The sequence below is a fragment of the Lipophrys pholis genome, assembly GCF_963383615.2.
Source record: "Lipophrys pholis genome assembly, chromosome: 16".
In the NCBI taxonomy this organism is placed as follows: Eukaryota; Metazoa; Chordata; class Actinopteri; order Blenniiformes; family Blenniidae; genus Lipophrys; species Lipophrys pholis.
In genome coordinates this window covers 26730745-26801350 of record NC_137634.1, presented here as the reverse complement: position 1 = coordinate 26801350, position 70606 = coordinate 26730745, and the positions used below count along the sequence as shown (strand labels likewise).

The following is a 70606-nucleotide window of genomic DNA, read 5'->3' as shown; positions in this document are numbered from 1 at the left end:
AGACCCTGCAAACATCTTTACGGCCTGCTGCGACCGGCTCGCACGCTTTCCGCTCCAGCTGAAGGGGATTCAGTACACATCTGCACGGATCTGCAAAGAACAACAAATGGAACGTTTATCCAAGAAAAACTTACATAGAACATTTTTCCAAATGATTTTTGTTGTTTATGCTTGAGACATTCTCAGACTCCTGCTCAACGACCAGATAAAACCACAGAGAATCTTTTCAGACCAGCAGAAACTTTTCAGCTCAGGAAATAAACAAATCTTAATTTGAGCCAAAGAGAAGAAACGTGAAGGGTCTGGACGTTTTTAATGTTTTACAGTTATCATACTTTTACTTTTTTGTATCTAATAGTCCGAGGGGTGTGTCTTCCACTATGTTGAAACAGCGGAAATACAACTTCTCTGAAGCGCTGCTCCAGGTCCAGGTCCAGGTCCAGGTCCAGGTCCAGGTCCAGGTCCAGGTCCAGGTCCAGGTCCAGGTCCAGGTCCAGGTCCAGGTCCAGGTCCAATAGGGAGCAGTGGGGCGGTGCCTGGGGTGGGGGGTCCAGGCTACTTAATGTCTGGACCCTCCCCCGACTTTGCACCACCCACAATTTTTTTTTTATTGGGTTTCCAGCATTTTAAACATTCTCCTCAAGGTACATCAAACCCGGGTTTCTTTTGCTTAACACAACAACATATAACCCCCCCCCCCCCCCCCCCCCCCACACACACACACACACACACACACACACACACACACACTCACCAACACACACACACAAACACACACACACACACACACACACACACACACACACACACACACACACACACACACACACACACACACACTCACCAACACACACACACTCACCAACACACACACACACACACACAAATAAAGAAATCCATGAAAGCAACAAAAATTTTAAAACTGAAAATAGAAAGAAACTGAAACTAAACTATATCAGACAAATCAGTAAACTAAATGATGTGAAAAATAATGGAAATGAAAATACATAAATTATCTTAATAATATGTAAAAATAAGTATAAAAAAATACTACAGTGTTATTTTATACATGATGGTCTATATGATGATTCTGTTTCATTTTGTTGTCGGGGTTTTTCTTTTGCTGTTCTTCCTTTTTTCTCCTCCCCTCTCTGCTCCCCTCTCTGCTCTCCTCTCTGCTCTCCTCTCTGCTCTCCTCTCTGCTCTCCTCTCTGCTCTCCTCTCTGCTCTCTTCTCTGCTCTCCTCTCTGCTCCCCTCTCTGCTCTCCTCTCTGCTCCTCTCTCTGCTCCCCTCTCTGCTCTCTCTCTGCTCCCCTCTCTGCTCTCCTCTCTGCTCCTCTCTCTGCTCCCCTCTCTGCTCCTCTCTCTGCTCCCCTCTCTGCTCTCTCTCTGCTCCCCTCTCTGCTCTCCTCTCTCCTGTCCTCTCTGCTCTCCTCTCCTCTGCTCTCTCTCTGCTCTCCTCTCTGCTCCTCTCTCTGCTCCCCTCTCTGCTCTCTCTCTGCTCCCCTCTCTGCTCTCCTCTCTCCTGTCCTCTCTGCTCTCCTCTCCTCTGCTCTCTCTCTGCTCTCCTCTCTGCTCCTCTCTCTGCTCCCCTCTCTGCTCTCTCTCTGCTCCCCTCTCTGCTCTCCTCTCTGCTCTCCTCTCTGCTCTCTTCTCTGCTCTCCTCTCTGCTCTCTCTCTGCTCTCCTCTCCAGCAGGGAGGTGTGGTTGGGGGTGTGGTTGGTTTCTCCAGCAGCAGACGAGGCACTCCTGCCTCCACCCAGCTCATCTTCCTCTCTATAAAGGTCTTCACTCCACTGCTCTGCCAGATAATCCCACTGTGCCGTGGTCGTTGGGATTCCTCGCTGCCTCGCTGAGTTAATCTTGTGGATTCCTGTTTTTGGCCGACCTGCTCCCTGTTTACCTTTTTGTGGGAACATTAAACTCTCATTTTTGCATTTTAATTTGCTTCAGTCTCTGATTTGGTGTCTCCTTGAACAAACTCCTAACATAACCTAGTAACATCCTGCTCTATCAACCTGCCAACTATAGAATCACTCTTCCTCAGATGGCCGAGCATTGACTCAGGACAGAAATTAAAATTGTCGAGACAACCTCTCATACTGAACTTAATTTCTTCTAAGTAAATGAAGGACGTCAGGTCTTTCAACCAAGAAATGGAAGCTGGAGGTTTCTGATCTTCCAGGTCAGGAGGATCCGTCTGGAGCCACAAGCGAGGAACAAGTAATCACATTTCTCTCCCTTACAGAGAAACAGGTCAAGTTTACAGCTCCACCAAAAACAGAGATTACAGGGTGGGGAACCACGGACAGACCGAGGGCTCTGGATGATGGGTCATAGAACCAGGCCCGGAATGGGCCCGGCTCTGGACCGGAGAACGTGTGAGCGAGAGCACCTGTCCCACGAACCACTGCTGTAAAATACTTTATTTAGTCTAATGTCAGTAAAGTGTGTCCTGTGTAGAACTTTAAACTGTATTAGTGTCAGACTAGAGCAGGAGAGGTTGTGTGGACTCTCTCCAGGTCCTCCTGCCACCAGTCGGCTGACAAAGGAACGCTGAGTTCTGATTCACAAGTATTTCTAACTGCTAGAGGAGATGGTGGTTCGGTCCTCCAGACCCCTGCTGAGAGGATCCTGCAGGGTGAGAGAGGATCGTATCTGGGAGGGAGTCTGGTGGTTCGTGGGGAAAGTGGGGAAAATTATGGTGAGCAGAACTGGGAACCTGAAAATATCTAAATCAGTGAGATTGTGGAAGATCAAATTTGGCTTTAAGAAATAAATGTGATCAAGAAAGAGTTTAAAATCAACCAAGCCTTTATCCCTCCACTAAGAGAAAACTGAGTCAAGAGTTGACGGCGGAAATAAATGGTTCTCACAGATTAGTAGGGAAGCAGAAACAATATTAAAATGGTGTCTGAACATCTCCAGATCTTTACTGTGGACATTACAGTGGGATTGGAGGTGGAGTTGGTAGGATGTGAGTTTAAAGGATCCTAGTTGTTAGAGAAACAGCCTCATGAACGAGCCTCCATCTGACACCCGTCTATTTTAGGGGAGTTATACCACATGTGGACTTTTTAGATATTAGCTGTCCAATAATATAGCGACAACTTTGGTAGTGCAAGGCCTCCATCTTTTTTAGCTCTGTGGAGGACAGAGTACTTTGCCCGTGGAGTCTTACCTGAACAAATAAAGGCTGAAATGTTCCGATCAAGTTTTTTGAAAAATGATTTCGGGAGAAATATCAGCAAACATTGAAAAAGGAATAGAATTCTGGGAACAACATTCATTTTAACTGAGTTGGTTCTTCCCAAGAGGGACAGGGGGGACAGGACAGTCCCGGTTGGGAGCGTAGACTGAGGTCAGAATGGCTGGAGTCTGGAGCAGCTTGCCTACCACAATAATATAACGTCCATTTGGGCCAGATCAAATTTGTTCAGGTGAGAACTGGAGTCTTATGTATTAAAATTGCTGTGCCTCTTGAGCGACTGTTAAAGCTTGAATGAAACTCCTGTCCAACCCAAGGCTTCTGCAGCCTGCTGGGGTCACATACACACATGTGGGTTTCCTGAAGGAACGCTAGTTCTGATTTTTGGTGTTTAAGGTGTGAAAAAACTCTTGCTCTTTTAATAGATCCGCCAAGTCCTCTCACATTCCAGTTTGTAAACCTAATGGAACCCAGCCCTTCCATCTGATTACAATCTCTCATTTCTCTTATGATTGTTTGTCTTTGACAGGATGAAGTAAAGCATCATCCCAATGAAATGTGCAATATAGAGCAAGGATAGAATACCATCAACACTGTGATAGAGTAGATAGGTTGTTACATCATAGAAAAAAACAGAAACAACAAAAAGTAAACAAAAAAAAGACAAGAAAAACAAATCCCCACATATATGAACTAGAACTGATGTCCGAACTTCACATCAGAGAAACATGAACTTACACACTTGTCCTGAACTCATCTAAAAAGAGAGAATGAGAGAGAGAGAGAGAGAGAGAGAGAGAGAGAGAGAGAGAGAGAGAGAGGGAGAAAAAAAAAGATGAGCTGGCAGGACAAAATACCAAGCTGGAGCTTCCCTGAAATAATTAACAGTTCTTACACACCAAGAAACAAAATCGGCCGTGCGCCTTGTAAAAGACAAAGAAAGAGCAACTGAATGCTCCGCAGAGCGACCAGAACGATGTATAGTGTCCATTCAGTTATCGCAGAGAAAGACATCTGAAGAAGAGAAAACAGAAAACCACACACACACTGGTCTGAGGAGGACTTGAACCTGAATCCACATTGTTCACTGATGGCTGTGGTCCCGATTGACCTGCTCTGCCTCTTCAGCAGAGTCCAATCTGTGTGTCTGTCCATCCATGGTGACCCGCAAGCAGGCCGGATAAATCACAACGAAGCGTACTCCATCCTTAAACAGCAAGGAGTTCACCTTGTTGAAGCTTCTTTGCAATTGCGTGGCTGAAATCCTCAAAGATTCTGATGGTATGGTCCTGGTACGAGACGTCTCCATTCAACACCCGCTCCTCGTGGATGTACTTGTGAAAACGGACGATGAAGGGTCGGGATGCTTGGGGCGGCTTTGGGGCCAGACTGCGGTGTGCGGGTTCCAGCTCCAGGTCCAAGTCCTGCAGAGCCTCCCCGGCCACTTGTTTAAACATGGTGGCCATGAAGAGCCGGGCGTCGCTCCCCTCCGCTCCCTCCAGGACACCGATCACCCGGAGGTTCTTTCTTTGGAGCGTGAGCTCAGGTCCTCCACAGCCAGCTGAAGTTTCTCCTTCACCTGGGTGGCGGTCTCCAGCTGCGACTTCAGCGCGGCTACGTCCTTCTCCAAAGTGGTGATTCCCTCCGAGTGAGTAGCGAGAGCCGTCTCCAGGGTGGAGGTGGGGACAGTGGGTGGAGTTACTGTCTCGGTAATCGTTTGGAGTGAGGCTTGGATTGGAGCCAGGGCGTGTTCAGGGAAGCGGTGAGCTCACTTGTTACGTCTTTGCACAGTTTCTCCAGCTCGATGAGCATATCCAGTGTTAGCGGCTCCGCGCTAGCTGCAGCCGCAGCGGCACATGGAGTAGCCTTCTTGCTAGCGTCCGTCTCTTGAGGGCTAAAGTGCTGCGTTAGCTGAAGCTGACTTTTTCTACGACTGCTGGGAGACTTATTCATTCTGGTGCTCGTTGAGGTGCTGTAGAGCTTCTTGTGGCCTAAAAAGTCAAAGTTGGAACAGAACTCGGTATGTAATTGACAAAAAAAGGCTCGGCCCGGCCCGGCCCGGCCCGGCCCTGCTCCGGCCAGTCTCTGCTTGGCGGCTTGGGTCGGGGCCTGGGGCTGCCGGCCGCCGGGGTACGGTGTCGCTACATAAAAGTGTTTGTACTGAATTCAAAATGACCATTTTCTGCCTAAAACCTGTAAATGTGGATTAGAGCAAACGGATTAACGGCTCCATCTGCTGCACAACTCCTATAAAACACCCACAAATCAGTGTGATCGTACAAAGAGCAGATTGTTTCTGATTCTTCAAACAATTCAATGAACCTCCCGACACATTAATGCTCAGGTGCTCCTCAGCATTATTGATATTAGTTTATGACGATGATTCTTTTAATCATGGGAAAAGAAAAAAAAGTAACCAAACTGCAGTTTTGCACATCAAATTGTATGAATTCATGTTTTACATCATGTGAGCCAGAAGAGGTGCAGGCTGGAAGGGACCTCGGTTTGAGTCCCCGGCTTTAGGAAGTGGTTCCGTCACACTTTGGTTCAGTGGATCAGGTCGGTCGGTTCGTTCCTCATTTGATCCTTCAGTAGCAGTTTGTTAAAACGTGTGAACAAAAACCATAAAAAACGAGAGTCGAGTCAAAGTTGTGGTTTATTTTGACGTGTTTCCTCTTTTCACAGTATTTTGTGACGTGACTGAAATAATCCCTGAGGTTTAAGTTGCTTTGGCTCGGCGGTTGGAGCGGCTCGTCTTTTACAACACTGAACTTCCTCCTAACGGACGTAGAGCGCCTTCAGTTCCACAAAACATGACAAAACGTAACTCAAGTATTTTCTACAGTTTTACTCCCTCGATTGAACCTTGAAGTGATTCTGAATTCCACTAATCTGTTAAAAAAAATGCTAAAACATTTTTTTCTTCACCACTTTGATTTGAACCATTTCTTCTTTTCAAGGGAGGAAAGCGACTCGGTCCCTTCCTGCTGATTTGGTCGCTTTGCTCCATTTCCTCGTAGTGATGACGAACATTTCCACCGCCGCCGCCAGTGTCACTGAGAACGATCATGATGACGATTCCAAACTATCCTGTGTTGTGACGAGTTTGACCCCCGGTGGGTGACACGACTGCTGCGGACCTGCTCCGGTCTGTCTGAGAGTCTAGAACCTGCTTCTCCTCACGCGGTCACCGTCCAGACCGGACCGCCACGCCGACCCTGTGGCGGCGTCCAGACGCTCTACACGATGTTCTTCTCTATCATGGGCTTCTGCTGCTCGATGCGTTTGAAGCCGAACCCGTTCAGGTTGAGCGTCTGGAAGCCGCCGTCCAAGATGAGCTCGGCCACGCCGCGGCCCACCGCCGGCGAGTGCTGCAGCCCGTGGCCGCTGAAGCCGGTGGCGAAGTACATGTTGGCGATCAGCGGGTGCAGACCCACGATGCCATTCTGGTCGAAGGTGTTGTAGTCGTAGAAACCGGCCCAGGCGCTGGTCACCTGAACACGACAAGGAGAACATGTAAGAACCGGAGATCTTTAATGGAGGACCGTTACAGGAAGATTTCTGTAATGCCGTTTATGCCCAGTGGGAGGCAGCACTGAGTAACCAAAGCACCCCATCTGTGTTCAATCCAGAACTTCGTTTGATTTGGTCTGAGGCTGAAATGTAAAAGGTTCCCAAAGAAGTAGATGTGATGAAGAACAGGCTCACTGAACCCGGGGATCCTTTTTAATTCCCTAAAATGTTTCTCTGGTTTCTTTTAACTGACATCATGACTGCTTTTTCTTCACACTGTGACTATTATTTTAAACCCTTTAAATAAAAAAACATAAACAACAAACAACAACATTCAGAATGTGTTTCGATCCTAAACGTGTCCATTCATTTTTGGAAACGTTTGAAGTCTTTTTTTCCCTTTAGGTGCTTTAATCTTAGTCACAAATATTTAGATTTTCATTGAAAAAAATACTCCAGCAGGCACTTTTGCAGAATAATTCTCAATCAAAAATGAAATGACGTAGTGACTCTCTTGAGAAATGATCACGATGCTACACTCAGTTTTAAAATATCACAACGTCACACACTTCTGCCTCCTCACCTACAATGTTTTCATGGCCACACACGCCTTTACCTGTAGGAACTACTGACTCCTCCCACTACAACTCGCTCCCTCCTCACACGGCTCCGCTGCCCCCGCCGGGGGGGGGGGGGGGGGGGGGGGGGGGGGGGGGGGTTTCACCTGTTTTGCAGCTCACTGATTTTCATGGCTGTTCTTTAAGTGTTCTTATTGATTTTACTGCTGTTTTCTGAAATGTTTTAAATGGCTGCTTTTAGCCTTTATTATTGTTTTTAGCACTTTGAGATTCACAAATGTCAAGTGCAATACCAATAAAATGCATTATTACCATTATTATTATCATTATTGTCCAGTGCAGGTTGCAGTATACAAACGTTCATTCACGCTTTCAATTTATTTAATAACTGGGTTTTGGCTTGCTTGTTGTAAACAGCTCATTACTTCTTTAAAAAGTAACACTCAGTTATGTGGAGACAATCTTTTATATCAGGCCAGTCAGTGACCCGCCCATTTAAAAGCTATAATTCAGTCCCGTTTACACAAGAATGTTTCAAGTAAAAATGCTTCGTATTTACATTTTTGTTTGGCTCTTATCTGGAGACTGACTCCGAGTATCTCAACGTTACCTTCAGTTTCTCGAAGGCCGGAACTCGAGCAGCTAAGCTGGGCCAGATCTTGTCCTCAAAGAACTGGTGATCCACCTCCAGGTTACTGACGTCTGGCTCCCCCGCCTGAGGACCAAGAAGAAGAAGGTTCAGCGCGGGCTCGGTTTGGGAAACGAATCGAGACGCAGTCGGAAACCTCGTCAGGCGAAGCTCCTGCGATGTAGTTTCCTCCCAATCCTTCTCTCCGGAAGTAAACTCCCGAGTAATCGATCACGAACGGCGTGTCGAGACCCGGACCGTCGGGACAGCGGACCACATACACAAACCTGGAAAACAGTTTAAAAACAAGCTGACAAACCAAAGCAAAGCAAACCTGTGTTGTCCTGGAGGACGTCATGTCCATGAGATGACGCAACTCTTCCACTGACGGCTGTTTTAATGAGCGAACTGGGACTTCATGGCCTGAATGAAACTCAGGATCCAGAATGAGGCTGCAGGAGGCCCGGCGCCCCACCTTGTGGGGAGTCTCACCTTTTCCGAGGCTCCACCGGGAGGGGAACTCCCTCCATGCCGAAGCCAACACCCAGCATCTCTGGGAGCTTAGCAGAAAAGGCTCCGGCTGCATTGACCACCAGGGTGCATTCCACGGGCTGGTACTCCAGGCTGCTCGGCATCTGGACCTGCACAAATCAGAAAACCACTGCTGCTGTCAGCAGCTAAAGCACAGTGCTGCTGCTGCTTCATGTTGCTGCTGCTGCATGTTGCTGCTGCTGCTGCTGCATGTTGCTGCTGCTGCATGTTGCTGCTGCTGCTGCTGCATGTTGCTGCTGCTGCATGTTGCTGAATGCTGCTGCTGCATGCTGCAGCTGCATGTTGCTGCTGCATGTTGCTGCTGCTGCATGTTGCTGAATGCTGCTGCTGCATGCTGCAGCTGCATGTTGCTGCTGCTGCATGTTGTTGAATGCTGCTGCTGCTGCATGTTGCTGCTGCTGCTTCATGTTGCTGCACGCTGCTGCTGCTGCATGTTGCTGAATGCTGCTTCATGTTGCTGCTGCTGCTTTATGTTGCTGCTGCATGTTGCTGAATGCTGCTGCATGTTCTTATTCGTCAACACGTCAACAAGAAATGGTTTCCAGAAATGACTCCAGTCAGCCTCCACCTGCAACACGTTCACTTTTAACGCTTTCTGGATTTTCATCCAAAACTTTTTAAATGCAGATTAGATGTTCTTCTTCTGCAAAAATGTTCAGAATGTGAAGAAATATTCAGTTTTATTAGACTGAATCAGACTTTAAAAACCCAAAACTCATCAGTTTGATAAATCCTGAATTGTTAAGCGACATTTTCTTGGTTCTATGATTTTAAATATTAATTATATTTGCACATTTGATCCAACACAAACATTGACAATACAAAGACATCATATTACATCCTGTGTGATCAATAAGGTTTTGTCTCTATGTTCGGGATTATTATAAGACACATAATCCACAAATTAACATAGAAAGGAAATATGAACTTGTTAGTAAATTATAGGGCTGAACGGTTTTGGAAAATAATCTAATTGCGATTTTTCCCCTCAATTTTGTGATTTAATATGCGATTATTTTTTCAAGCTTCTCTTCTCATGTATTTTTCAACAAACAAGCAATAAATCAATGTATATTATAATAAACAGTATCTTCAACAGATTTATTATACATAGATTGTTCTTTCTTATAGGCGAGGCTTATGTTAAGATAAAGTCAAATGAAGCATGTATTAATATGAAAGACAGTTTATTTATCTTCTACTTCAATTACAGTAGTAAACTTACTAAGTACTGTGACTTGCAGTATTGTAAGCGTTCACCACAACAAGCCAGCCGCTGGTCCATTGTGCTGATCAAAGCCCTAAACCAGGCTGGGTCACTATACTAATGCTGCGCTGGACATGAAGGATTTAGAGCAGTTTGCTCATCTGCACTGCAGTAGGGAAGCACCGATACACGTTTTTTCACTTCCCATCTGATCCCGATACTTAAATTTGTATATCTGCCGATACTATTCTGATAGCAGAGCTGTTTGCTTTAATATTATTATTATTATCATGATGACTTTATATGAGGCTGTAATAAACTCCTCTCTACAGTAAAGTATGAAATGTACTAATGTATACATGTATTCTCTCTAAAGACAACTTGAGGTTAGTATCAGGTCAGAAAAGGAAGCAGTACAAAGTATTTTAGTTCCATGTGGACAATGTGGGGGTCTGCGTGACGTCATCATCTCATAATAAACTAGTTCTATCTTTAGAACCTCAGAATGACTTTATTAATCCCTGGAGAAACTCTTGAGCAAGGCAGCAGCAACACATTGTTTCCAGCTCTAACGCAGCTCCAACCATTGAGACTATTTTCAGAGAGTTTAGCGTGGAGGAGGACGCAGCTTCACGGAGGTGTGAATCGCCTGCTGACAGCCTGGAGGAGCTGCTGCTCATTGTTCTGATGCCGCGGTCAGTGCTGTTCTCCTCTGAGAGCTGGAGTTTGAAAACGCTGACGTCTGTTGACAAAGCGACCGCCTCGCTGTACAACTGCTTTGCTACTATCCACGTTGCTGCGTTGCTTTGCTAACACCCACGTTGCTGCGTTGCTTTGCTAACATCCACGTTGCTGCGTTGCTTTGCTAACATCTACGTTGCTGCGTTGCTTTGCTAACACCCACGTTGCTGTGTTGCTTTGAGTGTAAAATCCCTCCAAACAGCAACATGTTGCCATGAAAAGTTGGATAGCACAGTGCTACTTCCCTAGCCTGCTCGCTGGCTGCAAACTGTGGACTGGATTTCCTGCCTCATTCCTCCTGGTCTCATTGAGACCCGCCTCCCTTCAGGAAATCCAGTCCACAGTTTGCAGCCAGCGAGCAGAGCAGCAGCAGGGAAACACTGGGGATCATTTCAGCACCATGAAGCAGACCAGGATCATGGATCAGACCAGGATCATGGATCAGGAACCTCTGCAGGTTGGATCAGAAATTTCCGATCCGTGAATTACGTTGATATCAGAACCCGATCCCGGCCAAGGTGGGCAGATGACACACGCTGTACGTGCAAGTCGTCGTGTGACCAGATCACGTGAGACGTCAAATCGCAGCCCTTGCGATTAGAAAATCTTGTTTTATCATATCGCGATATTATCACAAATGCAATTAATCGTTCAGTCTTAGTAAATTAGATGTAATTAAATTTAATTTGTCCACCTTTTCTACAAATCTTATAATACATCTACAATCTCAGCTTTTTCTAACAAGACTTCCATGGAGGTCATTTCTTTTAGAAGCTGGCTGTTGATTATCGTCACGCCGGTTCGTCTTTGTGAACTTGGTTGATGATTATGTGATTTCTTGTGTTCTGACTCTCCGTCCACTTTAAACTGGAGGAATAGTCTTTTGTCGGGTTTCGTTGCCTCCTGATTCCAAGATGTGCAGAAAAAAATATCTAAGATGAAAAGTTGTATTTAGAATCTGTAAACAATCGGTTGTTGTATTTCAGTCTGAGGAAACCTGCAGTGTTTCACCTCTGAGCTCCTCTGGGAGCGAGATGTTTACCTGGTGACGCTACAAACCGACCACGTTGTCTCTCAGAAGAGGTCAAAGGTCAAGGAAAACTGGAGTCAGCGGCTCCGACCACTGCTGACGTGTAAATGGACACAGGAAACAGGACAGGCAGCGGGGAAGTGGACCTCGCTGACCCGGGTTGACTCACCTTAACGGACCTGATCCTCCTCACACTGTGCTGCTCTCCCAGGTCAGTCATAAACACGTTGGTGGAATAATTAAAGTCTGTTGAAGAGAATCACATTTTTATCTAATGTCATGTTTTAGGGACAATTTAAAGACTTGAGAATTTTAAAAATAACCCAGGACTGATAGAAAATACACATTTTAAATTATGAGTTCAGGAATTTATCAAAGATTAGTCGATAAGAAAATTTTCCTCAAAAAACAGCAGGAAAAGAAAAATATTTTCTTTCCTGGTTTAGATTGAATGTTGTCTCCAGATCTGTCTCTTCATGAAATCTCTCTGTCTTCACGATGAAGATGTGTTAGATTGGCTGAACTTGTCACATTCGGAGCTTCCAGGAAGGATTCAGCACTCAGAAACTTAAATGTGAAGTGTATGTGAGGACCTGTGTGAAGCCAACCTGTGACTTCGCCGAAGCACTGCACCACCCCCATGGAGAGCGCCTTCCTCCTGAAGGCGTTGAGCAGCGTCCAGGGGTCGAACCAGCCCTCGTTCTCCAGGCCTGCACACACAGGGCATTTAACCTGACACACACTGACCTCCAGTGGTCACACTCTGTTACTGCGGGAATATTCCTCTACTTAGATCAATGGACTGATGGATGAGCGGTTGTTCTCACCATACGACGCCAGAGCTACGCCGTCGGTGTTGATCCAGGGGAATCGCTCCTTCAGCCGCGTCACAGAAAGAAGAGAAACTTTGGCTCCAGCTTCTCTGAATCACAAGAAACACAAACAGATGGAGACGGTGAGGTTTCCTTCAAGCTTCTGCCTCTGAATGATGGAGGGATGATCTCGGAGTGATGGAGGGATGATGGAGGAGGGATGATCTAGGAGGGATGATGGAGGGATGATCTAGGATGGATGATGCAGGAGTGATGGAGGGATGATCTAGGGGGGATGGAAGAGTGATGGAGGTATGATCTAGGAGGGGTGATGGAGGGATGATTTAGGAGGGATGATCTAGGGGGGATGGAAGAGTGATGGAGGGATGATCTAGGAGGGGTGATGGAGGAGTGATGATGCAGGAGTGATGGAGGGATGATTTAGGGGGGATGATGGAGGGATGATCTAGGAGGGATGATCTAGGAGGGATGATCTAGGAGGGATGATCTAGGAGTGATGATGGAGGAGTGATGGAGGGATGATTTAGGAGGGATGATGGAGGGATGATTTAGGAGGGATGGAAGAGTGATGAAGGGATGATCTAGGTTGGATGATGGAGGAGTGAAGGAGGGATGATCTAGGAGTGATGGAGGGATGAAACCAGACCTCTGGGTCCTGTAGTTCTCCTCCATGATGTGAGCCACCGCCTCGCTGGCCAGGAACAGATACCCGGCCTGGTTGAACTGCAGATCCACCGGGTCCTGGTCCAGCACTCCCAGGTGGTCCTGAAGGGGGACAGACCAGATCCAGATACTGATGATTTAAAGTTCTGCTGTGCAGACGGAGGAGAAGAACTCAGGTGGAGAAACGAGAACCGTCACCTACATTAATGTTCCTCATGAAGTCTGCAGAGGCCAGAGAGAGGTGGATGTTCTCAGGGAGGGAGAACTGCTGGCGGATGCCCCCTGCTGAGAGCACGGTGGAGGCCTGGGAGTACTGGGGGGGGACAGACACACTGGGGGTAAACAGTACAGGACTACAAGTCCTAATTCCTGTCAAACTGAGGCCCCGTTTCCATGGCAACGATTTCTACAACGGAGCTCCAAGTCCCTGAAAAAGTTCTTTTCGAAAACGCTCCAACTCTGGCGCCATGTGGAGGCAGAGTCTCTGCTCCTGGTTCCACCTTAGCAGTTCTTATTTTATTCATTTAGCCAGGAGAACCACATTGAGATCAATAATCTCTTTTTCAAGTCTGTCCTGGAGAGCTGGGGGGGGGGGGCTGAGGGTCTTGCTAGGGGAAACCAGAGCCCCCAGAGGAAAACCACACACCTGGGGAGAACGTGCAAACTCCACACAGAAAGGCCCTGTGTTTGAACCCACAACCTTCTGGCTGTGAGGCGAGTGTGCTAATCACTGTGCATGTTCTGCACATGCTCAGTAGAGACCATCAGAACAGTTTCCTCTATGGTGTCATGAGTCTCAGTCCATTTTCTACTGGACAGTTTTATTTTGACAGTCACCGCAATAACGATCCGACTTGGTGGTTTTATTTTGACAGTCACCGCAATAACGATCCGACTTGGTGGTTTTATTTTGACAGTCACCGTAATAACAACCCACCTTGGTGTTCTGTCCACTAGAATGTCCACGTTCTCCCAGTGTTCATGTTTAGAGCTGATTGTTCTCCGCTCTGTGTGTGTGTGTGTGTGTGTGTGTGTGTGTGTGTGTGTGGTTTCATTACAAACACAAACAACAGCACCTACTAGTGGCCCAACATGAAAACTACATGGTTTTTCTGCTGTTGCTGTGTAAACGGACATCCATTTCAAAACTTTGCCGTGTAAAGGCAAAACATTTCTGAAACGAAAATACAAAAATGATGCGTTGTCACTTGAAACGTTGTCGTGGTAACGGGACCTGAATCTTTAAACTGAGGAGTGAAGTGACGACAGAAACATCATCATAAGAGTTCTTGTTCCAAATGGTTCGTTCTATTAATACAAACTACCGTTTGACTGGTTTATAAACCACCGTGTTACAGGCTTATTGGGAGTTTTTTCTTCACATATAAAAACATTTTCAGACATAAGACGATGTGATATGATGTTTTTGATGTTTAACAAATACCAGATGAACTGGAAATAACACAAATTCCTACATTTTTATTCAAAGTACATGATACTTGAGACACAGAAACGACCTTTCTACCACTGGACAGTTTGTTTGGTCGTCTCTGTAAAGATCAAATATTGGGCTTCATGGAGAAGTTTGAATTCAGGTCCTGTAATCCCAGATTACCACCCGTTGGTGCACATTTCACTCTCCTCCATCACATCAGATTAATAGAGCAGGAGCTGTTCTCTCTCTCACCGTCTGGTCCCGCTCCACCACCAGGACTCGGACCTTGCTCTTCTGCTTCAGCCAGTAGGCGATGGACCAGCCCAACACGCCGCCCCCCACCACCATGACGTCCGTGTTCTCCGGGGGCAGCGTGGCGTTGACGGGCAGCGGGTTCCAGTCGCTGCCCGGCAGAGCGTCCAGGGCCTTCCTCCTCATGGCCTCCAGCTGGAGCTCCAGGTCTGGAACAACAGGGAGGACAGAAGACAAGACCGTGTCAAAACACTTCACACACAGGACGAGACGGGAATCGAACCAGCAACCCAAACACTAACCAGAGTCAGTGACGCTTCACAGCCTCGCCACACATTCAAACCAAGAAGTTTTAAACGTCTGTCAGACCTGCACTCACTACTAACAGGTACATTTCACACATTTCCACTGGATTAATAAACAGAACTGTTTCCATAACAACACAGAAAATCACTTTTTATAACGTCCATCATTGAAAAGGAACAATAATGTTAAAAAGAACATCAAACATGAAATGGTTTCGAGCCCTGTCTCCATTTCAAAACTGACTTTTTTTCAAACCTTGTTGTGAATTTGATGTTTTCCATCTCTAGCAGTTTGACCTCTGACCTTTCTCTTCCAGTTGCTGGTTCTTTTTGTTGTTTCACCACTTTTAAAAAGCTTTTTTGTTCTGTCTCCTGTCAAAACAAACTAACTAAACTAAACCTGTGAACATTAATGAATTTAAACTGGTTTTATGTAGGTTCCATCATCTACCACATAATAACTTACTAATGTTGGTGTAATACCAGTTTGAGCTTTTGGACTCTTTTCTCATGTAATCCCAGCGGGTTTATTTCCTCCCACCTTTGAAGAAGTCGTTCCGGAGGGGGGTCCCGGTGCTCAGCCCCCGGCAGCTCCCCGGTGCGGGTGGAGGTCTCCTGGCTGCAGAGCTCAGCGCTCCCCCCGGTGCGGGTGGAGGTCTCCCGGCTGCAGAGCTCAGTGGCCTCCGGGCCGTGCGGAACCTCCGCCACATGTCAGCGGGAGCAGCCGGTGGAGAAAAGAGGCGGATGTTGAGAGAAGCTCCGCAGGAGGAACATGAAGACACTCAGCACGAGCTGACATTGAAACATGGAGAACTGTCAAGGTGGCGGGAAACACCAGAAACCCAGAGTTACCGCGAAGACCTTCAGAATAAAGGCACACGGTCAAACAGGGAGACTGGTCTAGATGGACGGATGGATAGATGATAAATGGATGGATGGGTGGATGAGGCAGTGGTGTAATCTGCGTGATACGCAGGTATACGCCGTATACCCACGAGAAAAGTTCCAGAATGTCCGTATACCCACTGAATAATGCGCAAAGGTACAGCATGGTTTCTAACAAAACTTTCACTCTCCCCTTCATAAATTCTCCTTTTCTGTGTTACGAAGCGGAACTTTTGGACCATAGGGTCTTCTGTTAACCGTGACGTCCACGATGTACACCAGAATAAACTAGATTACACCACTGGGATGAGAGATGCATGAATGTATGGATGAGGGAAAGATAGATAGATAGATGGATAGATAGATAGATAGATAGATAGATAGATAGATAGATAGATAGATAGATAGATAGATAGATAGATAGATAGATAGATAGATAGATAGATAGATGGATAGATGTAAAGGTTTGAGCTTTTGGCCCCGTTTACACGACAACGAATTCTAATGTATCCGCAAAACTTTTTTCACTTTTGGGGGGTCCGTTTACACGACACCAGTGTTCTGATGCTCTGTATCCACAAAGTCTTTAATCCGACTCTCATCCAGTTGTAAACAAAGATGGCGGCCGCGTAGTGGTACGACCCGTAGCGGTACGACCCGTGGTGGTACGACCCGTGGTGGTACGACCCGTGGCGGTACGACCCGTGGCGGTACGACCCATAGCGGCACGACCCGTAGTGGTACGACCCGCGGTCCATATTCTAGTTTTATCCTCCAGATCAGTAGTTTAATAGTTGAGACTCTCCCTGATATCATCCGATGTGTCATCAGTTCATACGGATTTCAGGTTCTCTATATTTTCTTCATGTTTATAGTGTTTTGTTCTCTGCACACGTCTGTGTAGTTTCATTACAAAATCAAGCCACAGCGCCCTCCTGTGGCCCGGCAGACTAACTACATCGTTGTCTCTGTGTCTGCTGCTGCAGTGTGAACACTCTCCTTTTATTTAGCGGGTTAGGTTTTGTCACGTGAAACGTTGTTGTGTAAATAAGGGCCTAACACACACATGTCGGACTCCGGTCCTGGAGGGCCGCAGCCCTGCATGTTCTCCATGTCTCCTTGCGTCCACAGGAGGATTGCAGTGAGCAGCTCGTAATCAGGCTTTGTGTTGAGTTCAGGGATGAAGCATCACGAGAATCAGGTCTGTTAAAGGAGGGAGACATGGAGATGTCAGATTAGTTTAACTAGAATTCTTCTATGGAGTCTGCCACTTCAGCTTCACTGTTAGAGACAATAGGATGCAACCTCCCATGTGTTTTTCCCTCCAATCTCTCTCTTCCCATCCTTAAATTGGGGGGGCACTGCCGTCCTGTGCAGCTGACCATGTGGTGAGAATGTCTTTCTTTAATAAATTATTCTGTTCATTCTTAACTCTCTCAGATCTGTTGCTTCCATAAGCAGGTTGTGCAACATGCAAAATCTGTAGAAGTTAGATAGATAAAGTGAATCTAACAGAGAACATGCAGGGCTGCGGCCCTCCAGGACCTGAGTTTGACACCCCTGATTTAAAAGATCTAATCTGACCGATGTGACTGGGTGAATGTGAGTCATGATGTAATGTGCACTGGGACTGTTCAAGCAGTTGAAAAGCGCTAAGTCAGTGAAAATCATTGATCAAATTTACAGTCCAAGTAATAATAGTTGTCTTTATAAAAAAAGAGAAGAAAGATAAAACCTAATATGAATTAAAATGAGTATGAATGTTTTATTCTGAAAAGGCCTGTGCTTCCTGCAGCTGCACTTCCTGTGAGGATGTGGCCGGTCACGTGACGGAGAAGGCCCAATCAGAGAGACGAAACATTGTGGGAGTTTTAATGGTTAAAAAAACAAACAAACAAAAAACACTACGTGAATCAGTGCGATTAAAATAATCTGCAGCAGATTAAACCAGACAGAAAAAAATCACAAAAGTTAAAAAAGATCAAATCATCACTCGAATTATTTCATTTTATCATTCAGCACTTTTAAGAAGAATTACATGTTACTGAGCATGTAAGTGTGTGTGTGTGTGTGTGTGTGTGTGTGTGTGTGTGTGAGTGTGTGTGAGTGTGAGTGTGTGTGTGTGTATGTGTGAGTGTGTGTCTGTGTGTGAGTGTGTGTGTGTGAGTGTGTGTGTGTGTGAGAGAGATTTATTTTGAAACTAAAGACGAGTTTGTAATATGAGTTTACGTGCGTCTTATTTTTAATAATTCAAGTAGCAAATGTAAAAACAAGTTATTTAAATTCAGGGAAAACATAAAACTTCATGTAAAAGACCCCCCCCTCCCCGCACACACACACACACACACACACACACACACACACACACACACACACACACACACACACACACACACACACACACACACACACACACACACACACACACACCCCGCCCCCCGGCCGCTGTCCTCGCTCTCTCCGGGACTCGCGTCACTCTGAGCGGACTCGCCATGGCCGCCTGAGCCGGGCTGCTGTTTTCTCGTCGGTACTGGAACATTTGTCCGAACTTTCCTCCAGAACTTGGTCGTTCGGATCGAGTCGGTGTCCTGGGAGAAGATGCAGCCTCCGCCGAGGAAGGTGAGACTCATTTCAACCTTTTTCCAGCGGAACGTTACTTCGACGCTCTGCTGCATATTTAATGGAAATGTTGGCTTTGTTGCTGCTCGAGCGAGGCTTCCTCTGGCTCACACACACACACACACACACACACACACACACACACACACACACACACACACACACACACACACACACACACACACACACACACACACACACACACACACACACACACACACACACACACACACACACACACACTTCTTACTTCTTGTTCTACTTTCTCACTTTGCCTCAGTTTCTTTAACTCAACAACAAACTGAAAACTTTTCTCAACGAGTCTCGCGCCGCAGTTTAGTAGAGGAAGAGCCCGTTAAGGTAACGGAGACGCGGCGCAGCGGAAGACGTGCAAACCTCAGGATAAAAACACTTTTCTACGTGAGAAGTACTCACGGAGTCGATGGATGGCAGATGACTTGAAGGAACGGCGTTACATGAGATTTGCGTTACATCGGTTCACAAGTAATCCAGGAAGCGGCTCGTAAATTGAAGTAAATGTGAGTTTTTGGTCCGGTTCGCAGAGCAGGCGGAGAGGAGCACAACTGCGTTAGAAACACGCCGGAAAGTGGAGAAATACTCTAAATAAGGTGCAGGATCGCGTTTTGGTGGAGGACGATTTTAAGAGTATCCTCATATTGATACAGAGAAATACTACATTTTCCCACAGTAACTTGTTTTGACAGTTTTCCTGCGCTGACAGTGAATTGACAGATTTGAACATGGAGTTTGGTTCACTTTTTTTTTTTCCTCCAAAGTTTGTGGGGGATGAGCAAAAACAGACGTTCGTCCATAAAGCAGCATTCAGAGCTTTAAAATGAGCCCCAGAGTAAAATACACGTTACTCCAAAGAGTTGCTTCGACAAATATGAAACTAAAACATCCAAAAAAAAAAACAGTCTCACATTTTTGGTTTGTGTGCGAAAAACCGTTGGTGGGTTTCATGTTTCACTAACAAGGTTCAGACGCTTCAGTCCCTGGATTCCTCTCATGTAACGTTACTTTACACAGACGAGTACAAGCTACTCATTACTAACGGAGTACTTTCATCACGTAGTGTGCTCATGCTTCACCCGACTACCTCAAACGCATTACTGTTAGTTACATATAAACTTTTATGATCACAATAAGTTTATCTGTGTGGACACTGTCCAAAAATCTGAGTGATCTAAAGCAGATTAAAGAGAACAAGACGACTTCATAAGTTCTAATCTATGATTTCTGCAGAATATCTGTCAAAGCTGCTCTTTACTTCTAATTACACTTCATTTTGTTGGATATATGTAAGTGAGAGTTGCAGCGTTCAGCCACAATCCTCCCGAGCTGAATGAGCTTCATCTTTCCATGTGGGATTACTTTATTCTAGATTTCATCAAAATGTTTCACACTCTCATATAAACAGACAAATATCTACTGAAGTGCTCCAAACATTGTTCTCAATGGCATCATCTCTATTTATAAGACACAGGTAATGTTCGTATTAGTATTAGTATTAATAATAATTATAATAATAATAATAATTGAACTTGCCTGTGGAATGTCACTTGAAATGTCTAAAAATTAGGGAAAAAATATATGATTATTTCTGTACTCATGACATAAACTAAAAAAAAGTATTTTCTCTTAGTTCCAAAATAGGAAAAACTAATATTTTGGGATTTTAATGAGGAGTAAACTAAAATGATAAAGAACAAATGATAAAAATGCCCTTTACGTAAATTCTATATAAATTATATGAAAGTATTTCTGTTTTAATTCTAAATAAAATAAGTTTCCCAGTTAGATGAGATGCGTCTGGCGTACATTTACATACAGCATAAATCTTTGCATACATACATTTAAAGAATTTCCTCCTGGAGTTAATCAAGTGTTTCCATCCTGTTTTATCCTTCGAAAAATAGAAATTTAGTCAAATTCAATCTGCTCAACACATTGTCCATGAAGCTGAGGGCGTCATGTTTCTACAATAATAGTCTAAAACATCAGTCTGATAATAAAACTTTAACATTAAAGGAATGGCAGTAAAGTCATAAAAATTCATGTAAAACACCAGAACACTTTTATTTGCATCTTAGAAATTAAGACTATATTTTAAAAGTTTATAGTTGAGTCAGTTCTTTCTACACTTGTGACATAAAACATTTTAGAGTTTAATAGTTGGATACCATAGACAAATCATCTGATGTTATGAAATATTTTAGTATTTTAAGATATTGTAGTTTTGCTTTACACAACTTAAAATCTACAATTATGCACAATGGAGGAAATAAAATACTTATGTTATAATTTATGTGTAATACTTCTAAAATAATTCACAGTTTGGATTAAATTATCTGGAAAAATTAACTTTGCTGACAAAGAAACAGACATTTAAATTACAATATTTAATAAACAGAGTATTGATATAAATATTGATAGAAGTAATACAAATGGCCCACCTGCTTTATAACATCTTCAATAGTTTCATTCGTCAGTGTCGTTTGCCACTTCCTTGTTAAAGTTAATTATTCAGATCGGCCAATAATATTCTACTGATAAATATTGATCTGTAACTCTGCTGATCAACGCATGAAGCAAGGACTCAGTTTTCCTGTATTTTCACATTTATTTCCTGGATTATTAGAGAACAAAGAGGACTGACTGCTGTTGTTTTAGAACCGGCTGCTGCCGGAGAACCTCCGTGGTGTTCAGCTCCTTTGTAGCTCCCGTCAAGCAGAATAGTTCCCCTGGTGACCTGTGGGGGCAGTGTGGAGAAGAGTAACATAGATCTGTTGATCTTCTATATTAACGATCATAAACTGCACTGCCCTCTACTGGATGTACTGACGAACGGCATCGTGAGAGAAATGAGGGAGTATGAGGGCAGTGATGTACGACAACGTTAGAAGTACACGTACAAGTTTCTGTGAGTAAAGTTAATATAAAGTTGACCTTCGGGGTCCAGAAGTTCTGATCTGATACCAGCTGACGACGAGTGAAGGCAGAGTATCTCGGCCATCGCAGGACAAACATTTGAAGTCCCGTTTCCACGACGACCTTTAAAATGAAAACGCATCATTTTGGGGTTTTCGTTTCAGAAAAGTTTCTCGTTTATATGTCGACGATCAGAAAACCAAGTTTGTTTCCACGTAAATGGAAACGTTTCAAACAATATAGCTAACATGTTGACCACTAGTGGCGGCTGTTATTTGTTTTCTTTGTAATGAAACCTCACACACAAACCAGGGTTCCTCTCCCAGTGAGGTTACCCACTGCTCCACTGGGCTCAAGTGATGTCGGTGTTGGTGTTGGTGTCTGGTTCCTGAGCTGAAGTCGGGTTGGTGTTGGTGTCTGGGTCCTGAGCTGAAGTCGGGTTGGTGTCTGTGCTCTGGGTCCCGAGCTGAAGTCGGGTTGGTGTCTGTACTCTGGGTCCTGAGCTGAAGTCGGGTTGGTGTTGGTGTTGGTGTTGGTGTCTGGTTCCTGAGCTGAAGTCGGGTTGGTGTTGGGGTCTGGGTCCTGAGCTGAAGTCGGGTTGGTGTCTGTTCTCTGGTTCCTGAGCTGAAGTCGGGTTGGTGTCGGTGTCTGGTTCCCTTGCTGAAGTCGGGTTGGTGTCTGTTCTCTGGTTCCTGAGCTGAAGTGGTGTTGGTGTTGGTTTCTAGTCCTGACCCGTCTTGTTCTGGTCGTCCTGCAGGTCCGGGTCACCCAGGAGCTGAAGCACACGCACGGCGAGCAGCTGAGCCGGTTACACATCAAACACCAGACGGAGTGCGAGCTGCTGGAGGACCTGAGGTGAGCAGACAGAGCTGCAGACCACTCTGTGTTTACACTGACCTCCTGTCACTGGACACACGGTTCGATTCCTCCTCATGCACACACAGGCTTCTGAGCAACTCCTTGTGTCCTGTTGGTGAGTGGGACTAACTGAACACACTCGGTGTGTGTGTGTGTGTGTTTAGCAGAGTCCACCAGGAGTGTGTAACAGGACGCTGGATCAGCTGATCTCTGTCCACTCACAACTCCTCTGGTACTTGATGGTGTCAAACAGTTCCATGCCTACGTCAGGCACAGTTTGGAGCTTCAGGCGCCTCAACAACAGAGAGACTTGGTCTTATTTCTAATAAGTGTTATAAGATAAACTGATCCACTCTTTCAGTCCATCGTTTCCTGGTGAATCCAGACAATAAGGAGCTCTGCCGGGGGTGACGGAGGCGGCTGTATCTACAGTCGTCTCACATTTCAGTCTAAAGCGCTCAGATCAGCGTGTGTTTCCTCCCGTCTGACAATACATTCAGCATTTAATATTTAGTAGTATTATTAGTGGGAAAGCATAACTAGTCTAACTTGTATTTCCTCCTCCATCAAACTCATATCAGTGATCCACACGTCTCTGATGTTCAACCTAATGAATTAGTGGAATGTCAAAGCGTGCGTCGATTCATCACAGTTCAGATATTGTGATAAAGATTCATTTGCTAAACAGTACGCAGCCCCACCTGTGAACGTTTTACACATAAAACTTCATGAAGCTACGATTGACCAGTCGGGGTTCTTCCTGTGGTCCTACGACCACGACGACGTCCGTCAGCTCCTCGTATCGGACAGCAGACCAGAGTTCGTCCCACAGTGGAAATATTGTTTCATATATTTCTGAAATGAAAACTCAAAATCAGTGTTTCACTTGAGACGTCGTCGTGGAAACGTGGCCTTGAATACCAACACACACGTCTGAAGAACCCTCAAGCACCCAGGAACCACATGCAGACTTCACACGGGAATCGAACCGTTGACCTGAAGCATCAGGATTGATGTGATATTTGCCTTTAATTCCATCGTCATGAACATTCGTTGTATTTATGAAACACCAGCGTCTTTGAGGCTTCAGAGTGAACTCCTGCTGCTGGTGATGCGTCACTACCAGAGTGTTTCAGGCGTCTCCTGCTGCTGGTGATGCTTCACTACCAGAGTGTTTCAGGCGTCTCCTGCTGCTGGTGATGCTTCACTACCAGAGTGAACGTGTCTCCTGCTGCTGGTGATGCGTCACTACCAGAGTGAACGTGTCTCCTGCTGCTGGTGATGCTTCACTACCAGAGTGAACGTGTCTCCTGCTGCTGGTGATGCGTCACTACCAGAGTGAACGTGTCTCCTGCTGCTGGTGATGCTTCACTACCAGAGTGAACGTGTCTCCTGCTGCTGGTGATGCTTCACTACCAGAGTGAACGTGTCTCCTGCTGCTGGTGATGCTTCACTACCAGAGTGTTTCAGGTGTTTCAGGCGTCTCCTGCTGATGGTGATGCTTCACTACCAGAGTGAACGCGTTTCCTGCTGCTGGTGATGCGTCACTACCAGAGTGAACGCGTCTCCAGCTGATGGTGATGCTTCACTACCAGAGTGTTTCAGGCGTCTCCTGCTGCTGGTGATGCATCACTACCAGAGTGAATGCGTTTCCTGCTGATGGTGATGCTTCACTACCAGAGTGAACGTGTCTCCTGCTGCTGGTGATGCGTCACTACCAGAGTGAATGCGTTTCCTGCTGATGGTGATGCTTCACTACCAGAGTGAACGTGTCTCCTGCTGATGGTGATGCGTCACTACCAGAGTGAACGTGTCTCCTGCTGCTGGTGATGCTTCACTACCAGAGTGAACGTGTCTCCTGCTGCTGGTGATGCTTCACTACCAGAGTGAACGTGTCTCCTGCTGCTGGTGATGCTTCACTACCAGAGTGTTTCAGGTGTTTCAGGCGTCTCCTGCTGATGGTGATGCTTCACTACCAGAGTGAACGCGTCTCCTGCTGATGGTGATGCTTCACTACCAGAGTGAACGCGTCTCCTGCTGATGGTGATGCGTCACTACCAGAGTGTTTCAGGCGTCTCCTGCTGCTGGTGATGCATCACTACCAGAGTGAATGCGTTTCCTGCTGATGGTGATGCGTCACTACCAGAGTGTTTCAGGCGTCTCCTGCGTCAACGATGATCATTTTGAAGCTTCTGAAACGGTTAGTTTTAGTGGTGTAGTTGAAAACACGTGCCGTAGTGCCCCTGTAGTGCCCCTGTAGTGCCCCTGTAGTGATGACTCAGCACCTTGTTCGTGTTATTTTGGTGCTTTAGTGTCAGACCGGTTCATCTCCACTTGAGGTGTTTCTGGAGCGTTTCAGTGAGGGGAGGTGGAGCACGGCGCTCCGTGTTCAGATGTGGCGACGCTTCATAGGTTCAACTGGTGTTTGGAGCGGCGGCGGCGGCGGCGTGAGTCCAGGCCGGCTCCCCACTTCCTGTCTGGTCGGCGGTGGAGCGGCGGACCTTCAAACAGCTGGAAGTTCAGGTCACACAGAGCTGCCAGATGTTCTGACTGAACCGGATTGTTCTCGGTGGGAGGCTCAGTTACTTCACCCTCCTCCTCCTCTTCCTCCTCCTCCTCCTCCTCCTCTTCCTCCTCCTCCTCCTCTTCCTCCTCCTCCTCCTCCGATCGTGGACTAGAAATGATTCAGCAAACTGGAAACGGAGCAGAAAGCCGTTTGAGGGGGAAGCGACAGGAAGTGAGAGCAGAGCAGGAGAGGAAAGCTCCCGGGAAGAGTCGAGTCACGACATGTTCAACCGCTCAATGATTCCTCCTCTTCAGGGCGCTGACCTGGCTTCTCTTCTGAGGAGGACTCGCCTCACGTTTTCAACACGTTACCAGAGGTTCTGATGTTTATAGAAACCAGACGCTCGTCTGCTCGCCGTCTGCAGATTCACATGAAGCGTCATCAGACAGGAAGTTAAACGGAAACACCTCTAACTCTGGGTTTTAATGCTTAATTTCATTATTTTTCTTTTCAATTGATCCAAATGCGTTAAGATCCCCTCCCCCCTCTGTCAGGTTCTGAACTGTGGGAGGAAATTAATCTGTGAAGATTAGAAACACTTCTAATAAACTCCAGCTGAGCTTGTTGAGTTCAAGTATCAGAACAACCGGCTCAGCACTTCACATGTACTCTGATTACATGTTGGATTGTCTAAAAGCTTTCATGGTTGGAATCTTTTCATACGATTGGAGATGTACAATGAAATAAAGTATTTCAAGTACTGCACTGAAAGAAACCAAGCATGAAAACTTCTGCATTCACACTCAAGGTTACTTTTTAATAACTAAAATATAAAACTGAAACTATTCAATTAATTCTTTCTAATAGTTTATGTCCAATTAAAAGTGACTTTAAATCCTGTTAAAACAATATGAGAAACAGTTTCTACAGCTGGAAATGAACCCCGCCAACATAAAAGTGAACAGAATTAGTTTGATTTCTAATGAGGTTGGTAGATTTAATGTACTGATGATGATATTTAATATACTGATGATGATATTTAATATACTGATGATGATATTTAATATACTGATGAGAGTTAATGTGGTGATGATGAGAGATAATGTGGTGATGATGAGATTTAATGTGGTGATGATGAGAGTTGATGTGGTGATGATGAGATTTAATGTGGTGATGAGATTTAATATACTGATGATGATGAGATTTAATGTGGTGATGATGAGATTTAATGTGGTGATGATGAGATTTAATGTGGTGATGATGAGATTTAATGTACTGATGATGATATTTAATATACTGATGAGAGATAATGTGGTGATGATGAGAGTTAATGTGGTGATGATGAGAGTTAATGTACTGATGATGAGAGTTAATGTGGTGATGATGGAGACTAAAACATGAAAACAAAACAAGAAGAAAAAAGGTTTATGAAAACTTCCTGTAACAGTTTCTCCATTGTGACTTTATTTCTCTTAAAGTAGAAAACATTACTTTTACAACGATAGAATCTGTTACCGGGTATAAAAGTCAGATTTACAGTAAAGCCCCACTCTGGCCTCCCGCAGTGAGTTTGATCGACTTCTCCACATCCAGTTTTCCTCACAGTGAAGTAGATTCATGACACTGAAAAGTGATCAGATGAAGAATTTTCCAGTTTTCTGAGAAAGTATCATCTTCTTCTCTCAGTGGGGAAAAGCTGCTGCCATTCTGCTGAATGACTGTTTATTGACGACGAGATCAGCCGTGAAGAAAAGACGTGTCTTCTGCTTTCTGTTGAGCGTCTGCAGCCGTCGGCTCATCTCCTCTCAGGGTTTTAGTCGCCAGACTTTCTGCCTCACATTCCCTCTTTGTATGATTCTGGGACTTTTCTTGATAAACGGGTCTTTTGTTTTTCAGGAGCTTCAGTCAGAAACGAGCTGCAGTGGAGAGAGACTACGCTCAGGTAGGTCAACGTCTTCGTCCGTCTTCGTCTCTGCCAGCGTCTTCTTTAGGTTTTAAAAGTGGAGGATGCGGTCCGACAGCGGCGTTTGTTGTCTTGTGGTTAGAAGAGAAACAACACCCCACACCACGGGGGGGGGGGGGGGGGGGGGGGGGGGGGGGGGGTCGACCAGCAGACCTCTGGCTGGTTTCCTCTGTTGTTTGACGTACGTCAGCGTGGAAAAGCCGCTCTCTGCTTGGCTCCGCCTCCTGTCCAGGTCTCTGCAGCGCGGTGAGGAATCTCCATCAGGACTGTGAGGGGCCGACGCTCACGCCTCACATGGATGTGCTGCCATGAGGCTTCTGATGGAAAGAGAAGGAGAACATGTTCAGGGACGTCTCGCTGTTTCAAACGGCTGTAAATCAACACTGAGCATTTTGAATGATCAATATTAAGATCACAGTCATTACTGTTTGTTAGCAGCTGGAGCTCGTAGCCTCCGGCTCAGGGTGCACTCAGACGATGACGTCAGGCCGTCGGGTCACGGTTCTTCTATTGATGTAACGCACTTGGTGGTCTTTATCTGTGAAAGGTGCTATATGAATAGGTTTTATTGACCTACTTAAGATACCACCATACAACAGCTCACACTGGACGACTAGACCAACAGTTTTATGCTGCAAACACCCGTTTACACAACAACCATTTCAAGTGAGAACGCCAAACCTTCCAGGTGTTCTGGGTTTGTTCACACAACATCTCACCAGCATAACTTTTTGAAAGCACAGCGACTTGGTTGCCGTGTAGATGGAGGAAACTCTGGCCCTGGTCCTGGTCCTGGTCCTGGCCCTGGTCCTGGTCCTGGTCCTGGTCCTGGTCCTGGTCCTGGTCCTGGTCCTGGTCACCATGGCCGGAGTAAATAGTTCCTCTGCACATGCTCAGTAGAGACAATCAGAACAAAGTTTCATCTGTGGTGTCACGACTCCCAGTCCATATTCTTCTGGACTTGGCAGCCCAAAAAAAAAAGAATTGCACCAGGGGTCCCTGAGCGAGACCCTGGGCCCCCACCAGCTCCCTCTGAGCGCTGTGCTGTGTGGCTTCCTGCCGATGAGTCAATTCAGGAAAGAAATCTCCCCCAGGGGGATTTATAAAGTACGATTCTTCTTCTAGTTTTATTTTGACAGTCCCCATAATCCAACTTGGTGGTCCATTAGAATGTCCATGTTTAGAGCCCATTGTTCTCTGCTGCATGTGTGTGTGCGGCTTCATTACAAAAACAAACAACAGCACCAACTAGTGGCCCAACATGAAAACTACATGCTTTTTACTGTGTCTGATATTTCTGTTGGAACGCAAAACTTTTCTGAAAAGAAAATCCAACAACCGTGCTTTCTCACTGGAACTGTTGTCGTGTTAATGGAGCCTCAGTCTACTGAAGAGTAATGAATGAATAGTTTGAACAATCAATGTGTCTTAAGAGCTTTGAGTTAAAACACTGGAAATGTTTTATCATCGCTCTGCAACTGGGTCAAGGACCTGTGTATTGACTATTAGAATCAATCCTTTGTGTCTCATGCTCTACCTACTGAGCTGGACGGGGGGCATGAACCCTCTACCTTGAGACGGAGAGTCTCATGCTCTACCTACTGAGCTGGACGGGGGGCATGGACCCTCTACCTTGAGATGGAGAGTCTCATGCTCTACCTACTGAGCTGGATGGGGGACATGGACCCTCTACCTTGAGACTGAGAGTCTCATGCTCTACCTACTGAGCTGGACGGGGGACATGAACCCTCTACCTTGAGACTGAGAGTCTCATGCTCTACCTACTGAGCTGGACGGGGGACATGAACCCTCTACCTTGAGACGGAGAGTCTCATGCTCTACCTACTGAGCTGGACGGGGGCATAATTGAAACACATTGAATAATATGCTGCCGTTGAATATAGGTGACATTTTGTCCATTTTAGAAGATATAAGAAGTAAAATTTGTCATCTTTTTTGTAAATAACGCAGTATCTCACAAGAGAATACAAGTTGTCTTTTAGCATTTAACAGACGATCAGAAGAAACATTTTGAAGCTATAGAATTTGGAATCTCTTTGTTCAGTTTCACGCATGACATCCAGTCACAGTATTTAAAACTTAAACTATTTAAATGAAGAAGGTTTGAAGAAGGTGGACTGAAGTCTTTGTCCACGGGAGACGGTGTGTCTGTACGTGGTTCATTTAGCTGTGATCATGAAACATTGAGAGAAAAGCAGCGGAGCAGCTCAGAGACGTTCCTCCTGGACTGATCATCACCAGATCCGTGGCAGAAGCATTATTTTGGTGGCATGTGAGAGAAGAAGCACGGAGGTGGAGGATTGGAGGAATCCAGCAGAGGGTGGAGATCCGCCTGCGGGCCTCCTGCATGTGTGTTTTATTGGATACGCGTGCCCCGAGTTCTCACAGGAGGATTTCTGTCATCACGCGTTGAAGGAACATGCCGAGGCGTCTTTCTCAGTCTGAGGATGTCGGTGTCGGAGGGACTGTAAGATCCGTCAGTCTGACAACGAGCTGTGATTGGTTAAGGAGTGGTTGATGGATGTGATTGATTAAAACCTGTGTCATTGTGGTTTGACCAGGAAATAAAGTCATTGACCAGTTTTAAGGATTTATTGATGGTTGATCATTTTTATCTTAATAACACAACGTTGTTTGAGATTTCTGAGAAATGTTTTGTGTGTAAAAGATTCAAAAAAGCTTTCATGTCTTAATGGTGACGAGCAAAACAAACCGTGTTCCACTCTTTATTACTGGAGCTTCAGAAAATGACTCTAGAATTCTGTTTGTAACACAGTGATGAGTCGCTCGATTTCCTCCAGTTGTTGGCGTTGTTACGGCCAACTTTATTTACTCAACGATTCTAATGTGTAAAGTGATTTACATGGAACCTTAAAGGGACAGTTTTAAAAAAAATGTTTTCCTGTAAATATTGTTATAACCTAAACTTATCAGCAAAATGAGACAAAACAGTGGTCATGAAATCATTTCAGAGATAATTTGGTCTACGAATCTCCGGCCCGTTTAGCACTGCAGTAGCTGTCTGAGCCACATGGGGGCGTATTGAGTCTGAGAAGCAGCAGCAATCATAATGGATCAACAAATAAAGAAACATGGCTGAAGGTAGTGGCTTCCACAGTGCTGAGGTCTACAGAAAGCCGATATATAACGGTTAACCACTCAACCCAGTCAGCAATGCCTTGAGAGGACGTAACAGCACCACCCAGTGTCCAACACAGACATGACACACAAAGCTAAACAGCTGGAGCAGTTTGGTGTTTTGATAGGAAAAGTGTGTGTCTCCACCAACACACCTCAACCTGCTGAGTAGCTTAACCCTGTTTTCTGAAGAACTTCATGAGGACACAGGTTAGAGTTAAATTTTGATTTTGGGGTTAAATGTTGAGTTTGGGGTTAAACGGTGAGTTTGAGGTTAAACGGTGAGTTTGGGGTTAAACGGTGAGTTTGGGGTTAACTGGTGAGTTTGAGGTTGAATGTTGAGTTTGGGGTTAACCAGTGAGTTTGGGGTTAAACGGTTTAGAGTTAAATGTTGAGTTTGGGGTTAACCGGTGAGTTTGGGGTTGGAGTTAAACAGCTTGGGGTTAAACAGTGAGTTTGGAGTTAACCGGTGAATTTGGAGTTAAACGTTGAGTTTGGAGTTAAACCGTGTTAACTGGTGAGTTTGGGGTTAAACGTTGAGTTTGGGGTTAACCGGTGAGTTTGGGGTTAACCGGTGAGTTTGGGGTTAAACGTTGAGTTTGGGGTTAACCGGTGAGTTTGGGGTTAAACGTTGGGGTTGGAGTTAAACAGTGTTAACCAGTGAGTTTGGAGTTAAACGTTGAGTTTAGTGTTAAACCGTGTTAACCGGTGAGTTTGGGGTTAACCGGTGAGTTTGAGGTTAAACGTTGGGGTTGGAGTTAAACAGTGTTAACCGGTGAGTTTGGAGTTAAACGTTGAGTTTAGTGTTAAACAGTGTTAACCGGTGAGTTTGGAGTTAAACGTTGAGTTTAGTGTTAAACAGTGTTAACCGGTGAGTTTGGATGATGAAGTGAAGAGGACTGTGCCGTGGCTCTGTGTGGTTCTGAAAGGTGTTCTGTCTGGGGCGAGCTGCCTGTTATGTGATCAATTGGACACCCGCTGCCAGTGGTTGAATCAAAGTGGGTCAGAGCGTCTCTGGAACACTTCGTTCCCTCTGGGTCGTCCCCCGTTCTTCCCCTTTCCCCCCCAAGTCTCTCCTCTTTGCGGCCTTTTTCTCACTTTCTTACACCTGCGAGCTGCTTCAGCAATCAGCCGTTTGCTATTCACATCACACGAGGCGGGAAAATGTCCTCCTCTGTGTGTCTCTTCCTCCGCCGTCCTCTCATCCCTCCCCCTCCTCCCCTCCATCCGTCGCACCATTCAGGCGTGTCTGCCGGGCTGATTCTCCATCTGAAGGCCACAATAGGCGGGTTTGTGGCAGCTTTGAAGCTTTGGCAGCGAGTTGACGGGACCGTTGGGTTCAGAGTCCTCCGCTTCAGAGCCGACGCTTCATGCCTCACAGGACGGACACATGAGCTTGTTTCCTTCATGGACACTCGTCTGGGCATCAACTCGCCAAATTAAGTTAAAACAGCGCTTAGTTACAGTTACGGTTGCTGGTGATCTTATTCCAGGTCAAACAGAAAAATACTGGACTGACAGTAAGAAGGACTGCTGCTGCCTTCGTGGTTCTATTTCACCACCTTCATGTTTAGTTGAGAATTATAACCCAATTAATCCAGAACTAACTTGGTTCTGTTGAGCTGTTCTTGGTAGCATTAGCATTAGCCTGTATCCATCATAGCTTTGATTAGCATTAGCATGCTTGAATAGCAGTTATCTTTTTTCTCCATGTTGGGAGTTGATCTCAACCTTTACGTTGCTTTTTGTTGTAATCGTTGTTAGTTTATAAAAACTTTCATTGAAAAAAAGTGCTAACATCCAGATTATAGAGCACCTTCCTCCTCTATCATCCAGATTATAGAGCATCTTCCTCATCCAACATCCAGATTATAGAGCATCTTCCATGTGAACTTGATTCCCTCTCTGAAGTTCAGTCTGGTTACATTCTGAGGAGTTTGCGCTCTGTGCTTCTATTCTGTTGTTCACCCTCACTGCTGACTGACAGGCAAGAACTCAATCTGGGTCCAGCTGAATGTGGTCTGAATACTAACATTTCCTTCTATGAAGGAGTCCACGTCGGCATGAGCACCAGTGATGGAGCGAAAGAACCAGTGTGGATGATTCGGGGAGCATCTTGGTTGTGAACCAGACTGGACAGGCTCAGCTTTTTCTCTCTAAAGGCTTCAGTGGTCACCTCCTCACTCCACAGCAGGTGCAGTTGTTGTGGTGACTGGATGGAGCCTGTTAGACTTTTACAGCGCTGAGGATCAGAGTCCGAGCTGATATCAACCTGGTGGCTTAAGATTTCTCAACTACGCGGTTACCAAACTGATCTCGTCCGCCCGAGGTCAAAGACCCCAGCAGTGAGGTGGAGACCTCCACTGCCTTCAAGGACAAACTGTCTCTTCTTCTTCTTATCTGCTTTAAAGGTCTGAGTGTGATAGATGGGAACCTGAGTGAGCTGCACCAGTGTCAAAGGTCAAAGTTCATCCCCTCATCTGTCTCCTGTCTTCTCCTTCAGGCCCTCAACAAGCTGGCGAGTCAGTATCTGAAGAGGGATTGGCCCGAGAGCGCGACGGAACAACAAGCAGATGACAACAGGTATGGTGAAGTCCGTCGTGGCATCAAACACCGGAGACCGTGTGACGGGTCACGTACGTGCACAGCTTCATACTGCTGGTCTTCTAACCTGTAACATCCATCCATGAGTTTATCTGTGCACCTCGCTCTAATCAGTTCAAACCCTGAATCACATGATGAGTCTAACCTCATGACCTCATGGTGAAGCAGAGAAAATATATATGAAACAGATATTTGAATGATAAATCCAGAGCGTCTGTATCCTCATGATGTCAGAGTGGATCATTAACGATGACACAGCATGATTCAATTAGCATTGTTTTGGGTCTGAAGCCCCAGTCACACCACGTTTCACGTGAAAATGTTTTCACGTTTTTATTTCAGAAGAATTTCATGTTTACAACTAGGGAGGCACATATCCTCATTTTTTCACTTACGATCCGATCCCAGTACCTGAATGTGGATATCTGTCGATACCGATACTATTCTGATAGCAGAGCTGTTTGCTTTAATATTATTATTATCATTATTGTTGACTTTATATGAGGCTGTAATAAACTCCTCTCTACAGTAAAGTATGAAATGTACTAATGTATACATGTATTCTCTCTAAAGACAACTTGAGGTTAGTATCAGGTCAGTAAAGGAAGCAGTACAAAGTATTTTAGTTCCATGTGGACAATGTGGGGGTCTGCGTGACGTCATCATCTCATAATAAACTAGTTCTATCTTTAAAACCTCAGAATGACTTTATTAATCCCTGGAGAAACTCTTGAGCAAGGCAGCAGCTACAGCAGTGCTTCCAGCTCGAACAACACAAATGATTGGGACTATTTTCAGGGAGTTTAGCGTGGAGTAGGACGCAGCTTCACAGAGGTGTGAATCTCCTGCTGACAGCCTGGAGGAGCTGCTGCTCATTGTTCTGATGACAGAGCTGTTCTCCTCCCAGAGCTGGAGGCTGAAAACACTGAGGTCTGGCTGCAGAGCGCCGCCCTGCTGGACTACGGCTTTGCTAACATCCACGTTGCTGCGTTGCTTTGCTAACATCCACGTTGCTTTGCTAACATCCACGTTGCTGCGTTGCTTTGCTAACATCCACGTTGCTGCGTTGCTTTGCTAACATCCACGTTGCTGCGTTGCTTTGCTAACATTCATGTTGCTGCGTTGCTTTGCTAACATCCATGTTGCTGTGTTGCTTTGCTAACATCCACGTTGCTTTGCTAACATCCATGCTGCGTTGCTTTGCTAACATCCATGTTGCTGTGTTGCTTTGCTAACATCCACGTTGCTTTGCTAACATCCATGCTGCGTTGCTTTGCTAACATCCATGTTGCTGTGTTGCTTTGCTAACATCCATGTTGCTGTGTTGCTTTGCTAACATCCACGTTGCTGCGTTGCTTTGCTAACATCCACGTTGCTGTGTTGCTTTGCTAACATCCACGTTGCTGCATTGCTTTGCTAACATCCACGTTGCTGTGTTGCTTTGTGGTGTTGTGAGACTAAAATGCGTCCAAACAGCAACATGTTGCCATGAAAAGTTGGATAGCACAGTGCTACTTCCCTAGCCTGCTCGCTGGCTGCAAACTGTGGACTGGATTTCCTGCCTCATTCCTCCTGGTCTCATTGAGACCCGCCTCCCTTCAGGAAATCCAGTCCACAGTTTGCAGCCAGCGAGCAGAGCAGCAGCAGGGAAACACTGGGGATCATTTCAGCACCATGAAGCAGACCAGGATCATGGATCAGACCAGGATCATGGATCAGACCAGGATCATGGAGCAGAAACCTCTGCAGGTTGATACGTGAATTCCGTTGATATCAGAACCTGATCCCGGATCGGATTGGATCGGGCCCCGTCCCTATTTACTAGGCAGCATTCTGAAAACTATTTTGGTTTTCAAGGAAACAGTAGAAATACTGAAAACAGTGTATTTTCCATGTTGGCCCACTAGTTGGTGCTGTTAGTTGTTTTGTGATGAAGCCACACACACATGCAGCAGAGAACAATCCGCTTTAAACACTAACAATGGGAGAACACCGACATTCTAGTGGACAGAACACCGAGGTGTTAAGGGTCGACTATAAAACTATCAAGTCCAGGAGAATCTAGACTGGGAGTCATGACACCACGCAGGAAACTTCGTTCTGATTGTCCAGCTGAAACACAAACGTTTTCATTCTCATTAGAAATCTTTGCAATGTAATCACCCCTTCAACTAAGACAAACTACTAAGAATGTACATTTTAATAAAACACTGAATTCCATTAAAACCATCTATTTGGGAATTACTTTGATTCTAGAAAGAGCTTGTCATTCATCCATAATTGATGTAATCTGATTACTTCAGCAGCTCCAGCGTTCCTTCCACTGAAACTCGATAGAGGTTAAAACCAGGACGGAGACATTGTGAACACTAAAACACAAATGTGGGGTCAAATTGTAAAAAGTCCCTTTTAAAACCATCAAAGTATAAACAATTAATGTGTAATTCCTATTTTCAGTGTTTCTCTCCATTTTAATTCATTTAATCAAGGTTGTGTGAAACCAGTTGTGTAAAGATGAAGTGTGTGTTTCAGGAACATGTACTGTGTGTGGCGGTCGTACCTGGAGGCCACCGTCCAGACCACCCAGTCCCGGATCAGCTCCTGTGACAACTACAAGGCCCAGGTGGCCGACCCGGCCAAGACGGCCCGGGTACAGAAGGAGCAGCAGCTCAGGAAGGTACACACACACACACACACACACACACACACACACACACACACACACACACACACACACACACACACACACACACACACACACACACACACACACACACACACACTGAAATGATCAAAACTTTACAATCCTCTGAAATACTTAATTAACTTGAACCCATGTAATTTGTCTCATTTTGACTTTTGACTGAAGTTTTGTTGATCCTGATTTTAGGAATAATCCACTTTTCTTTTCAATCTTGAATTGAGATGAAATAAGATGGAAATGGACAAAGGTTCACACAGCAGCTTTCTGTGTGATCAGCTGATAAGTGATCAAGCTGTGTGATACCAGGTCTACATAGTGACCAACACTCTTGCCTCACAGTGCAGCTCAGGTCCCCATGTTCTCATTGACGAGAATTCTCCAGTTTAAAAACGTGTCTTTTTCACAAAACCAGTGAAATCTGAGTGGATAAGTATTCTCAGGGTCTGCTGTCAGATCGTCAGTGCATCCTGAGCACAAACAGCAGAATCATCCCAGAAACATGTCTGCTTCATATTCTGTTCAGACTCACAGTGACCAGCTGAATAAAAAGGATTTGTGACCTTTAGCTACAGGTGAAGTTCAGGCGGAAGCATTCAGTGGTGTCAACACACAAGCTGCACAACAATTCCTGTTTCACACACCGACAGGAACAAAGTGCCTTTTCTGTTTTAACTGGCCGGAGGACGTTTAAACTCTGCTTACAGAGTAAATAAATGTTTGTTTGAGTCCGTGAGATGAGAGTTGTGTGTGTGCGCGGATGTTTTATGACATGTCATTTTTCCCATTGTTAATGTTTAGAGTGTATTGTTGTGTGTGTGGTTTCAGTACAGAAACAAACAACTCGTGGCCCAACATAAAAATCACATTGTTTTTAGAACGTTGTGATGTAAACCGGGTCTTGGACTTGAAGGGCACATGTCTGAGCCTGCCAGTCCAAACTGAGGGCACGGGAGGAAACATGCTCATCATTTTTAACATTTATGATAACTGGAGGTAAAATAATGAAAGTTATGAGGAACAGCCACAGAGGAGTTTGTTCTCTTTATGTCAATGAGGAAACCAACAAGCGTGTTTCTTATAAATAAAGCAATAAAGCAATCTGACCATTCCAGGAATCATAAATCCCTGTTATCAGCTGAGTTCGTCTGCAGTCTGTTTCCTCCTCAGCTCCCCATGCTCTGCTTTCTACCGGCCACGTTTCACCTCCTGCAGCCCACAATGCTGCTCCTGTCTCAGCTGCTCGCTCAGGAGCCGCCCGGACAGCTTCTGTACACAACCGACGTCATGGCACAGCCAGGAGCTCCATGCAGAGTGAGGCCACTTGTGTGAGCTCCACCACTAACACTTTGCATGTTGTGTTGTGTGTCCAGTGCATCGAGCAGCTGACGGTGGTCCAGGCGGAGCTGCAGGAGTCTGTGAAGGAGCTGACCAAGAGCAGAAAGAAGTACCAGGAGGCCGAAACCATGGCGCAGGCTGTCCGGGAGAAAGCAGAGCTGGATGCAAAGTACGAGCTCACACGTTCAGCCCAGCTTCATCCTGAGTGGGCGACACCAGTAAAGGATGGCCGTTCACCATTATCACCTTTGAATTGACACTTTTTCTTTGTTGTTGTGCAGAGATGAAAATGTTTATTTTCACAAAACCAAACAGTTATTACAGGAAGTGACTCCAATCTCAACATGAAGCCAATTTAAATGAAACGTGTTGTGAGAGTGAGCTTTCATGGCAGCATCACAACATCTCAGCTCGGGTCCAAAACTCTCAAGAGATTTGTGTAAAGGGAAAATCTGTGCTTTCTTTGAAATGTTTACAATTTGCTTGGTGGTTTGTTGGGAAGGATTGAAGCCTCCTGCGGTCGGGTTTCAGCCCACGAACCTTATGTTTGACACCCCTGCTCTCCACCCAGATCACTGACTGGACCTACCGAATCATCACGTCCGTCTATCAGGAAGTCCCTCTGAGGTCATTTCCTTTAATTAGAGACACCCTCACTAAGACAGCAGGCATAAAACCACAAGACAGTGTCAGACGTTTCTATTCAGCTGCTCCCCTTTACATCGCTCTCTACAGGAAGTCGAACGTTGCAGCTGGGCCTCCAATCCAATGTGTAATCACTGATACTGAGATAAAACACCGTCACAGATATTTAAAGACATGAACCGCGTGCCTCATTAAGCACGCTCCTGGCAATAACTGAATTTATCATAAATAGTAGTGACTTTACTTTTCACACTTGTTTTGAACCCATATTCAAAAGTATTGACCGATCGATCCTCCTACATCCTTCATGTGCGAGCTGCCTTCTTCTGGCGGAAAAGTTCTAACATCACATAAAGTAACAACAAATCAAAAGATGTCTTAGTGGAGATGAATTAATAAAGTTTACTTCAGTTTGGCTGCATCATGAGACGATTCCTCTATCCAATTACAGCAGTAGTACAAATACTATGTTTTTCTGATCCACTGTATACGCAAATAATAGTTTCATCAGTGAACACCTTCCATTGCAACAAACCGACAGACCAGACAGCCATTAGTCTTCAGGGTGAAGAGCAGTTTGCACAGGGCGTGAGGAGCAGGTTTGAACAAGGAACCGTCTCAGTGAGGCGACAGAGCTAACCACTGCTCCACCTGTCTGTCAGCTGACAGTTGATTCTGTGTGTGCAGGTCCAAGCTGAGCCTCTTCCAGTCCCGGTCCAGCCTCCAGAGGGCCAGTGTGAAGGTATGACCTCATTCTTCCCAACATCAGCTGACGTCTTCCTGCCCTCGTCACTCAGCGTGTTTTTAATTTCCAGCTGAAAGCAAAGAGGAGCGAGTGCAACTCTAAAGCGACCCACGCCCGGAACGACTACCTTCTCATGCTGGCGGCCGCCAACGCCCACCAGCAGCGTTACTATGACAATGACCTCATGGACTGTATCAAGGTGAAGAAGTCCGTCACATCCATTTCACCAGTACCATCCACCCAACCATCCACCCAACCCTCCACCCAACCATCCACCCAACCATTCCATCCACCCAACAATCCGTCCAACCATCCCATCCATCCAACCATCCCATCCCCAAACCATCCACCCAACCATCCCATTCCATCCCATCCACCCAACAATCCATCCAACCATCCCATCCATCCAACCATCCCATCCACCCAACCATCCATCCAACCATCCACCCAACCATCCCATTCCATCCCATCCACCCAACCATCCATCCCATCCCCAAACATCCACCCAACCATCCATCCCATCCCCAAACATCCACCCAACCATCCATCCCATCCCCAAACATCCACCCAACCATCCATCCCATGCCCAAACCATCCATCCCATGCCCAAACCATCCATCCCATCCCCAAACCATCCATCCCATCCCCAAACCATCCACCCAACCATCCCATCCATCCCATCCCCAAACCATCCATCCCATGCCCAAACCATCCATCCCATCCCCAAACCATCCATCCCATCCCCAAACCATCCACCCAACCATCCCATCCATCCCATCCCCAAACCATCCATCCCATCCCCAAACCATCCATCCCATCCCCAAACCATCCACCCAACCATCCCATCCATCCACCCAACCATCCATCCCATCCCCAAACCATCCACCCAACATCCCATCCACCCTACCATCCATCCAACCATCCATCCCATCCACCCAACCATCCCATCCACCCTACCATCCACCCAACCATCCATCCAAATCCACCCAACCCTACCATCCATCCAACCATCCATCCCAGCCCCAAACCATCCATCCAACCATTCCATCCCCAAACCATCCATCCCTGGCCGACCATCTCAGAACTCCTCTACCCATAAAACCTTCCCCTCCCAGATCCACTCCTGCACCAGCTGATAGACCAGAGAAGAAGTTGTGTGTCTTTGAGGAAACAAACAGTTGTGTGTCCCTGTGTGCAGGTGTTGGATGGTCAAATCTACGAGCAGGTGAAAGACTACCTGGTGTCTCTGTGTCAGACTGAGCTGGACTCGTACCAGGCCGTCCACAACACCTTCAACCAGCTCCTGGTCAACTCCACCGGGGTGAGTCTCAACACCTGAAGGAGACGGTCTTATAGTGTGAGTCTGACACAATATCAGAAACAGTATTGATGAGCTTCAGTTCAGGACCTGCAGTGAGGTTCATCATAGAACTTTCATGCGTCCTACTGGAATACTTGCTCGGAGTGGGTTCAGTGTTGCTGCCTGCCAATCAGCTGGTCACTCACGGAGCTGGTTTGAGTTACCTCCTCGGTTTCACTCCGCCTCGCTCAGCTCGCCTCCTCCGGACCTGCCGAGGCGTTCTGTTTCTGCCCCGGCTGGAATATGGACAAATTATTAGAGAGGGAAGCGGCGCAGCGGTTTCCAGCCGGGCTCACGTTTCCGGCCGTGAGCTTCCTGAGTCAACACAGAAAGAGAAACTGTTTGTGCTTTGAGGACGGAGAGAAGACGGCGATGTCCTCATCCACCACAAGAAGCTTCATCTTCTGGTCTAATGTAACACAGATCATGTTGCTCCAACGTTCCACTTATTTTGAAGTGTTTTACTCTCATTTAAGGAGGGTTATGATATCTGTTTTTAGTACAGCGACTGACATTTGGATGTTTTTTTTTACTTCATTATTTACTTATTATTAATTTATTGGACTTTCCATTGGAGTTAAACTTGTTTCAGTGTGACGTTTTCCTCAGTGATGCTGAAACCTGCTCGTCTTCATCTGAGCTGCTCTCGTTCTTTTGAACTACGAAAACTGGGTTCAGTCATCTTTCACTGGTCATTTCTTAAAGCACTGATCAGAGAAGCCACACCTGCACAGGGAGGAGGCGTACACCCCCACTAAGTTTCTTCTTTTGTGTCTCGTTTGCAGGTGTCACAGGATTTCCACCAGCAGCTGTTTGTGCAGAAGAACCCGATGTTTCAGCAGGCGCCCAACCTCTTGTACCAGCCCAACGAATCCGACACGGTAAATCACTTTGTTTTCTTCTTTTGTCGTTGCTGAGAACACAAACATGGCTGCAGTCTGGGACAAGGGAAGCCTGCGACTGCAACGATAAACGATGAAATGTGCAGCATTCCTGTTTCTTTCACATCTGGAGTGTGACTGCCGATTTAAAACGGCACGGTGGGAAGCTGGAGAGACCAGCAGTCTTCATCCTGGATCTTTAGTCGGTAGCATGTTATTATGTTAGTCACTCCACTGCAGCCCGAGCTTGTGGATTTGAACCCGCTCTGAATAATTCTGCTGTTCACCACGATCATGTTAATTTGACATAATTTAACCAGAGACACTCCGATCAGCTCGTCACCACAAGAACCTCACAGGATCTGCCTCCACTTCGTTTACATTGAAGATGTTCTGATCCTCAGATGTGCCGATTATTTAAGGCCGAATGGAAAAATGATGAAGTGAAAATTAGATATTAATGAAAAACAACTGTCCTGACAAAAGGCTTCAGGAAAGCAAAGACGTCACACAAGCGGCTAAACTTTCTGAACGTTGTCAGGTAGAAACCTACTGTTTGGCAGGAACATCCAACATGTATGTCAGGACGTTATTTAACTGAGAAGAAAGACTTTCATGTCCAAATATTAACTTGTCCACTTCAAAAACAGTCTTTTCCTTTGAATACGTGCCAGTATAAACTGTGATGATCCAGGTCCCGACAGGTCGTCGGCTGGAGAGGTGTAGTTGAACATGTGGTGCCATCAGTCCCAGCTGGTTGGAGGCTCGTCGTGCTCTGCACCTTCACACACCTGTTCACGAGTCCCTCAGTGCCTCGCCTCTGCTTCTGATGCTCTTCCAGCCTCACTGCCCTTTAATTAGAGTTTACACTGTAAAACAAGCATAAACGTCAAATTCTGTCCAAAAATACTTCACTGTGGCGCCGATGACCCGCTGTGCCGGAGATTCATGCACATCCATGTATTGGGGAGGTCCTCCTCCTCCTCCTCTTCCTCCTCCTGCCTCTCCAAACTACACTGGACAATTTGTTCAAACTGCAAATGCTGGCGTTGTTTTTATTGGAAGTCAAACAAGCTGCAGCCTGTTCCTAAAGAAAACATCAGTGTAGAGAGCCCCCCTCCTCTCTCTCTCTCTCTCTCTCCCTCCCCCCCCCCCCCCCCCCCCCCCCCCCCTCCTCCCCATGCCATTTGCACCAGACATTGGGATCCGGTAGGGCACTGAGCCGCGATGGCAGGGGGGGGTGGCAGGAGGTGGGCCCGACCCTGTGAACGGCCCAGCTGTGAAAAGGAGGCATTGTGAGTGGGCCTCATCAGAGACCACCACCCTACACACACACACACACACACACACACACAAACACACACACACACACACACACACACACACACACACAGAAATGTCAAATCTGAAGATTGTGGCACTTTAACATAAAGAGAAGTTGAAAAACCAGAACGATCTGCGTCGACCTTTGAACCCACTGTTGGAAAGACGACGGATCAGAAAGCATCAATTCCATCGTTTCATCATTTCAACTCAACTTTTATTTTTTTGGCGCCATTAGGAGGAGTCACTTTTACTGAGAAAAAACAACAATTACACCTAAACAAGTTTATGAGGTTGTGGAAATGAGAATCTACCTTTTAACAGGGAAAAACCTGCAGAACCAGCTTCAGAGGAGGAGAACCAGACTCAGAGGAGGAGACTTTTTACAGAACCAGACTCAGAGGAGACTTTTTACAGAACCAGACTCAGAGGAGGAGAACCAGACTCAGAGGAGGAGACTTTTTACAGAACCAGACTCAGAGGAGGAGAACCAGACTCAGAGGAGGAGACTTTTTACAGAACCAGACTCAGAGGAGGAGAACCAGACTCAGAGGAGGAGACCTTTTACAGAACCAGACTCAGAGGAGGAGAACCAGACTCAGAGGAGGAGACCTTTTACAGAACCAGACTCCGAGGAGGAGAACCAGACTCAGAGGATTAGACCTTTTACAGAACCAGACTCAGAGGAGGAGAACCAGACTCAGAGGAGGAGACCTTTTACAGAACCAGACTCAGAGGAGGAGAACCAGACTCAGAGGAGGAGAACCAGACTCAGAGGAGGAGAACCAGACTCCGAGGAGGCTGTCAGCTGTTCTGGTTGGAGGTTGGAGAGAGAAAACGAGGACATGAAGCTGTAATATGACCGTTATTTTCTGGCTCAGCTGTTGGTGAGGATACCTGACGGAGCATCTTCCTCCTAACTGATGTAACTTCAGATGAACTTCATGAATCAGTCAGTGAACCTGGCTGTTGTGTTAAATGTGCTATATAAATAAAGTTGGATTGGATTGGGATGAGGAGCTCAGCTAATGCTAATGCTTGTTGTAGCATTAGCCTGAAACACACTATCAGCAGTTATTATAAGGAAGTGAATATGGTTAAAAAATCAATTTGAAATGTTTTAACAGAAATACTTTTTCATTTTCAGATTAAACTGCATTTTTTGACTCATAAATAAAAATTAATAATCATCCAAACTGCATTTTAATTTTATTTGACAATACTGCTTTTTCTGTAACTTAATTAAAATGAAAAAGAAAATGATGATTAAGATTTAATTCTAAAAAGAAACTCCAGCAAATCGAGACCGGAATCCATTTGAATTGTCAAATTTGAAGATTAAAATTAATTTGCAAAAATGCTTTTTCATTTCAAGGATATAGCTGCATTATGTGACTCATAAATTAAATTAATAATAGTTCATCCAAACTGTGTTTTCATCTCCTTATTCAAGTTGCACATTTTATGGCAGAAAACCTAAAGAGGGAATTACTTTTTCCTTTTCACATCCGACCGGCAACAAAAGGATCAAAATTCAATCTGACTCAGCATTTCCAAGCGGCGCAGGAGAGCGACGTCAGAGGCTCCACTGCTTCTAATACACCAGGGGGCGCTGTGCATATTTGAGCTTGAGAAGAGAAGAGACATGAGGGGCAAAGCAGCTCTTTAGAGTGACTGAATGACCAGAATCAGTTTAAGAAAAAGACGTGTTCACTGAATCCTTCAATGTCTGGAGGATCTCCGACTGTGTACCACCGCACGTTCATCCGCCACCGCACGTTCAGACGCCACGGTGCGTTCAATGACCACAGTACGTTCAGCCGGCGCAGTGCGTTTAGTTGCCGCGGTGCGCTCAACGACCACCGTATGTTCAACGACCACCGTATGTTCAACGACCACCGTATGTTCAACGACCACCGTATGTTCAACGACCACCGTATGTTCAATGACCACCGTATGTTCAACGGCCGCGGTACGTTTAGTGGCCGCGGTGCGTTTAGTGACCACCGGATGTTCAACGGCCGCGGTGTGTTCAACGACCACCATATGTTCAACAACCACCGTATGTTCAACGACCACCATATGTTCAACGACCACCATATGTTCAACAACCACCGTATGTTCAACGACCACCGTACGTTCAACGACCACCGTATGTTCAACGACCACCGTATGTTCAACGACCACCGTATGTTCAACGACCACCGTACGTTCAACGACCACCGTACGTTCAACGACCACCGTATGTTCAACGACCACCGTATGTTCAGTGTAAAACCTCACAGAACGTGAGCAGAACACTGAACAAGCACGGTTCCCTCGCTATGAGAGAACCTGACAATACGCCTCTGCCACGCTGTTTTCTCACTTTCCTGGTTCCACCGTTGAGCCTTTTTTTGCGCGACGGACATGAAGGTGAAAAAGCGATTCCCTCTTTAGGTTTTCTTTTGACTTCTGTTACTAAATGTTCATCCTGAATAAAGAAATGAAAACGCAGTTTGGATGATGCATTAATAATTTTATTATGAGTCAAACTATGCAGCTAGAACCTTGAAATGGAAAAAGCATTTCTGCTAATGCATTTTAATTTTCAAATTTGACATTTCAAAATAAATTTTGGTCTCTATTTGCTGGGGCATCTTTTAAAAAATAAAACTTAAGCATAATTTTCTTTTTCATTTTAATTAAGTCACAGAATAAGCAACCTTGTATAAGAAAATTAAAATGCAGTTTGGATGATTGATTATTAATTTTTATTTATGAGTCAAAAAATGCACTTTAATCTGAAAATGAAAAAGCATTTCTGTTAAAACATTTCAAATTGATTTTTGAGCCACATTGGCTTCCGTAGTTCCGATATCTATAAACTGCCAAAGCGTCTGTTAGCATTAGCCAAAGCTGCTATCCTAACAGTTACATCTCACTTCACTCCTTTAGCATTAGCATGTGTCCACAGTTGCTGAGACCAGATGGACATAAAAAAAAAGGTTATTTCACCGACAGCGATAAACCACAGATTGTTTGTTTCCTTGGTAACGCTGTTATTTACCCTCGCGTGCCTCCGTCTGCTCGGTTGGTTTATTTACACCACTGCACCGCCCCTCAGTGTCAAACGTGATGATGTGTTTGCTGCTTATATTTTAAGACAAAAGCTCTATTCACTGACGTCGCTCCCACAATGCACTTCTTCAGCGTGCAGGATGTCAACAGGAGGTCACGTCTGGGAAGGGACGCCAGCCTCTTCCAGCTCGTCGTGTCCATCCAGAGCAAATATTGAAGCTGTTGTGTGTCGTCTCGCCCCGTCCTCAGGTGATGCAGCTGCAGAGAGAGAGCGGCACCGCCGAGGAGCACAGCCTGGACAAGGAGGCCAGGAAGTGGGCCAGCCGAGTGGCCAGAGAATACAAGAGCATCGTTCACACACAGAGGGTGAGACCCCGAGTCCAGGACCGTCTGTCCTCAACTGGGTTCATCGGGACTGAAAAGACAGCGGGTTGTGGTGGGACGTTTACAGGACGCCAGAACAAACGTCTTTGGTTCTGGAGCATTTTACAGCTCAGATAAGAGATAAGCGGGTTGCCATTTTGGATCACTTGACCAACAGAAGCACCGGGAAAAGTTCTGTTGTAGAAATAGACTAACAGATAAATGTGTGACAGAAAATGTCCCAGACAAAAGTCAAATGGAGAAGCAGTGGACTGCAGGTGTTAAACAATGCAAACTGTTATCAGACCATAAACCGGCGAGAAGCAGCGGGTCGGCGTCCAGCTGGGGAACATTAACGAAGAGAGTTCTAGAAAGCAGCAGAACAAGAGGAAGGTCTCTGTTCTCCTGCGCAGCGTCCAGGTACCACACCAGTGGCTTCAGGAACCAAACGGGAACGGAAGCTCTTGATCTGGAAGGAAATGCAGAATGAAGTTTAGGCCTTCGTTACGCCACAATGTGAAAACGCTTCCTTCTTCGGTTTTAATTTTCACGTTTACGTGGCAACATTTTGAAAATGATGTCGATACCATATTGGTCCACTAGTTGGTGCTGTTGTTTGTTTTTGTTGTTTGTGACAATGAGCTCTAAACATTAACACTTGGGGAACATGAACATTCTAGTGGACAGAACACCAAGTTGGATCGTTATTATGGTGACTGTCAAAATAAAACCACCAAGTTGGATTGTTATTACAGTGACTGTCAAAATAAAACCACCAAGTTGGATCGTTATTATGGTGACTGTCAAAATAAAACCACCAAGTTGGATTGTTATTACAGTGACTGTCAAAATAAAACCACCAAGTTGGATTGTTATTATGGTGACTGTCAAAATAAAACCACCAAGTTGGATTGTTATTACAGTGACTGTCAAAATAAAACCACCAAGTTGGATTGTTATTACGGTGACTGTCAAAATAAAACCACCAAGTTGGATTAATATTATGTGACTGTCAAAATAAAACCACCAAGTTGGATTGTTATTACAGTGACTGTCAAAATAAAACCACCAAGTTGGATTGTTATTATGGTGACTGTCAAAATAAAACCACCAAGTTGGATTAATATTATGTGACTGTCAAAATAAAACCACCAAGTTGGATTGTTATTACGGTGACTGTCAAAATAAAACCACCAAGTTGGATCGTTATTATGGTGACTGTCAAAATAAAAGTACCAAGTCCAGGAGAAAATGGACTGAGAGTCATGACATCACGGAGGAAACTTTGTTCTGAAGGTCTCTACTGAGCATGTGCAGAAGGACTAGTTTCTGCCAACGTGGTGCAGCAGCAGCGTCTCTGAGGAGACGAAGCCCGAGTGTTTTCAAAAAGTTTTGAAGCACCCAAAACACAACGAACGTTTAGCGTCTTCACCTTAAAACGTTGTCAATTAAAGAATGGCTGAAACAGAGAATTGGTTTCATACTTTCAGAATAAAATAAAAAAGAAGCAGTGTTGGTGTATATATCGTATTAGATTATAAAGATGAAGGTTTTATCTTTAAACATGAAGTGTTTAAACTTCTGGTGAAACGCGGTTTTGTCTATGTTTTCACTTTCAACCTTCATTTCCAACTGGATTAGTTTCCAGAGAGGTTTGGGTTAACGAAGTCGACTGACTTCAGATTAAGTTTGTTGTTTCCTTGAAGCTGATGAAGATATTTTCTCTCTCTGGACGTAAACAGCTTCATTCAATACAAAAGGATCAGGATCAGGTCTGAAAACCAAAACAAGCACTCACAGGAATAACAGACAAAGTCCAGCATGAGAGTGGAAGCATGTGTCCATGGCGCCGCCCTGGTGAGTGAACATGATGGGTGGATGTGATCCAGTGGTTCCTGTCACTGTGACGTAGGAGCTGTGACGGAGCTCAGCAGGTCGGAGGGAGAAGCAACAGGAAGTAGAACGATTCCTCTAAACCTCGTCCTGTTGCTTCTTCTTCCTGGTTACAGTGGAGGAGACGAGGAAATGAATCAGCTTCCTCCTCCTCTTCCTCCTCCTCTTCCTCCTCCCGGTAAACCTGAGCTGTGGTTGTGTTTTCAGGCTCTGGAGGAGTTGGGTTCTCAGGACCTGTCGGAGCAGAGCAGCAGCGAGCTGGAGATCAAGATGGAGGTGGCCCAGCAGAGCCTCCGGAGGGCTGAGGTAAATGACCCTTCTGGTTTCTCCATCAGCAGCGAGAACTTGCTCCACAGCTCCGCCTGCTGGTCAGAGAGCTCTTCTGTCGACTGCATAGTCAGGGGCCTCTGTTATAAAGGCTGCTGAAGCACAAAAGGTCCTGAAAGATGCCTACGCCACTTCCCACTCAAAGTTTGTGATCTAGAAAAATAAACTTGTCTGGAGAATGTTGGTACCGGTACGACAACGTAGAACCTTGAGCAGCACATTCTGGAGACGGAGAACCTGGTGGTGCTGATGGTGAGGTGGAGAACTGAACCAGATTCATCTCATACATTTAATGTCTTCTAATATCAGACTTATTGATCCACGTGATCATAAACAGCCGAGCTGCAGAGTTCTAGATGGTTCTTTAGTGGAACGTTACTGCTGAATCAGCAGAACCATGTTCATATGTCATAGTTTTATCTTCTAGTGATCCAGAGGATAGAACTGATTGATTATTAATGATCCAGAGCGGTGGATCACACTGATTGATCATCAGTTGTGACAAGGTGTGTAACAATCAGCCTAATTTGTGAGTGAGCCTATAAATGGCGTGGTGACAGTCGTGTATCATGCTGCACTATGGACGCTCTGGCATCACCATGTGCTCTGGACGCATCAGTGCTGGAGACAGACGACCTCCTCCACCCATCGCTTCCAACTCTAGAGTGACTGAGGACACAAGACAAAGTCCACTGAGTCTTTTCACCGTCCCTGTTCAAATATTTAATTTACACTTTTAATAAACAGATAAAACTGGACGTCATCAATCTCCACCAAACCTGCCTTCTTCCCTCTCCGACACCGACACACACTGACCACCACAACCATGGAGGCTGTTTGTGTCCAGTGATGTGCTCTGGCCCCCATGATGTCACTCACCCCCATGTCACTCTCCTCTGGCCCCATGATGTCACTCACCCCCATGTCACTCTCCTCTGGCCCCCATGATGTCACTCTCCTCTGGCCCCATGATGTCACTCACCCCCATGTCACTCTCCTCTGGCCTCCATGATGTCACTCTCCTAGGCCTGTCGCGATAATCAATAAATCAATTAATTGCACGATAATTAAAAATGAGCTGGATCAGTTTTCCAGGCTGGAGAATGTTTCCTTTACCAAAGTCGTCACTGTGAGCGGCGCTCACTCTGGTGTTAGTGAGCGGCGCTCACTCTGGTGTTAGTGAGCGGCTCTCACTCTGGTGTTAGTGAGCTGCGCTCACTCTGGTGTTAGTGAGCGGCGCTCACTCTGGTGTTAGTGAGCGGCGCTCACTCTGGTGTTAGTGAGCGGCTCTCACAGTTTAATGTTGTTTTAGAGAGTTGCCAGATTTCTGATCCTTCCAGTGAAAACCCAGTAAGGCTCACTGTAAACAGGTCTTATCATTTAGGGGGAAAACAGCCGATCTGGCAACAGCAGCCCCCAGAGTGGCTCCACCGCCTACGTCATTAAAATGTGAAGAAGCATCACGACAAAAACAAGTAGAAGACAGCAGCTCCACCTCAGACTCTGTCTCCACCATTAATACTTCATCTTCGTATGGTTACAGTACTTTCTGGACGACAAGCTGCTCCTTTTTTTTTTTTTTTTACTCGCTTGGAGGACGACTCAGCTTTTTAAGGGTTAACAAGCTTCATGCCGCTGATATGTAACTCCAAAGCTCACAGCAACATATTGAAAAACAATTATTATGAACTAGATCATTTTTGGAACTCTGAATTTAGGTCTAAAAATAATATTTTTTGTTGTACATTTTGTTCTGTTTTGATGTCGTGTTTTCAGAGGATTTATTTATATTGACTTTCCTCTTTGTGCCACTAGAGGGAGCTCACACCGCACACAGTTTTAGTGTTGATGTATTGAGAGAAAAGTAAAGGTGTTTTAGTTATTTTTAGTGTGTTTAATATAAGTGAGTGTTTGTCGTTGTGTCCAGACGGTGAAGGTGAAAGCAGAAGCTCGTCTGGACCTGCTGAGACAGGCCGGCGTTGCCGTGGAAACGTGGCTGAAGAGCGCTATGAACCAAGTGATGGAGGAGCTGGAGAACGAACGCTGGAACAACATGAGCACCCACGATCCTTCACTCTCTGTAAGACCTCAGAAATACACAAACACCATACAGCCACCGAACAAACAGCAGTGATCCTCCCTTTACCCACCAGGGGGCAGTGTGGGGATCTTAAGCACCTGAAACCTGAGAACTTTTAACTGTGGAGATAAAATCAATAAGAGCCGAAACTCATTATCACATGAATCACAGAGAATTCTGAAAAATTCAACATAATAAAGAAAGTGATGACAAATAAACACATTTAAAGAATTAAAATAACAACAAAGAAGTTTAACAATTGACAAATACTATTAATGGTACGCATGCCTTCCTTCTAGTATTTACAGTTGTTTTGGACTTTAATTGACATTTTCTGGGGTTTCCTCTTTTAGAAGCTCTTTTATATCGTCGCTCCTTATAAAATCATCCAGTTGTTTCCAAATGATCTCATAGACGTCCAGTTTGTCTTTTAATGTATATGTAATTCTTTCTATGGATTTACAGTGTGCCATATTTTATATCCAAGCACTAATTGTAAGTTTTCTTCCAGTTAAAAGCTCTTAATCGCTTTGCCTGCAGCATTGAAAAGTCAATAAGTTTATATGGTTTGGATCTCAAATTGAGATTTGTTGGGTATAAATGTAGAAATATCATTTTAGAGTCTAGTGGAATATTTACAGATAGAATTTCTACCTTCTGGCTGATCATCTTCCAGAATTTCTTAATTTTGTCATATTCTCATATGCAGTGTATGAATGAGCCTCATTACATCTATGTATCAGGGCCATTATATTTCTTTATCTTTACGTTTGCATTAACCAGTAGTACTGTAGTAGTTGTACATTAGAATGAGCTGTTTGTGTCTTACAGGCTGAGTTCCAGTTGTCATTTGAAAAGTTCTCATTTAAATCTGTCCTCCATGCTTCCAACTTGGATGTTGAGGTTTCTCCAGAACCCGATTGAAGCCAATTGTACATTAATGAGTCGGCCCATTTTTATTACAGTTATTTGTCACTATTTCTTCTGGAGAAGCGAGAACAGGAATGGCTCGGGACGGATTCTGCATAGAGGATATAGAACGCCTCCGCTGGAGATATTTAAAGAAGTGTTTCTTTGGAATGATATAAATTAGAGAGAGCTGCTCAAAGGTCATTAAAACCTGTTTGGAATAGACGTCAGATATTTTATTTAGGCCTTCCTTTGCCCACAGCTGGAATCCAGCTTGCCTGTGAAAGGAAGCAGATCTATTCAGATATTTCTTTGTCTCCTACCATTCCTTGTTCATATGGAGTACTATAGGGCTCGCTGTTGGTTCTCTTAATGTTTTAAGATTCAGCATGTATTTAAATGTACTTTAATTTTGTGCACAACACTGCAGTGTTTAGTAAACGTAACGTCTGACACTGTTGGCTCTGAATGTGACTCAGATTTACTCAAAAGGGTCTTAAGAGATGTTCTTTGGTTCCAGATGTCTACTTACTGTGCCGATGTTTTGTGGCTGGTGTTGCTTTATCCCGGTTCCCCTGATTGTTTTCTCACCTGCAGGATGTTCAGCAGATGTTTGTGGTTCTGTGGGAACCCAGCATGACTAGTTTACAGAGCTATCCCTGACACGCTGGTCGCCGCTCACGGCTGTTCTGGCCACGTCTTGGTTTAATCTTCAGGCCTTTCACTCTGCGTGCGTGCGTGCGTGCGTGCGTGCGTGCGTGCGTGCGTGCGTGCGTGCGTGCGTGCGTGCGTGCGTGCGTGCGTGCGTGTGTGGCGTGACTGTCGGTGACTCGTGTGTTTCTGAAGGGAACGGCCGATCTGGAGCGGGAGGACGAGGAGGAGATGGAGGACAGCGGGGAGGTTCTGGACGACAGCAGCTCCAGCCCCTCCAGCACCCTGAAGAACTACCCGCTCACCTGCAAAGTGCTCTACTCCTACAAGGTACCAGCAGGGAACACACACACACACACACACACACACACACACACACACACACACACACACACTCTGATGTGGCTTGTTGTGTCCAGGCGTCTCAGCCCGACGAGCTGACCATCGAGGAGCAGGAGATCTTGGAGGTGATCGATGACGGAGACATGGAGGACTGGGTCAAGGTATTGAGCATCATGTGGCTCTGCGAGGCAGGTGCAGCTCTCTGCTTCTGCTCGGTCGGCATTTCACGTCCAAACACAATGAAGATAACGGTCCTAAATTTAATTCCATTCTTCATTCCTCAAAGAAGGAGGAAGAGCTGTAGCGTACTGTCTGTTCAGGAAGTCGCTGAGTTTATCCAAAGAGAAATAAACCTGTAGATTCAGCCGAGAGTCGGAGTCTCCGGAGCTGCAGCTGTTTGACGGCTGGATCCAGTCTGCAGATCCTGGTTCTTGTCAGAACGTCCAATCAGAGGGTCCAGGTCCTAGTGAGGCTCTGACTCCAGGCGTCCAGGACTTGAAGGACCTGCTGTCAACATGTTGGTGTAGAAATCTCCCCACGAGTGTGAATAGAGTGACCTTGAGCTTGAAGACCGACTGCAGACTGTCGGAGGTTTAGAGTCCCTGACTGTCATGGAGCTGCTGCTCTGTGAGGGGGTTGCTGTGATCGGGGTGCCCCCTGGTGGCCTCCAGGTAGAAGTGTCAGGACAGGGTGATATGGATTTCTTTGCTTTCTGCTTCACCGTCGTTCGTCTTGCAGGCGAGGAACCGCGGCGGTCAGGTGGGCTACGTCCCTGAGAAGTACCTGCAGCTGCCGTCCTCCAACAGCCTGCTGAGCATGCTGCAGTCGCTGGCGGCGCTGGACGCTCGCTCGCACTCCTCCAGCAACTCCACCGAGCCCGAGAGCGAGCTGCAGACCGGCTCCGTCAACGGAGACTCCAGCGGTGAGCGAACCAACCCCCGCCCCCCGCCCCCCCCCGAGAAACTGTCTGCTGTGGCTGTCCACGTGGTAACGTCCCTCTCTGCGCTGCAGTGTCCTTCGCCAAAGCGCTGTATGACTACGCCGGGCAGACGGACGACGAGCTTTCGTTTCCCGAAGGCGCCATCATCCGCATCCTTAGCCGGGAGACTCACGAGGACGACGGCTTCTGGGAGGGCGAGTTCAACGGCGTGGTGGGCGTCTTCCCCGCGGTCCTGGTGGAGGACCTGGCGTCCGCCGGAGAGGACGGAGATGGACAGCGAGACGGCAGCGCTCAGGTACGACGACTCCCACGTCAACGTCTTCTTACAGTAACTGTGCTCTTTCTCTTGCCTCGTCTCGGTCTGACGCCCTGATGTCCTGTGCGCCCCCTGCAGGCCTCCCCTTCCCCCCGCAGCCCCTTCCAGCCCCTCCCCCTTCACAGCAGCCCCCTCCAGACCCCCACCCTGTCCTCGCCGGGCTCCAGCCCCTGCAGCGCCACCGCCTCTCCCATTGGACGGCCGCCGTCGTACCACAACGGGCACCACAGAGCCCCGCCCACCCCGCACAAGAGCCCCTTTCACAGTAAGAGCCCCCTTCACAGTAAGAGTCTCTATTTCCTGTGAGGAGTCTGGTGTTGCTCATGTCCTCTGTCCTGCAGGTCCAGTTCAGGGACCCCCCCAGCCCCCCAAGTACCCCGACGGAGGCTCGTCCACCATCCGGCCGGTGAGTTCCATGGTGGGGTAAAGAGATGGGCGGGGCCTGGTCCCATCCTGCTGACACTTGTTAATAATCCTGTGTGGATGTTCCAGGTCCGCGCTGCCCCTCCCCCCCCGAAGCAGCACCCCCGAGGGCAGGTGAAGCGGAGGGAGGAGGTCGAGATCACGCTGGTGTGAGGGCGGAGCTCCGGTTCTCTCAGCCAGGACTCCGAACAAACAAGATCCCCAACAAGCACCAGGAGGAACCCCGGAGGAGGGAGGGGCCATACTGGGGGGGGGGGGGGGGGGCGTCTCAGAACTTCTCTCCTTTCATTTCCACTGAGTTTCTCACGTTTGGCGAGTTTCCACCATGAAGCTTCTCTGAAGGGAAACGGTGACGGAGAAGTTAAACTTTTCTTTTTCTTCTTCCAGTCAGAAGTTTCAGGCCTTTGGACTGCAGCGAGGCGATGAGCTTCATAACGACTCAGAGCAAAAGGAAACGGCTCGCCGGTTTCATCTGAATCTTTACATCTCAAATTCACAGCAAAAACTTTTCTCTTTCAGTTTGTGAGAATAAGCGTGAACGTTCGATCGGCGCCTCATGAGAACAACTTCGTTTCATCACATCAACACGTTTACGTTTACTACACTTTCAAAAAGACAACAGTCGTCAATGCCATCGGTACCGACCCGAGCGTTTCTATTGGCTCAGGAGTTAGAACACGCCCACCAGTGTTTACAGTATTTTCTAACTTTATCTGAGCAACAGAAAGATTGAAAAAAATCTCCCAGGTAGAAGAAACGACGTGACTCTTCAGAGAAACTTAAAGTGTTTCTGTTAATTTTACTAAACATTTTCAATGTTTACTTGGAAAAAAGCTAAATGAATATTGATTTTGTAATAATTCTGCGGTAGATGAAGCAGTTTGTTCTCTTCTGGCTCTGCTTGGGAAACATTCACAGACTTTAAAACACAAAGTGTTTCCGTTAGATTACCGAGCTGTTTCAGCTTCTCGCCTTCCTGCTAACGTTGTTCATGAAATGTTGGATTATTCCTTTAAATGTTTTTACCTTTTAAAGTTACAGTATGTGATAGTTTATGTTGTGGCTGAGATTTGATCCCAAACTCCACAGACGTGCTCCATTTTGACTTCTTACACAGAAACGTCTTGAGAGAAGCAGGTTAAACATATTTCACATTTATTACACAAAAACTGAAACTCTTCAGGACTTTTTTTTTTTTGCTGCATTCTTCATAATTTTAATGAGGAAATCATAAAAATCAAAAGTACAATTTATAAAAGATATCTAAATATTTCTTAGAAAAAGAAACAACAGAATTATCTTAAAGAAGTTTTAGAAATTGCAGGAACTTTTATGATTTGGTGTTTTGAGTGCGACTCAGTGCTGCCACCTACAGGAGAGAAGGGACATACTGCACCTTTAAAGCCTGTAAGAACTCTTCCTCTCTGTGAAGGTGGATTTGTGACCCTCTGGTCATTCGGTCGCCCCCCCCCCCCCCCCCCCCCCCCCCCCCGATCATAAACAAGGGACACGTGGCAATTCTACATGTGACTGAGAAATGATGGAAAACTGTCTCGTAAACACGTAGTGTGACTTTTCAGTGCGTACAGAACGAAGTGTTGGAGGTTTACAGTTGAAACTCGTCTTTATTTTCCCGGAGGAAACATCCTGAGCTGCTAGCTGAAGCCTAAACTGTTAGAGTGAAGCACTTTTCCATGTTTTCTTTCCTTTTCAGTATTGTTTGTTGTTTACCAGCTGTATTGGTATGAACACCTTATTTAGCCTTGAATTAGCCTCGTTAGTGTAACTCTGGTTTGTGATAGTTTACAGAGCGTGGAGAAGAGTTCTGTACAGATTCTAGCCGGTTTATGTGGGGGCGTTAGGATTTAAAGACGAAGTGTGATGTGATGAGAGAGAAATCTGTCAGCCATGTCGCTGTGTTCTCGTTGATCTCCTTGAGATCTGAATGACACCAAACTTATTTTTGAAGTTTGCATTTACCTTGTTGTATTAATAAAAAAGAAATGAGGAGGAGTCAGACTGAAGTCTCTTTTCCAGCAAACGTGGAGGACGGAATCCGACGTGGAGACGACGGCGTCCTCTCCGGCGTGACGTGGCGTCGACCTGACCACCACAAACGCATGTTAACTAGTCTGAACTGGTCCATTAGAAAAAGAGCTCATTTAAACCTTTCAGGGAAGTCACTCAGAAATAGAATGGACCTCTTTACTTTTCTAAATACGTTTGTTCTGTTTTTCTTTATTGAGTTAAATTGAGTAATCAAGACAAATTCTTCTAAAACTTCTTTTCCTTCTTTAATAGAAAGGTTTCTCATTATTTCAACAGACAAATAAATCCTTGTTTTAATTGTGTTGGACTAGATTATATTATTGGCATCCAGGTGGTCCTGAAGCAGGCTGCAGTTTGACGTCTCTGGATTACATAATCTGGATTATTCACATTGGTTTTTGGCGCCTTTTTTCTAGTGTTGTGACCCACGGCCCCCTGGTGGTCTTTGTCGGTACTGCACATGGACAGGACAGTTACAAAGACAGAAAAGTTATAAAATTATACAAACTAAAAACCTTTTACATTTTCCACTTTTTCTAGTCCAGTATCTTCCTTTTCAGTCTCTTTCCTCCACTTTAGTGTTTCTTGTTTTCTGGTTCACAGCGTGTTCGATGTTAGAGGTGTTTACTCACTTTAAAAGCTTTAGTTTGGATTCTTTTGATGTCTTAATGAGCTCAAGTTTATTTGGTTTAATTTGAATTCTTCAAGATCACCACCTCTTAATCTCACATACTTTGTGAACCTAGTACTCTCACACTTTTCTATATCATTTGTTGCATTGTTGGGTTTTGTTTTGTTTGGCGCCAGGGTCATTGCAATGTGATGGGTAAATGAGGCCTTAATGTGCCCCCTGTGGCTCCAGCTGCCCCCCAGAAACGACTCACATTTGTTCCATATCATTGACACAATCTGACACTGCAGCGACACACCGGAGTCTCCTTGACGGGGCCCTTCAAGCTTCTAACCCTCTATTTTAGAGGTTTGTGGTAGGTCCGTGTTCTTCTCTGCAGCCTCCCAGGTTTGGTTCTGACCCGGTTGGTTCCGGCCTGCGACCCTTCGGACTCGGATGTCTCGCTGTAGTTGACCTGCTTCTTCAGGCTGCCAGTGTGCAAACCAATGGCACATTGTGCCACCCGGTACTTAAACCATCTTTGACTGTTTTATTTCTGGTATAAAACCACAAATGTAGTTTTATTTGTTTGATCAAACATTTATCTCAACGTAGCTTATCGGTGAGATTAAAATTTGTATTCAAATAAAGAATGGAGGACATTAAAGATGAGATAAAGGTGTTATTATAGGTGACATTAAAGTAGATAAAGTTCAGATTATAAATGAGATTAAACCTGAGTTTAAAGCGTTTCGACTGTGTGATTTTCTTTCCACCCCGTGACTTTTATTTTGGCGCAGCCGGAAGTGCGGTGTGTCCCTGTGTTAAAGATGTCTGCTCCGGCGGCAGCGCCGAGCTCTCCTCCCGGTCTGGGTCCGAACTTCGCGGTGATCTGCTCGTTCCTGGAGCGGTACGGAGCCCTGCTGGACCTGCCGGACCTCACCTTCCCGCAGCTGGAGCGCTTTCTGCGGGACTCGTGCTCAGGTGGGCCGGACGGGGCTGTTAGCATTTAGCGGCTAACGTTAGCCAGTTGTGTGTTATTGTGTCTTTTTTTAACCTTTATGTTTCATTAAATTTCACTTCGCCGCGTCCTGCAGCTGCGGGGCGGAGCGGTGAAGCTTTCCCCGCATGTCTCACTCATCCTGAGGACACGGAGCTGCGGATTTATCGAGCTTTTCTCTCACTTTTGTAGCTTTTGATTGGGTTATTTTTCCCAGCAGCCTTTTATCTAAACCCGCACAGTCCCGCATATTGTGCGGTGCTGACGGAGTCTGCGGGGTGGCGGTGCGGGTAGCCCCCGCCACGCACGGCGGGATTCAGTCTGTGGAGGTGTCACCGCGTGAAACGGACGCGCAAATGTGCACTTTATTCCCAGTTGAAACATTTTGTCATGTTGTGTTTCAATCCGTCAACCAACCCGCCGTCGTACCATTTCCGGTGTAACCTGTCGGAGTAAAAATACGATGCCGCAATTTAGAAGTTTTTAATCCCAAATTGAATCCTGGATTTTTAACCAAATCTCTTTTTTATAGATTTTATAGAATGGTCCTACATATTTACATCCATACAAACGGATAAATCGTGTCTTTCTTTATTCGTAGAGGAGTTTAAAACCCAGCCCCGACGCGTGTTTCCGGTGTTTTCGGTGAACTTAACAGATTTCACGCAGATTTGCGCATGTGCCGCCTCGACCCGTCTGGTCCTGATTGACTTTTAATTTTACCTCGTGTTCACAACCATCCTCAGAATCTCAGCGAAATGATCTGATTCCCTCTTGTGTTCACCTTTTAATCTGTAATCTCGTTTCCTCTTCATACGGAGATCAACAGACACGTAAATTGAGATTAAAATGTGGAATGATCAAAGTTAAATTGGCTCCGGGATTGTGTATGTGCATAAATATCAGGCTTCATGATAAGTGTGCTGCTTTTTCTTTGATCTATATTAAATCGACGTGAGGCACTTTGAGCTCGTGGGCCGATTCATTAGGACCACAGACAATCAGGTGATGGAGGAAGCAGCTCTGCCTTTAGTTAATGTGGTTTATTTCTCATTTCTGGACGACTCGTCACCATAAAACTAAATCCCACTCAAAGTTCAGGCTCCTTTAAATAATTGAAAGTGCTGACGATTTTTCAGTGCTCGTTGTGTTTTAATGAGTCTAAAGTGTTTCTGTGCTTCTCGTAAAGATTCTCTCACTGATGCTTTTAGCCTTCGTCGTGAATCAGCCTTCATCAGGAGTCAGACTGGAGCAAAACCCTTCAGTCAGCTGGGTTTCAGGCCCCGTTTCCACGGCAACGATTTCATGTGAAAACGCGAAACTTTCAAAGTGTTTTGGACGTCTTTACACGACAGTGGGGCTCGGTGTCACTGAAATGCAAATTTTATAAAACGCTCCATCTCCGTGTAGATGGAGAAGGTCCCGGTACTGGTCCCAGTCCGGGTCCCAGTCACCACGTTGGTAGTAACCAGTAGTCATACACATGCTCAGTAGAGCCAATCAGAACAACATTTCCTCCGTGGTGTCATGACTCCCAGTCCATATTCTCCTGGGACTTGGTACTTTTATTTTGACAGTCACTGTAATAACAATCCAACCTGGTACTCTGTCCACTAGAATGTATTTTGGATAATCGAGTCAATGAAATCAAATATTCCATCAATTATTTGAATAAAAACGATTTTTGCTTAATTAAAGCCCAAGGATAAAAATATAAAAGAAGCCATCTTATTTTCTATTGTAACAACCAATTTGTTTTCTTTTTCATAAAAATGTACATTTCTTGCATTCATGCAAAGTTGTAAAGAGTTTCAGCCACAATATCCAATGCAAGTAAATACAATTGCTTCTCATCTATTTTTCTCTTAAGTATCCAAAAAGACATCCTGATCGTTAAGCACTTTCTTCAATTTGCAACTTGACATTCAGAATCAGAACCAATAGGTTTCAACCGAAATGCTCGGCTGTGGACCAGAGTCAATCCGGCTTTGCTGCTTTTGTTCATTTTCACTCCTTTCAGTCTGACCGTCTGTTCGCTCGCAGCAAAACGACACACCCCTTCCTAAAAGACGCTTCTGTCTTCTTCCGCTTTGCAAGGAGACGCACAGCCGGTGACGCCAGCACATTGTGTCACACTAAAAAGAGTCCGTGCGAAACGTGAGCTTTAAATGTAATAACGTGAGGAAGAAGGAATGTCCTCCATCATTCTTTGTACTCAAGGAATCGCTGCGGCCCCGAACGGCACCAACATGCTAATTCCATCATTTTCAGCGTTTTCTGCTGTTGCCGTGGAAACTGACATCGTTTTCAAAATGGCTGTAAATGCGGTCTTTGACTCTTCAGGCTATCGCTGTCCGTCGCCCCCCTGCACCAATTTATTGATCTCAGGTTTGTGACTCGCTTCCTTTTCTCACCACTTGGTTTTCTTTGGTCTTCAGTTCCGAAGCTGCTGGTCGATCTTCACGTGAAGCTGCTGAGGAAGATCGGGAAGTCGGTGACTGCAGACCGATGGGAAAAGTATCTCATGAGGGTAACGTGTCTTCTTCACTCCCTGCTCAGATACACGGCCACAGGTTGGAGCTGCAGAGTGTCCATAAAGTGGCTCAGTGCTCCAGTTATTGGAAGATGTTGAGTCTGAATGTGAACAGGGACAGAAGATAAGTTCACCTCCAGGAACCTCCACACAGGTTCATCACGTTTTCACAGCCTTTCAAGGGTTTGATGACAAACAATTCCCATATAAAAGAGGAAATATAGCCGCGGCAGATACGACCTTGTGCTTGGAGCGCGGTGGAGGTCTGACACTCATGTTTGTACAGGAAGTTGCCATTGAGCTGGTCTGACCTGCAGTTTCCTCTCAGGTATGTCAGGAGTTCAACAGCACTTGGGCGTGGGAGCTGGAGGAGAAGGGATACCAGGTGATGACCGTCGAGAGCAAGACGGGGATCCTCAAGGTGAGAGCCGGCGTGTTTTGAGTGTTACTTCCCCTAAAAGACATTTTATTGAGTCAGAACCTGGACACGCTGCCGTGCAAACATGGATCCACGTGTGTCTGGCCATGTGCTGTCCCTTTAAGAAATCCTGGCTATTTGTATTGATTTCCTGTTTGTCTTTTTGTTATTCGTCTTGACCTGCTGAGTTTTATATGTAACCTCTGAGCGTCTGCCTCGTCTGCAGTACCTGTGTGAGTGCCAGTTCGACGAGAACGTGAAGTTCAAGACCGCCATCAACGATGAGGACCCCGAAAAGATGCGCGTGCAGCCGATCGGCCGGGACAAGGATGGCCTGATGTACTGGTTCCAGCTGGACCAGGACAACAACGTGCGCATGTATGTGGAGGAGCAGGACGACCTGGAGGGCTCCTCGTGGAAGTGCATCGTCAGGTAGGACGCGTGAACGCCGAGTACAAACAGGAAATCTGTGGGTGACTCTGCGTTTCTCACCTGCAGAGACAGAAACGAGTTGGCCGAGGTCGTGGCGCTGCTGAAGACACAGATCGACCCGGAGCTGCTGAAGAAATCCCTGGAAGATAAAGCTGATGGCGACAAAGAAGGAGCAGAAGGTGGGGAGACTCCTCATGACTTTATTTGTTACCTTCGCCAACAAAAGTTGCGACAAGGTTGTTTTCGGCTTCATGTATTCATTTATTGGTTTTTATGTATGTTTGCAAAAACTACTTGCCTGAACTGCATGAAATCTTCATGGATGTTTTGTCATCATCCATGGACCAATCAATTAGATTTTGGGACGTTAACGGCTGTAATATTGTGGTTGTGTGAGTTTGTTTGTCAGTCCAATTCGTATGATGTGGCTCCTTGTAGTACGATCATCATTTTTGTGGCTCTTGGTCTCTGACTGGTTGGCCACCCCTGTTCTATAGTCTGGATGTTAGTGGAGGAGCAACTGAAAAACAGACAAACCTTTATAGATATTACTTATAGAAATAAAAAAACAGTTCCCGTTGAGCTCTTTTTTTTTGAACGGTCTGTCGTGAAAACAGGATGTCAGTTACCTGATGTTTTGGTCTTTATTTATGTCACAGGTGAAGCTAAAAAGATGGCCGATACCTCGGATGACGACAACAAGGCCGTCGCTCCAGTCTCTCCAAAGACTGAGAACAAAGAGGAAACAACGGCGAGCGACGACCTGAAGCCAGAGGCCTCCGAGGATAAATCCTCCACAGTAAACGGAGCCGTCGAAGCCAAAGCCGAGGCTGAAAACGTTGGCGCTGAAGCACAGAGCATCAAGGAGGAGCCCTTGGAGGCGTCGGACTGTAAGACGAGAACGAGCGAAGCAACGCAATCCTCCGAGTCGTCGTGTTTACCTGTGAAGACAGAAAAAGAAGAGGAGGCGAAGAAGACGGAGGAGATCCAGCAGAGTATGAAGAACGACCATCAGGCCAAAATCCCCCTGAAAAAGAGAGGGATGAAGTTCACCAAGGACTTTGACAAAAGCAGTGCCATCACCACGCAGAACTCTTCAACGTGTGGCCTCAAGGAGGCGCCCAAAGCTCCTGATCAGAGCAGGAGCAGGAACGATCATGTCAACGGAGAAGTCGAGGCCACGGCGGAGAAGGACGTCGAGCAGCCAGCAGAGTTGGAGAAGGCTAAAGGTGTGGCCGCAGGCGAGGACAGAAACGACAAGGTCTGTGCAGAGGAGACAAAAACTCCCAATGTGGAGGAGAAAGAGACGCTAAAGGACGGAGAGCAGACGACCGAGTCGGATAAAACTAAAGAAGGCAGCAAACAGGAAGTTGTGGCCACAGACGAGGGCAAAAAGGTCCAGGTCCGTTCAGGGGAGACGAAAACTCTGCTTGTGGACGAGAAAGAGACGATTAAAGATGGAGAGCACACACCAGAGTCCCATAAATCTAAACATGTGGCCACAGACGACGAGGTCTGCACAGAGAAGAAGAAAGTTCTGGATGTGGAGATGAAAACTGCTGACGTGGAAACAAAAGAGATGCTAAAAGACAGAGAGCGGACAGCAGCGTCAGATAAATGTAAAGAAGGCCAAGAGAAGAACGTCTCCGCAGTGAAGAGAACCTCCAACCTGGAGACCAACACTCCAGACCTGAAGGAGAACGCTGTGGTCACGGAGGAGGAAAAAGAAACCTCAGAGATTGAAGCACACAAGTCTCCACTAACCGAAGCAACACCTCCACCTAAAGACGTCACGAATACAGTCGAGGAAACCTTTAATCACGACGAGATGAAACCGTCTAAACCAGCTCCACAGCAGCTGCAGGAGACTGCCATAAAAGACAGAACATCAACGTCTGCTGAGTCCGAGACACTAAACACAAATCATGAAAGCGCATCCAAAGAATCAAAAGATTCAGGAGAATCTGAAGAAACCCGTGAACGTTCCCACGTGGACACGTCAGAGTCCAGTCAGAAATCAGAGAGCGTCGCAGACAAACACACAGAAAGCAGCGACCCGAAGGACAAGAAGACATCTGAGGCTGTGACGGAGAAACCTGCAGTGAAAAAGGAGTTGGAACAAGCAGCAGAGACACGTCCTGCAGGAGAAGACGCTCCACAGAAATCCGTCTGCGCTGAGGAAACTGCGTCGCTAACTGCTGCTAAGAGAGCAGACGAGCCTTCGGTCGGTGAGAAGTCGGAGGAGAAAGACGACACTCCGGCTGTTAAAGAGCTGGACCAGTCAGAGCCGAGTAAAACTGCAAAGACGAACATCAAGGAGACAAAGACACAGAAAACAGAAGATGAGAGGACAGCTGTGGATTGTGACAACAGCACGTCGCTCGATGCCGACGCAATAAAAGACCCCACGTCTGATCCGATAGAAGAAGAAGCAGCGGTAGATAAAACTGACCGGACTGATCCACAGGAGGACGAGCAGTCGAAGTCTGTCGAGCAGTCGAAGTCTGTCGAGCAGTCGAAGTCTGTCGAGCAGTCGAAGTCTGTCGAGCAGTCGAAGTCTGTCGCGCAGTCGAAGTCTGTCGCGCAGTCGAAGTCTGTCGCGCAGTCGAAGTCTGTCGCGCAGTCGAAGTCTGTCGCGCAGTCGAAGTCTGTCGCGCAGTCGAAGTCTGTCGAGCAGTCGAAGTCTGTCGAGCAGTCGAAGTCTGTCGAGCAGTCGAAGTCTGTCGAGCAGTCGATGTCTGTCGCGCAGTCGAAGTCTGTCGCGCAGTCGATGTCTGTCGCGCAGACGACGTGCGAAGATGCGACTGAACGGAGTAGTGAAGTGTCCAGTCCTGCGAAGGAGATGAACGTCTCTGAAGAAACCAAAAGCAAACCTGAAAAACCAGAGCCGAAGGTGTCTGAAGACGAGTCCAAAGAAGGCGAGGTCAAGGAGAGTAAGAAAGACCGAGGAGGAGAAAAGCCTTCGGACGACGAAGAGAAGAAAAACGAGGTCGTCTCAAAAACTGACGAGACGAAGGAGGACGATTCTCAGAAAGAGAGGAAAACCTCCAGCAAACCTAAAGACTCCAAATCCTCCAGTGAAACTGAAAAACAACAAAGCAAAGAAGCAGATTTGCCGTCTGAACGAGGTGAGAAGGATTGTCTGCCCGGCCAGGACGTGGCCAACGGCGTCGAAGCTCTGATGGACGTCCAGGTGGCAGACATCCGCCGGAAGAACAAATCTCTGGCTCATCGCAGGAAAGCCGAGCTGCAGCGAGAGGAGCGACGGGGAGACTCTGAGTCGGACTCCAACACGGGGATGTCGCTCCGCAGGTCGCCCAGGATCTCCAGGCCCACGCCCAAGGCTGTGGAGATCCAGGACAAGAAGGTGGAGAAGGCTGCTGCCACGCCCCCAAAGAGCAAAGAGAAGGACAAAGACGAGGAGGAGGACGAGGAGGAGGTGAAGGCCGTCCAGGAGAAGCCCAGAGAGAAGAAGGTGGATCAGGAGGCTCAGAACAAACCGAAGGTGAGACTGAACCTCAGAACCTGCAGCCGTGTTCCCTCGCCAACATTTAACTGATGCTTTTTCCTCCCTGTGATTCTTCAGGGGAGAAGAAGACGGAAGCTGCGATGGTCCAACATGAGAACGCGCCGCAGGAAGAAAGGCTCGGCGGATGAAGACGACAGTGAGGAGGAGGAGAGCGATGAGGAGGAGAGCGAGGAGGAGGATGACGACAGCGACGAAGACTACAAGGTGGAGCGCTCCCGCAAGAGATGTCGCCTGAACCGAGAGCGACGCGCCTCGGACTCGTCCACGTCCAGCGACGACGACCTTCCTCCCAACGACGACCCCTGCAAGCAGTGCGGGCTCCCCAATCACCCCGAGCTGGTGAGTCCATCTGAGTCCAGGAAGGTTGAAGGTTTAGATCCCGGGGCTCCCCCTAGTGGTCCAACAACAAAGCTACAACAGCAAGATATTAAAAACAACCTTCAACAGAAACAAAAATAGTTCTCTGCTGCGTGCGTGCGTGCGTGCGTGCGTGCGTGCGTGCGTGCGTGCGTGCGTGCGTGCGTGCGTGCGTGCGTGCGTGCGTGCGTGCGTGCGTGTGGTTTCACTGCAAAAACAAACAGCACCCACTAGTGGCCCAACATGAAAACTACATCGTTCTCAGTACTTGTGCTGTGTAAACCGACATGGTTTTCATAACGTCGCCCTGTCAATCTCCAGTAACGTCTTTGTTCCTCTACGTCTGTCTCCAGATCTTGCTGTGCGACTCGTGCGACAGCGGCTACCACACGGCGTGCCTGCGGCCCCCCCTCATGGTCATTCCTCTCGGAGAGTGGTTCTGCCCCCCCTGTCAGCACGTATGTACCCTCAAACCGTTCTGACGTAGCGGGCATAGCGACCGCGCTCACTGCCGTCTCTGGTTCCTCTGCAGAAGCAGCTCTGCGACAAGCTGGATGAGGAGCTGGTGAACCTGGACGCCGCTCTGAAGAAGAAGGAGCGGGCCGAGCGGAGGTGAGGCCTTGTCCAATCAGTCTGGTTTACATCCAGTCTGGTGTTTGAGACGCTGTTGTGACTCTGTTCACCACCTGCTGGTTCAGAGTGGAACTGCAGGACGGGGCTGGTTGGTTTGATGTCTTGATGTTTCTGTTCTCTCCTGCTCGGTTTCTGAGCTGTGAATATTCCCCCGGCTTGATTGGACTCTAAACTTCTGGACTTGTCTTGGTCCTGCAGGAAAGAACGTCTGATCTACGTGGGGATCAGCCTGGAAAACATCATCACGCCGTCTGTAAGTGATGCTGAGAGCGCTCCTCTTCCGGAGCTCGCCGCCGGGTCAGTAAATGCCTCTCGCTCCTCCTCACAGGTGGAGGAGGAGGAGGAGGAGGAGGAGGAGGAGGAGGAGAAGCCTGAGGTCAAGGTCAAGGAGAAGAAGGAGGGAAAGAGGAACAAGAGCTGGGGCCGGAGGTCCACCAGGGCCAAGAAGAACATCAGCTACAGGTCAGAGGGCGCGCTCACTCCGAGGCGGGAAGAAAACTGCTCCTTCAGCCAATTTCAGCTTCAGAGTGGCGTTATGCTTCAGAGTGGCGTTATGCTTCAGAGTGGCGTTATTCTTCAGAGTGGCGTTATTCTTCCAGGTTTGACGAGTTTGACGAGGCCATCGAGGAGGCCATCGAGGAAGACATCAAAGAAGCGGAAGGAGGAGGTGAGACGAGACTTTACGTGTCTGTAGAAACAGAGAAGATCAACCTTTCTAATATTTTATTATTCACAGGCTTTTAACCATCAACCTCATCTTTATTATGAAGTTCTCATTTTACTTTCTGCAGTTATTCTGCAGAATTCAAACAAAATCTCACTTTGACCAGTTGAGGAAAACTTCTGCTCCTCAGATTTTCCCAACTTGTTCATGTTTTGGTGTAAATGTGTGAATCTTCTGAGCTCATTGAACGAGCTGCACTTTGTTCTTTAATGAAACGTCCTTCATCTTTATTCTCACTGATGTTTCCACAGACGAGTCAGCTGATGTTTGTTTGTTTGTTGTGGCAGGAGCCGGCCGCGGTAAAGACATGGCCAACATCACCGGCCACCGAGGGAAGGACATGTCCGCCATCCTGCAGGCGGAGGAGGGCAAAGAGAACGGCCAGCCGCCGCGAGCCAGCGCCGCGCAGCCCAGGAGGAAGCGGCGGCGGCTCAACGACCTGGACAGCGACAGCACGGTGGACGAGGAGGAGAGCGAGGACGAGTTCCGGCTCAGCGAGAGGTGTGCTCGCCTTCCGTCTTCACTGGAGGGAGAGTTAACAGAGCTGCAGACTGACCTGTGTGTGTGTGTGTGTGTGTGTGTGTGTGTGTGTGTGTGTGTGTGTGTGTGTGTGTGTGTGTGTGTGTGTGTGTGTGTGTGTGTGTGTGTGTGTGTGTGTGTGTGTGTGTGTGTGTGTGTGTGTGTGTGTGTGTGTGTGTGTGTGTGTGTGTGTGTGTGTGTGTGTGTGTGTGTGTGTGTGTGTGTGTGTGTGTGTGTGTGTGTGTGTGTGTGTGTGTGTGTGTGTGTGTGTGTGTGTGTGTGTGTGTGTGTGTGTGTGTGTGTGTGTGTGTGTGTGTGTGTGTGTGTGTGTGTGTGTGTGTGTGTGTGTGTGTGTGTGTGTGTGTGTGTGTGTGTGTGTGTTGCAGCTCGGAGGAAGAGTTTGTGGCCTCAGAAAACGCCACGGAGCTTGAAACGGACGGAGACAACAGCGACTTTGGCAGCAGCGGGAAGCGACGCAAGTCTGCTCGGTCCAGGAGGGCGGTGAAGTGCAGGAGGAGCTCCAGGAAGAGGAAGAGACCCCGAGGGTACTCCGACGAGGAGGAGGAGGAGACGGACGAAGAGGAAGATGAAATTGGTAGGAAACATAGAACTTTATCATGTTTTCCATCATTAAACTCGGTTTGTTCAGATGGAAGCAGAATAGCAGTCGATCAAAGTAACTGGAGGTCAGACTGAAAAGTCTCTGAGTCAACATTTATAGTGAGACAGACTTTTCTGCTCCTGCAGCTTCTAGAACAGCTGCGAACACTCACATCCCCGGTCAGGTAGTCAGTAATCCCTGATCCTGTCTGTCTGTCTGTCTGTCTGTCTGTCTGTCTGTCTGTCTGTCTGTCTGTCAGCCACCGAAGGCTCCAGCGAGTTCAGCGACAGTGACCTGGATATGAGCCGCCGCCGGTCCCGACGCAGCCTGAAGAAGCAGGTGAACTACTGCGAGACGTCCGAGTCCGAAGGGTCGCAGGCCGGAACCAACCGGGTCAGAACCAAACCTGGGAGGCTGCAGAGCAGCTCAGAGAGCGACGGTAACACACACACACACACACACACACACACTTCAGCCTCATTCTTCTTATTTGTTTCCAATTTTTTTCTACATTTCAACTTTGAATTGTTCAGAAGAAAATCTGATCTAATAAACAAATGTTAGTTTTCACACCCGTTGCATCCTCATCAACAATTTGACCTCATTTAGAACTTTGTTCTTCACATTTGGACTGACTTTACCTGGAGATGTTGACGTCTCGCCTTCTTTTGGCAGCGAGTTTCTCCAAAGCCTCGTCGGAGGAGCCGCGGGATCAGCGGCGGAAGAGGAGGGCCGACTCCTCGGAGGACGACTCCCGGCAGCGCCGCAGACGCCTCGCTCTCAAACGGCGGCGAGCGTCCGAAGACGACGACTCGGACGACTCCTCGGACGATTCTTCAGAGGAGGACCGGCCCATCCGCAAGAGGGTGTACCGCATCGATTCGGACGATGACGAGGAGGAGGCGGCGCCCAGGAAGGAGGAGGAGGAGGAGGAGGAGACGGAGGAGGAAGAGACGGAGACGGAGAAGGAGACAGCGAAGGAGAAGGAGAAGAAGGAGACAGCGAAGGAGAAGGAGACGGAGAAGGAGAAGGAGGAGTCAAAGGGAACAAACCAATCGGACTGCGGCGCAGCGGAGCCGCCGCCCACCAACGGACAGACGCCCATCAAAGGCCCGGAGGGCCCCGCCGCCACCCCGCCTCTCGACCCACCCAAAAACATCAGTGCCCCTCCAGGTGGCGCCGTGGCGCCCAACGGGCTGGCGGGGTCGGACATGGCGGCGCAGGAGGAGGACGAGGACGACCTGTTAGGAGTCACAGACCTGGTGGACTACGTCTGCAATAACGAGGATTTGTAAAAACGCTGTACTGTCCCTTTTTTTGTGGTATTGTATTTTTATATTGCTTAACTTTATTATTCCCCGTCTCCTCCTCCGTTCTGGTCTCACTTGTCCTCGTCTCGCTCCCTGGCCCAAGAGAACTGGACTCCCGTCGCCAGTCTGCGCGCCGTCACGTTAGCCATTAGCGCTCACCGGGTCATCATCAGACCACCCAGCTTCACTGCCAGACCCCCCCCACCCAACCCCACCCCCCACCTACCCCACCACCTCCTCATCGTCCAGTTTTATGTCCTGTGTGAAGATGTTCAACTGAGACAGTCATTCCACGTCCCACTCAAGTTTCCAGGAGTCTCTTCATCTTCTATCGTGTTGGGAACAAAGAAAACCCACGTTTGACCGTCTGACAGCCTGTTAGTGCCACGTTAAGAGAATAAAAGATCCTTGTAGCTGTTAGAGGAAAAAACAAACAACCTAATTATCACTAGCGAAGCAGCGAGCCACAGCACGATCATTCTTACAGTCCCAGTTCCTGCCACCAGACGGTGTACTGAGTCGTTTTAAAGAAAAGTAAATTTTGCCGCTGCCCCCGGAGCGCTGAAGTGGTACTACGCAAATCTGACGCACAAAATCACAATGTTCTTCACATTTTAGTTTTTTGTTTTCTTTCTAAATTTAACATCATCTCATTTTTACAAAAAAAAAAACACTCATTCTTCACATTTTGTTGCGAAGCCAAAACTCAGTTTCTTGTTTTAAACTGTTTTCAACCTTCAGTGAAAAACAACGATGGTCACGTGATCAGCGTCTCGTATTCCAGCCGTTTCTCCAAGGATATTCAAAGAAAGGTTTGAAGTTCCACGTTGCAGATGAGCTTTAAATGGGCTGAGAAGTGGAATTTAATGGCTGTTCAGCAGCTTCTGACTGGAGTTTTCATTTGTTCCGTTTTCAGTTTCTCTTTAAAAACACATTAGATAAGCTAACTTTTCACAGCTCCGCTTTCAGAGCTGCAAGTTCTCACATTTCGTTTGGTCCTTAAAGTGTTGACCATGTAGCCGTCAACACTTCTCAACCAAGGAAAGTCACGTTTTAATCACTGAATTTAAGGAAATCCATTTTAGCACAAAGGAAAAACGGCTCACGTACTCAGTCATTTTCTTAAGTTAAAGCAGGGAAATTTATAGGCTAAAGTTTGAATTTTCAAAGAGAGAAGGTGATGAAACGATAAAATATTCATTTAAGAAGTTCTCAGCTGGAAAGAAAACCTCATGGGAAATAAGGTTTTTGTCCCAAACGACTGAATAAAGCAAAAGAAAAGCCTCTTTATGCAACAATTGGAACTTTAAGCTTCAGAACAAGCACGATTACGCAGTCGTCAAATATCTGATAGAAAATGACCCTGAAAGTCGACATCCAGACGACAGCCCGACGACAGCCCGACGACAGCCCGACGACAGCCCGACGACATCCCGACGACAGCCAGACGACAGCCTGACGACATCCCGACGACAGCCAGACGACAGCCAGACGACATCCTGACGAGAGCCCGACGACATCCTGACGACATCCCGACGACATCCCAACGAGAGCCTGACGACATCCCAACGAGAGCCTGACGACATCCCAACGAGAGCCTGACGACATCCCGACGACATCCCGACGAGAGCCTGACGACATCCCGACGACATCCCGACGACAGCCCGACGACATCCCGACGACATCCCGACGAGAGCCAGACGACAGCCAGACGACAGCCAGACGACATCCTGACGACAGCCCGACGACATCCTGACGACATCCTGACGACATCCCAACGAGAGCCAGACGAGAGCCTGACGACATCCCGACGACAGCCCGACGACATCCCGACGACAGCCCGACGACATCCCGACGACATCCCGACGACATCCCGACGACATCCCGACGAGAGCCCGACGACATCCCGACGAGAGCCCGACGACATCCCGACGACATCCCGACGAGAGCCCGACGACATCCCAACGAGAGCCAGACGAGAGCCCGACGACAGCCCGACGACGTCCAGACGACGTCCCGACGACAGCCAGACGAGAGCCTGACGACATCCCGACGACAGCCAGACGAGAGCCCGACGACATCCCAACGAGAGCCAGACGAGAGCCCGACGACAGCCCGACGACGTCCCGACGAGAGCCCGACGACATCCCAACGAGAGCCAGACGAGAGCCCGACGACGTCCCGACGAGAGCCAGACGAGAGCCCGACGACGTCCCGACGACAGCCAGACGAGAGCCTGACGACATCCCGACGACAGCCAGACGAGAGCCCGACGACAGCCAGACGACGTCCCGACGACAGCCAGACGACGTCCCGACGACATCCCGACGAGAGCCCGACGACATCCCAACGAGAGCCAGACGAGAGCCCGACGACGTCCCGACGACAGCCAGACGAGAGCCTGACGACATCCCGACGACAGCCAGACGAGAGCCTGACGACATCCCGACGACAGCCAGACGACACCCCGACGACGTCCAGACGTACCCGTTTTTACCCTGAATGACTGAAATGAGTCGTTTTTATCATGTAAATCGATTTAAGATTCATTTTGCAGCTCAAAGTAAAAGTTTTTCAATCATTTCAAAGTGGAGCGCTCCTGTTTGGTCGTCTGGAGGTGTGAATGTAAATATGCGACCAGCCTTCATCCGTCGGCCTCTGTCACGTGGAAGCGGCTTATATCAGCTTATTTTAATTCATCATCATCATCGTCACAGAGGAAGCAGCTTTTCCCTCCTGGTGTTCACGTCTAGTTTAGCGTTGTGTTACTACATTTACATTTTGTTATTAATATTAATGTATTTTCTGTATCTAAACCTTCTGTCTCACGGAGCTAAAATGTAAAGTGTCTTATTTCCTTTGTACATTTGATTTTTATGAACTGAAACAGCGAAAGTCCAGCGCCGCGTCTCCTCGTTTGTCCCCCTCGGTTCCGCGCCTGGTCGGGGTCCAACCTGTGGGAACGAAGCGTAATGTTTAGTTTTTTTTAAAAGAATAAATATATATATATGAACTCTGAGCAGGAAAAGACAAACATGAGAAACAAACCAATGACTTCACTGACCTCTGCTGGAACCAGTCTGTGTACATGTGTAGGTTTTTT

The 70606-nt window shown here is 46.7% G+C and overlaps 3 protein-coding genes across 4 annotated transcripts; 2 read left to right on the top strand and 1 right to left on the bottom strand.

Moving 5' to 3' along the window:
- Positions 1-5566: 5566 nt before the first annotated feature.
- On the bottom strand, positions 5567-15789 carry foxred1 (FAD-dependent oxidoreductase domain containing 1). Its single transcript, XM_080483013.1, has 11 exons — positions 15487-15789; positions 14641-14849; positions 13156-13266; positions 12937-13055; positions 12285-12379; positions 12066-12167; positions 11627-11703; positions 8420-8568; positions 8085-8214; positions 7910-8014; positions 5567-6702 (listed from the first exon to the last, which is right to left on the bottom strand). Exons 1-11 carry the CDS (start codon positions 15653-15655, stop codon positions 6448-6450), a joined length of 1521 nt encoding a protein of 506 aa, XP_080339139.1. The 5' UTR covers positions 15656-15789; the 3' UTR covers positions 5567-6447.
- Positions 15790-18304: 2515 nt separating this feature from the next.
- Positions 18305-54804, top strand: LOC308122264 (F-BAR and double SH3 domains protein 2-like). The gene is made up of 20 exons (XM_080483997.1): positions 18305-18449; positions 22159-22256; positions 26662-26707; positions 32391-32470; positions 35024-35168; positions 36566-36699; positions 37863-37917; positions 37991-38119; positions 39119-39241; positions 40066-40161; positions 44794-44910; positions 47008-47106; positions 49055-49207; positions 50963-51097; positions 51187-51270; positions 51848-52031; positions 52121-52344; positions 52444-52630; positions 52707-52771; positions 52858-54804. Exons 1-20 carry the CDS (start codon positions 18429-18431, stop codon positions 52939-52941), a joined length of 2259 nt encoding a protein of 752 aa, XP_080340123.1. The 5' UTR covers positions 18305-18428; the 3' UTR covers positions 52942-54804.
- A 1445-nt stretch (positions 54805-56249) lies between these two features.
- rsf1b.1 (remodeling and spacing factor 1b, tandem duplicate 1) lies at positions 56250-68795 on the top strand. 2 transcript variants are annotated; one of them, XM_080483342.1, is made up of 15 exons: positions 56250-56431; positions 58886-58977; positions 59309-59401; positions 59625-59830; positions 59897-60009; positions 60490-63335; positions 63417-63698; positions 64070-64174; positions 64249-64328; positions 64548-64811; positions 64949-65016; positions 65361-65574; positions 65979-66187; positions 66453-66632; positions 66869-68795. In XM_080483342.1, exons 1-15 carry the CDS (start codon positions 56278-56280, stop codon positions 67486-67488), a joined length of 5526 nt encoding a protein of 1841 aa, XP_080339468.1. In that variant the 5' UTR covers positions 56250-56277; the 3' UTR covers positions 67489-68795. The 2 variants fall into 2 exon arrangements, with proteins under 2 accessions (XP_080339468.1, XP_080339469.1); XM_080483343.1 differs by lacking the exons at positions 56250-56431; positions 58886-58977; positions 59309-59401 and having other exon boundaries at positions 59654-59825.
- Positions 68796-70606: the final 1811 nt, after the last annotated feature.

Excerpts from the sequence above, each read along its gene's own strand:
- foxred1 (XM_080483013.1), bottom strand. The coding sequence starts at position 15,655 with ATGTGGCGGAGGTTCCGCACGGCCCGGAGGCCACTGAGCTCTGCAGCC. Across the intron at positions 13,267-14,640 it reads TGGTGGAGCGGGACCAGACG|TACTCCCAGGCCTCCACCGT; the intron begins GTGAGAGAGAGA and ends GTCCCCCCCCAG. Across the intron at positions 6,703-7,909 it reads CGGCCTTCGAGAAACTGAAG|GTGACCAGCGCCTGGGCCGG; the intron begins GTAACGTTGAGA and ends TGTCGTGTTCAG.
- LOC308122264 (XM_080483997.1), top strand. The coding sequence starts at position 18,429 with ATGCAGCCTCCGCCGAGGAAG. Across the intron at positions 35,169-36,565 it reads AGGAGCAGCAGCTCAGGAAG|TGCATCGAGCAGCTGACGGT; the intron begins GTACACACACAC and ends TTGTGTGTCCAG. Across the intron at positions 47,107-49,054 it reads AGAGCCTCCGGAGGGCTGAG|ACGGTGAAGGTGAAAGCAGA; the intron begins GTAAATGACCCT and ends CGTTGTGTCCAG.
- rsf1b.1 (XM_080483342.1), top strand. The coding sequence starts at position 56,278 with ATGTCTGCTCCGGCGGCAGCGCCGAGCTCTCCTCCCGGTCTGGGTCCG. Across the intron at positions 58,978-59,308 it reads GGGAAAAGTATCTCATGAGG|GTATGTCAGGAGTTCAACAG; the intron begins GTAACGTGTCTT and ends GTTTCCTCTCAG. Across the intron at positions 65,017-65,360 it reads CAAAGAAGCGGAAGGAGGAG|GAGCCGGCCGCGGTAAAGAC; the intron begins GTGAGACGAGAC and ends TTGTTGTGGCAG.